A 72,089-nucleotide genomic window follows, 5' to 3' on the forward strand; every position below is an offset into this window, starting at 1 on the left:
GTGAGAATTTATTGCACTAGTAATAACCTTATCATTCCTAAAAGATGGACACACATATTCCTTAATTTAATTGATAATTTAAGACAATATAAGAGTGATACATTCACAAGATTGATCAAGTTTTGCATTTTATCTACAACAATTATTTAAACACATATCAATTTATAACAAAGGTCAAATACATTGTCAGCCCCTTAAATTGTCCACCCTTTTCACTTAAACACTTAACCTTAAGTTTGTTCCATTTGAACACTTTAACCAGACTTTTACTGTGTCATTTAGACACAAAATATTGACGTTTCTCACATTTTTCAAGTGCCTAAAAATGTCTGAAAGACAAATTTTTCATACTTCTTGTCGGAAAATAATAGCTTTTGCCGAAAAACTAATAGTGTAAATATTTCTTTTAAATTTTTAGATATTTTACACCATTACTATTATTTTCTCCTCCAAATCTAAGCACATTACCACCACCGCCACCTTTAAATTTGGCTACCAATTTTTACGATCCCATCAAAAACACCTTCAGATCTGAAAGTTTTTTTGTGGGTGGGGGGGGGGGGTCCAAATGGGTTGCAGTTTGTCAGTACCAATTATCCCGGCGAGGCAATGTCGGGTGGCATACGGGATTAATCCAAATTTGAAAGCTACAAAGTTTCGTTAGAAGATTTGATACCAATAGGTGGTTACACCTTTCTGCCATGCCATTTCCATTACAACAGTTAATTTGCCGACAGGTGGTTACCCCTTTCTTCTTTCTTTTAATTTGCCGAGATGACAATTTTTAGGTTAAAGCTTAACGACAAATTTGGAGAACCCCTTTCTTCTTGCCGACAGGTGATTACCCATTACAACCCCTTTATTCTTATTCAGAAATTTGGGAAAGATTAGCTGTTGTGAAAGATGACGAATGCAAACTACAAAAGGTGTGCAAATTAGCTTTTGGGGAAGATGACAATGGGGTGGGGTGGGGTTCTAGTTTGTGTATTTATTTATTTTTTTAATTTTTAAAAGTTAAGTCCACATGTCCTCGTTTTATTCGTCACTTTGGTGTGTGAATTACACGCACATTTTGTATTTTGCTGCCTACGAATTTTGTGTCTAAATGACATAGTAAAAGCCTGATTAAAGTGTTTAAATGGAACAGACATATAATTGAGTGTTTAAGTGAAAAGGGTGGACAATTTTAAGGGGCTGACAATGTATTTGGCCTATAATAAAAGAAATATGGAATATTTAATAATCCATTTATAACTTAAGTGGCAAACTAATGACACCCAATAATATGAAGTGAGAAAATTTTATTTTCTATATTCTAGGAAAATCTTTCTTGTGAAAATTCTTGTGATACTTAAAAAACTGGCGAGATCTATAGCAATAACATTGCGGCATGTGACACATATTTTCTCATTCAAGTTTTCAGGAGGAAGTTGTGACCTTGTGTCATTAGATTTAATAATAATAATAATAATGTCTTAATATCAAACAAATTGAGGTCAACTACTAAAATCTTTATTTTCTCAATTATAATTCATCCAAAATAAATATTGTATTACTAATACTATTAATAAGAGGGAATGAGAGGGGCTTTTGGTCAATTAGAAAAGCTGGCTTGCACAAGCTTTTTCTTGAAATTAAGGAGTATACGTTTGATGATTTCTGCCCCTTCTTCGATTGTTAAGTTTGTTTCTCTATTTTCATTCTTGTTTTCATTTTTTCAGAGTTAAATAAGGCCAATTTACTTTCCTTTTAAAAGTCAAATTGATATGAATAGTTTTCATTTAATTTTTCCGCATTAAAACAGTTTTTTTTTTAAGTCTATCACCCCTCTTAAATAATCTAATCTATTATGAACAAATGAACTAGATAGAAAAAGGAAAGCTAAACTAAGAGAGTATGATAATTGATGAGAATTAAAGACCAATTCCACAGAACTTTTCAAGGAAGAATTTCAAATTGAAATTTCTTAATATTTTAAAATTAAGTAATCATTTTCAGGGGCGGATCTATGTAGAGGTGACGGGGTGATACGCCACCCGGTCGCTCAGATAGAATTTCATGTACAGATTGGTGTTTCACTAGTATTTCACGTAAAAGAGGTATATAAATAATTAGTGGCACCCCAAGTCACAAAATGGCTATAGGTGCCATGGGCAAAGTAGCCCTTCCCACAACAACAACAACGACCCAGTATAATCCCACAAGTGGGGTTTGGAGAGGGTAATATGTACGCAGACCTTACCCCAATCCCGAAAGGTAGAGAGGCTGTTTCCAGGAGACCCTCGGCTCAAAAAAAGCAACAGGAGCCGATATATTAGTACCATAAAAATGCATAATAAAATAACAGCAATATACGTATTTCGTAAGGTCCCTAACCTACAACCTTAATGCTCGACCTCCATAATTCCCTGTCAAGGGTCATGTCCTCAGTAATCCTAAGTCGCGCCATGTCCTGTCTGATCACCTCTCCCCAATACTTCTTAGGTCGCCCTCTACCTCTCCGCGTGCCCACTACAGCCAGTCGCTCACACCTCCTCACCGGTGCATCAGTGCTCCTCCTCTGAATGTGCCCGAACCATCTGAGTCTTACTTCCCGCATCTTGTCCTCCATGGGGGCCACGCCCACCTTCTCTCGAATATCTTCATTCCTAATCTTATCCATCCTTGTATGCCCGCACATCCACCTCAACATCCTCATCTCTGCTACTTTCATCTTCTGGATGTGTGAGTTCTTTACCGGCCAACATTCAGTTCCATATAACATGGCAGGCCTAACCACTGCTCTATAAAACTTACCTTTTAGTAACGGTGGCACTTTCTTGTCACACAAGACTCCCGACGCTAACCTCCACTTCATCCACCCCACCCCTATACGGTGTGTGACATCCTCGTCAATCTCCCCGATCCCCTGAATAACCGATCCAAGGTACTTGAAACTACCCCTCTTGGGAATGACTTGAGAGTCAAGCCTCACTTCAACTCCCGCTTCCGTCGGCTCAACTCCAAATTTGCACTCGAGGTATTCCGTCTTCGTCCTGCTCAACTTGAAACCTTTAGACTCAAGAGCATGTCTCCAAATCTCTAGCCTCTCGTTGACGCCGCCTCGTGTCTCGTCAATTAGAATAATGTCATCAGCAAATAGCATGCACCATGGCACCTCCCCTTGAATATGATGAGTCAGTGCATCCATCACCAGGGCAAATAGGAATGGGCTGAGCGCAGACCCTTGGTGCAACCCCGTAATAACTGGAAAGTGTTCAGAGTCGCCTCCTACTGTCCTAACCCGAGTCTTAGCTCCAGCATACATGTCTTTAATCACCCTAATATAGTCAACCGGGACCCCTTTATCCTCTAAGCAGCTCCATAAGACCTCCCTAGGAACCCTATCGTACGCTTTCTCCAGATCAATAAACACCATGTGGAGATCCTTCTTCCTATCCCTGTACTGTTCCACAATCCTATTAATAAGGTGGATAGCTTCTGTGGTAGATCGCCCCGGCATGAACCCGAACTGGTTGTCTGAAATAGACACCGTCCTTCGCACTCTCATTTCTACCACTCTCTCCCAAACTTTCATGGTATGACTTAGTAATTTGATGCCCCTATAGTTGTTACAGCTCTGGACATCACCTTTGTTCTTATACAACGGGACCATTGTACTCCACCTCCACTCTTCAGGCATCCTATTAGTCTTGAATATAACACTAAACAATGCAGTAAGCCATTCCAAGCCTGCTCTACCCACACACCTCCACAGTTCAACCGGAATTTCGTCTGGCCCGGTAGCTCTGCCCCTTCTCATCTTACGCATTGCCTCCATGACTTCATCGATCTCAATGTCCCTACAATTACTTACTTCATGGTGACTGTCGGCATTCCTCGATTCCCCAAGTATAATATCCTGATCCCCTTCTTCACTTAGAAGTTTATGAAAGTAGGTCTGCCACCTCCTCTTAATCTGGTCATCTCCCATCAAAACTTTGCCGTCATCATCTTTTATGCACCTCACTTGGTCCAGATCCCGAGTTGTCCTCTCTCTCGCCTTAGCGAGTCGGAATAACTTCTTCTCCCCACCTTTGTTCCTTAGTTCCTCATACAGACGAGCAAAAGCTGTCGTCTTAGCCTCCGTCACTGCCATCTTCGCCTCCTTCCTAGCTACCTTATACCTTTGACTGTTCTCTCTCTTCTCCTCCTCGTCAGTGCTCCCTACTAACCGCAGGTAAGCCGCCTTCTTTGCTTCCACTTTACCTTGGACAACTGCATTCCACCACCAATCTCCTTTGTGGCCACCATTGTGGCCCGTAGATATCCCTAACACCTCTCTCACCGCCTTTCTTATACAGTCCGCTGTCGTCGACCACATTGTATTTGCGTCCCCACTACTTCTCCAAGCTCCCATTGCCGATAACCTTCCTTCCAACTCCTTAGCTTTATCCTTAGTTAAGGCGCCCCACCTAATCCTGGGGCATCCTTGTACTGACCTCTTCTTCCTCCTTATCCTAATACAAATGTCCATCATCAAAAGCCTATGCTGCGTTGAGAGGGTCTCACCTGGGATAACCTTGCAGTCCTCGCACAACCTTCTGTTGCATCTCCTGAAGAGGAGATAATCAATCTGAGTTTTCACCACCGAACTTTGGTAAGTAACCAAATGTTCATCCCGCTTCGTAAAACTCGAGTTCGCAATGACTAGATCGAAAGCCTTGGCAAAGTCCAACAACGAAATGCCCCCTCCGTTCCGCTCCCCGAAACCAAAGCCGCCATGCACCTCAGTGTACCCACCTGCAGATGACCCAATATGACCATTGAAATCCCCTCATATGAATAACCTCTCAGAAGGCGGTATACTACGAACAATCTCATCCAACCCCTCCCAAAAGCGCCTCTTAATATCCTCATCCAAGCCTGCTTGCGGTGCGTACGCGCTAACAACATTTAAAGTACCCTCACCCACCACCAACTTAATAGTCATTAGTCTATCATTCACCCGCATGACCTCTACCACGGACTCTCTAAGATGGCTATCTACCAGGATACCCACTCCATTCTTACCCCTCAGGATACCAGAGTACCACAACTTATACCCATCCACAAAGTAGCCCTTCCCAAGCCCAATAATACCCAAGATCGATCCTATTCTCACCCATTTTGAGCCAATTTTACTTTTTTATGTTCCTTCTTTCCATATTGTTTTCTTTTCTCTTCTTTTTCTTAACTCCTTTTATGTTCATTTTTATATTTTCCCTCTATATACAATCTCATTTTTATTAATTCTTTAGATTATGAAAGTATATTTGCCTATGTTTTCTTGTTCTAAGTCTCAGATTTTTTTTATTTGAATATATTTTTAATCATTTTTCCTTTTTACCTAGTTAAAATTATTTTTTTTCTTGAAAGGACCAAATATATTTAGTTTTGTTATCATGTACTATTATTTATGCGCCAAAATTTTTTGTAAAGCAAACCAAATTAACTCAAAATGGATCGAACCTAACCGAACCGAATTAATTCAAAATATAGCGAACCGGCCAAATGCATGTATACTAAAATTCAACCTTTTTGGCTACTGGTAAGTGTACATTAAATACAGTGGCACCCGCAACCATCAAATCCTGGATCCGCCTCTGATCATTTTCTGTTCTCTCCAATAAAGGAAACAAATTAGAGCCCATTTGAATTAGCTGATAAATTTGAAGTGCTGAAAAGTTCTTTTAAGTGCTGAAATTGATTTTTAAAATAAGCATTTACGTGTTTGGATAAAAGTGTTGAAACTAATAATAAGCAGTTGATGTGTTTGATTAAAAAGTGTTGATAAACTAATCTTTTGTTAAAATAACTAAAATATCCTTAAATTTTTTCCAGAAGATTATAAACTAAAAATTTCTTTATAAAGAAAAGAATTAACGTAGAATATAGAATGAAGAGAAGGTTAAGAAATTTATCTTGGGAAAAGCATTTTGTAAATTATAAAATATTATTAAGGATAAACTAGTAAAAGTGTTTGTCAAACTAAAAGTGCTTATAAGCTGAAAAGTCATAAGTTGGGGCTGACCAACTTATGACTGATCTTAGCTTACAAGCACTTGGCTTATAAGCACTTTGGGTATTTACCAAACGCGTAAATAAACCAAAAGGTGTTTATAAGCCAGTTTGACCTAGGGCTGCTTATCGGGCGGATTGAGCGGTTATTTACTCTTAACAGTTTGGCTTATCGGTTATCCGTTTTTAAATGTATTAATCTGCTAGCCACCCGATAAGCTATCGGACGGATTGATATCAGTTTAGCTATTATTGGGCGGTTATCGATTTAGTTTTAGTTGATTGAAACTTAACATACTTCAACACAGTGTTGAGGAGTACATCCCCGAGACAACAATATAGTCAACATTTCTCATACATATATATTAACTAAATTACACCATGACACCATATTACTAGAATCAAATACCGGATATCAAATACTTCTTTTATCTTCTCATACTACATTCAAGTGGATGGTAAGGGACTGAGAAGTGCATAACAGAATACATCAACAGTATCATTTGAACAGATTTCTTAATGTTTATGACAAACTCTTAAAAAACAAAAACACAAATTGGTTAAGATTGAACCTAATGTGTAAAGTGTAAATGTTAATAGTTTAATATTGATTATTGGTCTCCAGTGGAGAAAGGATTGGGATTTAGGAGAATACACACGTCAAGGAGACTCAATGGCCAATTAGATACTTCTAAGCAATCAATACAATTCACTTTGCACTTCGTATAATTGTCCAGAGCAGTAATATGAATAAAAATAAATTTTATATATATATTCTTAACAGGGTAACAGATTATCCGTTAAAAAAATTGAATAATTCGCCCCCAAATCGATAAACAACAACAACAACCCAGTATAATCCCACTAGTGGAGTCTGGGGAGGGTAGTGTTTACGCAGACCTTACCCTTACCACTAGTAGAGAAGCTGTTTCCAAATAGACCCTTGGCTTCCTTCCCACCAAGAATTCTCCACCTTGCTCTTGAGGTGACTCGAACTCACAACCTCTTAGTTGGAAGTGAGGGTTACTTACCATCAGAGCAACCCCTCTTGTCTGCCCCCAAACCGATAAACCGTTAATAAAAAAAAATCAATCCGTTCCCTGTCCGTTATACCGTTAACCCGATACCAATAAGCCATTAATCTTCGGTTTCGATTCGGTTCGATTTTGAACACCCCTAATTTGACCAGCTTATGAGCTTAGCCAAATATCCTCTTATATTACAAGTCACAACAACAACAACAGAAAACCACCATTAGATCATTACTAAAAGTATGTGTGTATTTTAAATATAAGACAAAAAAAATAATAGTGGCAAGTGCATGAAAAAGTTGAAGCAGCAAATGTTGAGAACAAAACCTCAGCAATATCAAGGGCTATTCATGATAGTGCATTTTAAGGAGGTGCGCTTCTATTTTCATATGATGACAGGCTAGACTTTTGTTACTAAAAATATTTAAAAGGGAAAATATATAAATTAATTATATTATATTTTTATTATTCAAATATACTAATCAGTTTGACTTGCCAGGAAACTTATGAAATAAAGATTTTAAAATTCGTGGTCTTAAACATGTCATAATATTGTGTGACTATAAGACTTTTGAACTCATAGTTTTAAATATGACATAATATTTGTGATTATATAATATTGTCATTAAGGGCAAAATATTAAGTTTAAGTTAAATTTTTTTTAAATTTAGAAAAGGCTCATTCTATTTGGAACAGGTTAAAAAAAGAATAAGGTCACATAAATTAATGAACAACTTACATGTAGAAACAAAATAGGACAGGTGAAATAGATAAGTGCTATTAGAGTATTATGCGATAAGAAGATACCTAGTAAGTAAAATCAATTTCTAGAGAACATTTATAAGACCTATTATGTTATAATGGAACAAAGGGAAAATATAATGTCAATTGAAGCTTATTAATATTCATGTCTCTCGATATAATGTTGATTTAGTTAGAAATTATTACATTGGTTACCTAAAGTACATACTCCATAGTCTGTTTGAATTTAAAGAGGTTATTCAATAATTTGCTTCATTATAAGTTAAAAATCATCAAATTTATGCATTCAACTTTGTCTAAATGCTCAACTTTGCCCTCCACCTTTAAGTTATCAGTAAAAAAACAAAATTCCAAATGCTTAGTATAGTGTTATTGGCCTCGTGCTTAGCACGAGCTACCCTAACTAGTATAAAATATAGTATAGACAGAAATAACATAAGATAATGAGTAAAAAATATGCGAGGGTAATTGGTAAACCGAAAAATCAGCTAGTTCATCATCTAATTTTCCACGAAGGAGTATTGATATGTTCTCCGGTGGTCGTACGCCGCGTTGGGTTGAGTTCTGAAGCGCCGTTGCCGTAGATTGGAGGCGTAGGAACTCGAATTTGTCGTCATCGTTATAAGAAAACTCAATACTTTCCGGCAATCTTGTAAGTTCCTTCACTAATTGTAATGGTAGAGGGAAAAAAGAAAAGGAAAAGAGGGAAAAAAAAAAACTAGAAAATCTGATTTTTAATAAAATAAATGATGATAAAAATAACTTTTAAATAATATTTTTACTTCTCACTCTCTTCAAGAGACCGATTTACACTCTCTACGCCGCATCAGCTCAAAAGGTTATATGTATTACCGTAAACAAAGTCAGGAGGTCATAGGACCTTGCACGGTATAAAGTTTAACTGGTAAAATGGGATAATCCCATAAGATAATTATGTTTTATCCCTTATTAAACAAATCAAAGGGAGACCGAAGTAATCATAATAATATCCTCTTAAATCTTCTTTAAATTTTAAATTTCACAATTAGGTTGGGTAAAATATCTACCTTTCTTGAGATTCTTTTAAAAATTTATATTTCTTGGTATTTGATTGAAAATTAGTTTTCGAAAAAAAATTATTTTTCTTCAAAACAAGTTTTCCCCAAAAAAGTTGAAGCATAGCAACCGTAACTTTAGAACAACTAGCTAAACAAGATTGAACCACACGGAATAGGGGATTTTCTAATTAACTTAGCTTAGGTTTTGGAATCGGTAACAAACAATTTCAATTTACCTTTGGTTCCGACAGTTAAAACTTAAAACACAAAAGAAAACTAAAATCTAACATATATTTTTTCTATGAACTTTCTTGTATACATGGCTTGTAACGGCTACTTATGAAACATTACTTCCCAAACGTTTATTTTAATCCAAGTATATGGAGCATTTATTTTTTCGAAAATTCATCCTAGCTAACACTTTTTGGAGAGAATGTTCCTCTTTAAACAAATACTAAAACTTTTCAATTTAAATATTTTTATTGTTAGAGGATTTTGTTTCTTAGAAGTATCTCATTTGTCAGCATCTTATTTTGGCTTTTTACTCAGCGCTCGATATCAGCATTAAAGTCCGATTAAAGCCGAATTCGTGCTGAAAATAAAACAATTTCTAATAAAGGCAACTTCATATAAATATCTCATTTGTCATATTCAAAAGCGAAGTCAAATGGTCACAAAAGTGGTTAATTATCGAAAATTTATAATTTCGCCGATTGATCAAAATACTACTAGAAAATAATCTTCCCACTCATCATACACCTTCTCCCCACGGGGCCACAATAAAATCAAAAAGGTATCAAGCGGATCTGTAAATTTCTTTTTAAAATAAATATCCAAATTTTTGCTTTCTTTTAAAGAAAATTCCAATATTCACAATCACAGTCTATACAGTTTGCTTTTGCCGTCAGCTCAAGAATCTCCTCTCCACCACCCTACCACTCACTGACCACCTCCTAATATAAGAAAGAACGTTGCCAAATTCCCATTTCCCAATACAGTTTTCTCACATTTCTACATATGAGATCATACTCTAATCTTTAACAATCTCTCTCACACACACACACTGTGAGACACATACTGTTTTTCTGTATCTGTAAGATTTTGCTCTCGAAATGCACGACTCCACGCGACTTAAATCTCAACCCCACAATCGCCGTCGTGAACCGCCGCCGTCGCATCATCATCGTCGTGCTTGGTGTTGCTCCTTCACTGTCCCACCACACAGCCCGGAAAACCCAGTTCAAGCTCCAGCTGCGGCCGGTTTGCCCAAAAAGAACCAATCTTTACTAAAACCAGAAATACCCACAAAATCTTCATCCAATTCCACCTTATCTTCTTTCGCTAATTCACCTCAAAACACCTCCAGACCCGGCATCGTGACCCGAATCGACCCGCGTAGGATCCTCTCACCGGGTCGGGTATCTCCAATTGATTCAATTGACGAAACCCTAAACCCGATTAACCCGATTAATTTCCCCGAAATTCCTAAATCCCCAACTCCGGTTGATTGTGAGCAGCAAGTTAGTGGTGGTGGCCCGGGTGTTAGGGATGATTGTAATTTGGGGATCTTTGATGTGAGGTTGAATTTAAAAGGAAAGAATGGGAGTGGATTAGTATTGGAGCTTAATTCTGAGGTTCTTAGTAATAATAGTTGTGTTTTTGCTGACTTGATTGCGAAAAACTCGAGGGGGTTGTGTAGGATAGAGGTGCCTGAGGTGGAAAATTTGGGGGTGTTTCGCGAGACGATTGAGCTAATGTTTGAGGATGATATTCCCCGGAAACTTATCAGGATCGGTGTTTATCGCGCCATTGATGTGCTTGAGGTAATCTTCTCAAGATCCAGGATTTTTAAGTGCCCTAACTTATTTATTTTTTTAAAAGCATTAATAAGTAATTATTAGACTAGGATGAAGATTTTATCAGACCAATTGAGTTATGTTTGCCGAAATGTGAAATAGATTATGAATAATTTGATGGTCAAACTTAGCAGGTCAACATAGAGTAGTTAATTTTGGGAGAGAGAGGGGTGTAATGATAGTGATTCCTGAATGAATTATTTGTTCATCAGAGAATATTGAACTTCTCTTATGTTTTTGACGATGGGAAGAGTGTAGAGAACTCGTGATGAAATTGGCATATTTTGATAGAGAATTTTTGATAAAGGAAGTTGGCATCTTACATTTCTTGTTTGAAGACTAATTAGGCACGCTCAGTAGACTAATTAGGAATAGCGTTGGTGATTCTTATGGATTTACTTGTTCACCTAAGAGATCCTGCGTGTTTTTTAAAATAGAGAAGAATATATAGAGAACCCGCAGTGGAGTTAGCATCTTATATTTCTTGCTCGAAAATTAATTAGGTAAGCTGCTAAGATTGGAGCAACCACATCGACTAATTAGAAATTGCATGGCGGGTTCAGTTTGCAGAGCTGGTCCTTTTGAACTTCTTTCCTGTGAGCGTGGTATATTACATTTGGCAAAGAAACTTCAGTGTTTTTCAAATTCCAATGGCTAGCTAGAACATTGAATAGATGCGCGATAAACAATGCAGTCAAAAGGGAACTAGAGAGCTACCACATTCCGAAGCCTAGATCTAGTGGAAACCAATCCGTAGCTATGTTTTACTCAGTACTTCCTTCGTCTTATATTATGTGTTGTGTTTCTTTTTTACACACCCCTTAAGAAATATTAATTAGGAAAGTGATTGGACTATTCTACCCTTATTTATGTCTTAAGATATAATCACTCTCCATTGAATATTTATTCTATTTATGTGTTATCTCCATCTTCAAGAACAATTATTACTAAGGGTAGAAAAGGAAAAAAATAATCAACTTTGTCTTGAACTTCTAAAATGACAAATAATTTGAGACAACTATTTTTAGTAACCACAACTGATAATATGAGACGGAGGGAGTATATATTTGGTCCAAGGCTAATTCAGCGTTCTTAATATAAGTTTGACTAGTACCTTAATTCAAGTGTATTCCTGTGAGCATTCTCTTATAGGTAAAATTTTATTAAAAAACCTTCTTTGTTCTTGAAAAAATAATTAGTTGCCCAATGAAAAGTTACATAAGCTCTTAAGATGGTGCAACCTTGGTTACACGGTGTAATCTAATCCTGCTGCCTAACGTGTCTGCTTTGCTGCATTCTTTGCTCCATTCCGTGAAATTCGTCCTGATATTTCCATACCATTCAAAATCTCGCAAAGATCTTTAGTTCCATAGCTTTCAGGGTGTGTAGAATAAGGTGCCTAATATGGCCAGAGCTTTACAAAATAGTGGAGCAAGTTTGTTGTCCATCATTGTTGCCTTCTTGCTTGTCATTTACAAAGATCTACTGTTGGTTCTCTTGCATAAATTGCTTGCTCAAGATAGAGCTGCTAATCGATTCTTCTTATTTATCTTTAAAAATCGTTGATTTATGTCGTGTTAAATGCAGCCTCATTTGTGCCTGTGTACTGTTCATTCGACAAACATTTACCAAGAAATGGAGTATACTAACTGGATAACCCAAAAGTCAAAAGGGTAAACAACAACAACAACAACCACCCCGCCCCCCCCCCCCCAAAAAAAAAAAAAAAAAGAGGAAACAATGGCAACAAAGAAATGTACAAAGGAAGATTACTTTTCTAAAAAGTAGAAATAAAGTAAAATATTCAGAAAAGATTAACAGCTATGGAATAGAAGCTAAGATCGCTTTATTTCCTGTTACTTGTCTAAAATAAACTTTATTCTCTGCTTAGCTATGCATCATTTGGTAATGTTGTTCGTCTAGGATTGAAAAATAAAGAAAAGGATTGATTGGAAAAGGGTGGATTTTTGTTTTTCCAAATGTGGAAGCAAAGGCTTACACAACTTTTCTTTAATGTGCAGAAAAATCTTTTAAGAATTTTCTCTAATTTCTAAGAATTTGTTATAATGTATATCTGCGAAGTAATGCCATTTAGCGTTGCCTTGTGGCAGTAAAACCTATAAACACTTTTGGTTTGGTATGTCTTCCCAGAACACATGTGCGTCCTTTGTTTCTTTAGTCTTCTAAATGCCTACCAAGTCAGTCCTCTCGTCAAGTTTTGCATTCTGCTAATTTCTGGGCAGAATGACTTAAGTATTAAAAACCGCTGCAGGTTGCTACTTGTATCGCTAACTGAATTCAATGTGAAAGAGGGACCTCTTCTACTAGGTGTCTTTGTTTTGTAATTTGTTCTTTCTCTCTATGGAGCTTTAGGTCTCCGTGCCCCTTGTTCCACCATTTGTTTTACATGGCGACCCGGTAGCCAGTTTAAGCTTTTTGTTCATCTGCGTTTTTCCTTCATCGTCTTTTAAAAGGTATAGCATTGTTGAGCATATAATGAATCTCCTCTTTTACTGAATAGAGAAATTCGACCTTAGAAAGGAAAAGTGTTAATTGTCTAGCTAACTCTCACTATTAGTTTTCACACAATAAAACCCGCCCCTGGTTGTTTGGCTAGTACTAGACTTTCTCTCTCTCCTATCTTCAACTTTGTCTTTGTTGTTTAATGTTATCCCTTGTTATTGGTAGGTATCAGCTGGAATCAAATTCAACCAGGGTGTTTTATCGTGTTTGAAGTACCTTGAAGCTGTTCCTTGGACTGAGGAAGAGGAAGAGAAATTGAGGAGCTTGTTTAATAAAATGAAGTTTGATCATGAAACAGCTAGAGACATTTCGGCCAGACTCTACACACTAGATATGGCAGATTCCCAACATACTTTGTCTAAGCAGCTTGTTTGGTCTGTTACCACATGTGTTGATGCCAATTCCAGAAACGAGCTAAAATCCTTAGTCAGGGGTCTCCTGTGCAAAAGCTCAGTCTACGAAAAGGACTGCCCTGATCTGAACAAGGCGGATATATTTGCAATTTGCCAGTCTTGTATAAGTTCACTTATTAGTTTGCTTGAGGAGGCCACTAGTACCAGTCCATCTAATAAATTTGCAAAGAAAGGGGAGAAACCCTTGATTGAGCGCATATCGAAGCAGGTTGACAACATCATTTGGCTGCTCGAAATTTTACTTGATCACCAGATGGCAGAGGACTTGGTGGTGATATGGACCAATCAAAGCAAGTTACTTGGAATGCATAAATGTGCATCTCCATTGGTCAGATACGAGCTTAGCCGGGTGACAGCTATGTTATTCATAGCAATGGGTACAGGGAAAATGCATTGTCGCTCTGAAGCAAGGTCGGGGCTTCTTCAGACATGGTTTAGGCCGATGCTTTTGGACTTCGGGTGGTTACACAGATGTCGAAAGGGCCTAGATATGAAGGCATTGGAGGAAGCCATGGGTCAAGCACTCCTCACTCTTCCTTTGAAGGAACAATATATTCTGTTTATGGATTGGTTCAAGTGTTTCTCTAAGCATGGTACTGAATGCCCTAACCTTAGCAAATCATTCCAGATATGGTGGCGACGATCGTTCTTGAGAGGGTCTGAAACTCATGCCACTGAATCTAGGTAGACTTTTTTTAGTCATGTTTTGTTTGTAGTGGAGTGCTGTACTTGGGCAATCTGAAACACTTGGGAAGTCAATAATGTAGATTAACACTGTAGATTTACTAATTGTTGTGAGAAGGAATGGAATGCCAATTCAGTATATATGGCGCTTTTACCATAATATCTACTTTTTTAAAAGCATAAATATATACTATACTTAACTTTAATACTGGTTGATGCTTATATTGTGATACGTCAGATAATAGTGTAAGGTGGATTATGTAGTGTTGGAGATAGCGTTGCTATTGCCTACTGCTATCAGTTCAAGAGAACAAAGAAACAGAGCAAAGAGACGATGAAGGGTTTGGTCTGAATAAGCCGGGGGAAGTGCACTAGCTACTAATAACACATTGTACTTACTTTTAAGTCACTATTTAAAATGTTTTTTGTCTTTAGCCACTGCTTTAATAAACTTTATCTGCCCGGACGAAAACACCCTTCTGCTCATAAAAGTTCAGGACCAAGTGTCCTTAACTTTTGAACTTGCAACTCTAAGTTCAGCACTTCAGGACTACATGTCCTTAACTTTTGAACTTGCAACTCTAAGTTCAGGACTACATGTCCTTAACTTTTGAACTTGGAACTCGAAGTTCAGGACCACATGTCCTTAATTTCTGTGCTTGTAACTCTAAGTTACTTGTCCTTAACTTTTGAACTTGTAAGTCTAAGTTCAGGACCTATTGTCCTTAACTTTTGAGCTTGTTAGTCTAAGTTCAGGACCAAGTGTCCTTAACTTTTGAACTTGTAACTGTAAGTTCAGGATCAAGTGTCCTTAACTTTTGAGCTTGTTAGTCTAAGTTCATGACCTATTGTCCTTAACTTTTGAGCTTGTTAGTCCTTAACTTTTGGGCTTCTTAGCCTAAGTTCAGGACCTATTGTCCTTAACTTTTGAGCTTGTTAGTCTAAGTTCAGGACTTCATGCCCTATTGTCCTTAACTTTTGAACTTGTAACTGTAAGTTCAGGACCTGTTGTCCTTAACTTTCATTTTGAAATTTAGGAAACTTCTGGTTCTTAATTAAGATCTCTTGTTTACCTTATTTCTTTTTTTTTAATTGCTACTAATTAAGACTCTACTTTAGAGTTTGTTCTGTTCTAGACCAAAGAAAACATAAACTACAAACCAAGCAGCAAACCAGATAGAAAAGCTTGAGATTTCTTGAGAGTGCAGTATCTCTCATTTGGTCGATGTTGAATTGTATATACTGTCACCTAATCCCCAAGAAAGAGAGAGAAAGAGAGGGAACTGGGTTGGCTAGTGAGATGAGCTCACCTGGTCGATCTCGAGGAGGAGAAAAGGAACAAAGAGCAAGGGCTTTTGACACTGAAGCGAAGAAGATGTACTGGGCCAAGGCGGGGTCAAGAGATGGAAGAAAGGGTAACACCGTCTTTTCATATTAATTTTAATAGACCAGTGGTTAATTTTGCTCAACATTAAAAATGCTGGATAAAAAATAAATACCACTTTAAAAAGTGGCTACCCTACGCAATTTTTACAATAAGCCTAAGTTTGACCCAAACATTTTTGGAATTTTACATTCCTATACGTTATATGAAACTATATTACTCTCCCTACTCAAGTTTCACTATAATTACATTTTATATACCCTATTGCCATTTATGTACATTTTAAGGGAATTAATGATAATAATTAGTGTCCTAAAATTACTCTAACATATCTTCGACTCCCTCACGTTTTTCTCTCCACATCCCACCCCCTCCCCACGTATCTTGCACCTACCCACGATTCCACCATTGACAACTATTAAAAAGCTTTGAAGTTTTGAATTCGAATTTGGATTTTCAAAAAATATTATTTGGTTTGAATTGGATGTTGTTGCAAAGAATTGAGAATTCTCTCTACGTTTCTCTCTATCTCTCAATCCCTAATTTTAGTAATGTAAAGCAAAGGAAAAGAGAGCAGCAATTCCACCATTGACAGCCATTAAAAAGCTTTGAATTCGAATTTGTGTTTTCAAAAATCATTATTTATTTGGATTGAGTGTTGTTGCAAACAATTGGGAATATGGTTTGGAGTTTATATCTCAATTTTGAGAGATTTTGGTGAAGATTAGACTTGGTTTTGGCTGAATTTCAGATTGAAGAAGAAGAAGAAGACATGATATACATTATATTTACAAAATTGTAGAAAAATTGTATTATGTTGTTTATATATTTTTCTTTTATTTATTTTACTATTGTATGAAAGTTGAACAATATTGTATAAAAATAATATTTAAGTTGTATGATATTGTAATATGGTTTGGAGTTTATATCTCAATTTTGAGGGGTTTCAGTGAAGATTAGACTTGGTTTTGGCTGAATTTCAGATTGAAGAAGAAGAAGACATGATATACATTATATTTACGAAATTGTAGAAAAATTGTATTATGTCATTTATATATTTTTCTTTTATTTATTTTACTATTGTATGAAAGTTGAACAACATTGTATAAAAAATATATTTAAGTTGTATGACATTGTAGTTGTATATAACTAAGTAGAAATAATGTATGAAAATTGTAGATAAGTTGCATAATATATAATTAGTTGTATGAAATTTGTTTTTACTATGTATAAATCAAATACAAAATATATAAAAAGACATATTGTATAAATTTTATGTAAAATTTATATTTAAGTTGTATGTTATTGTAGTTGTATTTAACTGGGTAGAAATAATGTGTGAAAGTTGTAGATAGAATGTATAATATATAATTAGTTGTATGAAATTTATTTTTACTATGTAAAATCCAGAATCAGCTTAACTATAAAATGGCATAGCCTTCATAAAATCATCAATATCCTAATTAGCACACCTCATTTTATTTCGTTTTTTTTGTTTTCCTTTACTGTTCCTTTGTGTGTTGTATATTGTATACCGGATTATTTGTTTTAGATCTGTTAGTTTCGATCTGATCTGAGAACGGATCTGATTTTTTTTGTGAATTTGTCTAATCTCTGTTTTTGTTAAATAAAATTGATCCGGTCGGTTGGAAATTGCAGAATTTGCTTGCTTTCATTTATTCTCGATGTTTTTGTTGAGCGCTATGTTTTGGCCTTTAATTTGATCTAAAAGTTTTAATTGGTGATGTTATATTTCTGCATCTTTTATTGATCTAGATCTAAATCTAGTATCTTCAACCTGTTTTTCACTGCCTCTCTTTGTTAAACCCCACTGTCGCTCTCCGCCGCGCGTGTTCTCCAACTTCCGGCGTCTCTCTGACATACTTTTCAGAGTTTCGCATTCTCACTCTGTTTGTACGGGTTCTTTCTTTACACTTTCTCTATCACCGAGATTTGTAAATTTCAAATATTAAATTATACAAAGTGGTACCCATTCCTGATCTTCCTTTGTCGCTTTCGATGATAGTAGAAATATAAAGGCATTGATCCATTTTGAATATTAAACTTATTTTGGTAAGTTTCTGCCTGATCTCCAGTTTTCTGTATTCGTCCTTTTGGTTATTTTTTCTTCTATTTTAACCCACTTTCTGATATTTAGCAATAATTTCATACTTTTTGGTTTTAATTTCATACTTTGTATTTTCCTTCAATATTGTTTTTAGCTAACCCAAAGGTTTTTAGGGACCCAAAGATTTGATTTGAGTTGGTCTATCAAGACTCTATATAGTTGAATTTTCAGTTGAGAAGGGCACTTGTTCTGTCTTGCTTCACGTCATCATTTTCTTCAATATTTTTTTGTCTTCTTCTCCGCTTGGTACATTCTATATTGTTGGGGCTATACCAGTGGTAGCGGTCATAGCTCCTGCTGGTTTTTGGGTCGTGGTATTTTCTGTGTTTTCAGGAATTCTCGGAGTATTGGAGACAAGTTGGGCGCACGAGCACTGGCAAAGGAGAGCAACCTGGGCGAGTGTCAGCAAAGGGCGGTAGGAAGTGGTGCGTGAGCGCACAACTGCATCGAGTACAACAAATCAGCCACAGGTTTTGTTATTAGGAGTTGGTACCTCCTGTTTTACTGTTTCCCTTTTGGTGTTAGCTAAATTACTGTTACTTTACTTCGCAATAGTTAAACCTTTCAACTAGGATACTAGTTACCACTGGTTTACTTCTTGTTTGATTTGCGTACGTTGTGCACTAGCGAGTCTTCTCTAGATAGTTGTAGGTGTAGTGGCTGCAGTCTGGGATGATAGAATAAGGGCATGTCCTCAGGTGGGGCAGAGTGGGGGTGGGGTTAGGGGGTGGGTCGGGTAGCAGGGGAGGTAGAGGGGGCAAGGGAGCCTATAGGTTGAGAATCGGATCATGGAACATAGGTTCACTAACGAGTAAATCCATAGAGTTGGCGAAAATCCTGCAGAAGAGGAAGATTAATATAGCGTGTGTCCAGGAGACTAGGTGGGTCGGATCGAGGGCGAAAAACGTGGATGGGTATAAGTTGTGGTACTCTGGTATCCTGAGGGGTAAGAATGGAGTGGGTATCCTGGTAGATAGTCATCTTAGAGAGTCTGTGGTAGAGGTCAGGCGGGTGAATGATAGACTAATGACTATTAAGTTGGTGGTAGGTGAGGGTACTTTAAATGTCGTTAGCGCGTACGCACCGCAAGCAGGCTTAGATGAGGATATTAAGAGGTGCTTTTGGGAGGGGTTGGATGAGATTGTTCGTAGTATACCGCCTTCTGAGAGGTTATTCATAGGAGGAGATTTCAATGGTCATATTGGGTCATCTGCAAGTGGGTACACTGAGGTGCATGGCGGCTTTGGTTACGGAGAGCGGAACGGAGGGGGCATTGCGCTGTTGGACTTTGCCAAGGCTTTCGATCTAGTCATTGCGAACTCGAGTTTTACGAAGCGGGATGAACATTTGGTTACTTACCAAAGTTCGGTGGCGAAGACTCAGATTGACTATCTCCTCCTCAGGAGATGCGACAGAAGGTTGTGCGAGGACTGCAAGGTTATCCCCGGTGAGACCCTCTCAACACAGCATAGGCTTTTGGTGATGGACATTTGTATTAGGATAAGGAGGAAGAAGAGGTCAGTACAAGGACGCCCTAGGATTAGGTGGGGCGCCTTAACTAAGGATAAAGATAAGGAGTTGGAAGGAAGGTTATCGGCAATGGGAGCTTGGAGAAGTGGTGGGGACGCAAACACAATGTGGTCGACGACGGCGGACTGTATAAGAAATGCGGCGAGAGAGGTGTTAGGGATATCTACGGGCCGCAATGGTGGTCATAAAGGAGATTGGTGGTGGAATGCAGTTGTCCAAGGTAAAGTGGAAGCGAAGAAAGCGGCTTACCTGCGGTTAGTAGGGAGCACTAACGAGGAGGAGAAGAGAGAGAACAGTCAGAGGTATAAGGTAGCTAGGAAGGAGGCAAAGATGGCAGTGACGGAGGCTAAGACGACAGCTTTTGCTCGTCTGTATGAGGAACTAAGGAACAAAGGAGGGGAGAAGAAGTTATTCCGACTCGCTAAGGAGAGAGAGAGGATAACTCGAGACTTAGACCAGGTGAGGTGCATAAAAGATGACGACGGCAAAGTTCTGATGGGAGATGACCAGATTAAGAGGAGGTGGCAGACCTACTTTCATAAACTTCTAAGTGAAGAAGGAGATCAAGATATTAGACCTGGGGAATTGAGGAATGCCGACAGTCACCATGAATTAGGTAATTGTAGGGACATCGAGATCGATGAAGTCATGGAGGCAATGCGTAAGATGAGAGGGGGCAGAGCTACCGGGCCAGACGAAATTCCGGTTGAACTGTGGAGGTGTGTGGGTAGAGAAGGCTTGGAATGACTTACTGCATTGTTTAGTGTTATATTCAAGACTAATAGGATGCCTGAAGAGTGGAGGTGGAGTACAATGGTCCCGTTGTATAAGAACAAAGGTGATGTCCAGAGCTGTAACAACTATAGGGGCATCAAATTACTAAGTCATACCATGAAAGTTTGGGAGAGAGTGGTAGAAATGAGAGTGCGAAGGACGGTGTCTATTTCAGACAACCAGTTCGGGTTCATGCCGGGACGATCTACCACAGAAGCTATCCACCTTATTAGGAGGATGGTGGAACAGTACAGGGATAGGAAGAAGGATCTTCACATGGTGTTTATTGATTTGGAGAAAGCGTACGATAAGGTTCCTAGGGAGGTCTTATGGAGCTGCTTAGAGGATAAAGGGGTCCCGATTGACTATATTAGGGTGATTAAAGACATGTATGATGGAGCTAAGACTCGGGTTAGGACAGTAGGAGGCGACTATGAACATTTTCCAGTTATTACGGGGTTGCACCAAGGGTCTGCGCTCAGCCCATTCCTATTTGCCCTGGTGATGGATGCACTGACTCATCATATTCAAGGGGAGGTGCCATGGTGCATGCTATTTGCTGATGACATTATTCTAATTGACGAGACACGAGGCGGCGTCAACGAGAGGCTAGAGATTTGGAGACATGCTCTTGAGTCTAAAGGTTTCAAGTTGAGCAGGACGAAGACGGAATACCTCGAGTGCAAATTTGGAGTTGAGCCGACGGAAGCGGGAGTTGAAGTGAGGCTTGACTCTCAAGTCATTCCCAAAAGGGGTAGTTTCAAGTACCTTGGATCGGTTATTCAGGGGATCGGGGAGATTGACGAGGATGTCACACACCGTATAGGGGTGGGGTGGATGAAGTGGAGGTTAGCGTCGGGAGTCTTGTGTGATAAAAAAGTGCCACCGTTACTAAAAGGTAAGTTTTATAGAGCAGTGGTTAGGCCTGCCATGTTATATGGAACTGAGTGTTGGCCGGTAAAGAACTCACACATCCAGAAGATGAAAGTAGCGGAGATGAGGATGTTGAGGTGGATGTGCGGGAATACAAGAATGGATAAGATTAGGAATGAAGATATTCGAGAGAAGGTGGGCGTGGCCCCCATAGAGGACAAGATGCGGGAAGCAAGACTCAGATGGTTTGGGCACATTCAGAGGAGGAGCACTGATGCACCGGTGAGGAGGTGTGAGCGACTGGCTGTAGTGGACACGCGGAGAGGTAGAGGACGACCTAAGAAGTATTGGGGAGAGGTGATCAGACAGGACATGGCGCGACTTCGGATTACTGAGGACATGGCCCTTAACAGGGAATTATGGAGGTCGAGTATTAAAGTTGTAGGTTAGGGGAGAGTTGTAAATATTTCTACATCACAATAGAGTGAGACTAGCCAGTTAGGAGTTAGACTAAGAATGTCATTGGTAATCTATTGATGCAGGGCTTTACCTGCTAGTCTTACTATACCAGTCATCTTTTTCGTATGTCGTATTCTGTATTTCATATCTATTGTATTGCTATTATTGTATTGCTGTTATTTTATTATGCATTTTTATGGTACTAATATATCGACTTCTGTTGCTTTTTGAGTCGAGGGTCTCTTGGAAACAGCCTCTCTACCCTTCGGGGTAGGGGTAAGGTCTGCATACATATTACCCTCCCCAGACCCCACGTGTGGGATTATACTGGGTTGTTGTTGTTGTTGTTGTATAAATCATATACAAAATATACAAAAGGCATAGTGTATAAATTTTGTACATAAGTTGTATGTTATTGTAGTTGTATTTAACTGGATAGCGTACGAAAAAATTCCCATGAATAAATTGTGTGCATATAAACGAATTCATAATATGTTAACAAACTGACAATTGAATATTCCATTACTACCCATTGACATGTTCATACCCAAATATGACAATCTCATTTTGTGTTCATTATATGTAAAATAAACAAATCAAGTTAAGACTCCAAATATGAGAAATCAAAAAGAAACTTGAAAGGGGGAGTGCTTGGCACTATTCAACAGTGCACGAAAAAGCAAAACAAAGGGGAAACAACAGTACTCTATTCTCTGTCGATCCAATTTCTGTTTACAAGTTTCCTATTTGCAATCCAAATGGCAGTTGGAGAAGAAACTCCTCCTTCTGTGGAATTCATCAATCATTGAACCAACTCAATCACCCGTTAACACTTATTCTTCTCAACACTTGTCAGATTCACCAGGGATGATACTCGTCAGTTCAATTTTTGATGGCAAGAGCTATGGAGGCTGGCGTAGGGCAGTCTTCGCCTCTTTAACATCTTTCCAACTCACTCTCTAAAGAGATTGCTTAAAGTGTACTTTACTCCAAAACCGTTAGGGACATCTGGAAGGAGCTCGAAGATCGATTTGGGCAAAGCAATGATGCTATGCTCTATCACATGCAATAAGAACTTAGTGATCTAGTTCAAAGCAACTCTGACATAGCTGGGTACTGCCCTAAGGTAAAGAGGATCTGGGATGAACTAGACAGCTTGGACACTTGTCTTCACTCTACCTGCAACTACACCTATGGAGGGAAGAGCAGGACTCTCAAATCTCACCCTTGCCTGGAATCAATCATGCCAAGATGAGAAGTTGAGGGAAATTCATGTTGGACAAAGCACAGTTGAATCTGCATTCATGGCTACAAAACAACAATGTGGAAATCAGAAATTTCACAACTCAGATAAGAAACTTGTTTTTGAAGGAAGGAAAAATAATCCTACTTGTACCTATTGCAAAAAATCAGGACACACAGTAGAGAAATGTTACAGAATCATTGAATTTCCTTCTGATTTTAAGTTCACCAAAAACAAGAGGTTTCAAGGATTCAAGGAAATGCAGCACACATTGTAGAAGAAACTGGAAATCAATCAATGATTGGATCAAAAAGGGGAATCACACAGGAGCAATACCAAAACCCTTTCCAGTTACTCCAGCAAGTGAAAATTAGCACACAACGTGAATCAAGCTCAGAGGTCAACATTTCAGCTAACTGTGCTGGTATAGCTAAATCTCTCTCAGCCTACTTTCATAACTCTCATTCACTTTTGTGGATCATAGATTCAGGTGCCTCTGAGCACATGACTTCAGATTCCAGTATCTTGTTCAATATCAAAACTCTACTCAAGCCTGTCTTTGTCAATCTACCTAACTCACAAAGAATCAAAGTCACTAAGGCAGGAAGTGTAAACATCCTTCCTGAGATCACCATAGAAAATGTGTTGTTTGTTCCTAGTTTCAGATGCAATTTAATGCCTGTTCACAAACTTTGTAGGAAAATTTATGGCTTACTCATTTTTACTTCTCTTGATGTTGTTTTGCAGGCCCCTTCAATGAAGAGGCCAGTGTTACTTGGTAGAGAAAGTTAGGGGGCCTATCGTCTTCACACCATCAAGAATGTTTCAAATTCCCTAAGCAGCAATGCAGTTTCTAGTTTTTTTCCTTTCAGTTGTAATAGTAATGGTAGTATACAGTCTAAGCACTCAGTTTTCTGTTCAGTTTCTATTTCCTCTTATGTAAGACTATGGCACAATCGTTTGGGGCATTTGCCTCCCTCTGTTTCTTGTTCATCTCCTTCCAGATTTTTAAACTCTAGTGAAATTTGTGCAAAAGCAAGGCAGGTTAAGCTCCATGTTCAAACCAGCAGTATCACTTCCAAGGAGGTTTTTGAACTCATTCATATAGATACTTGGGGACCCTATAAATCACCCACTCATGATGGATTTAAATATTTCCTCACTATAGTTGATGACTATAGTAGAGCGACCTGGACTTTTCTCCTTTCCACCAAGTCAAATACATTTTCTATACTAAAAGGTTTCTAGCCAGACAATTTGGAAAGAAAGTAAAGAAAATCAGATCAGATAATTCCCTAGAGCTTGGAAGTAGTTTGGAGACTTCAGCTATCTTCTCCTCTCAAGGAATTATACACCAAAAACTACTTGTGTTTATACACCCACAACAAAATGAAATAGTGGGGAGAAAACACAAACACTTATTGGAAACTTGTAGGGCACTACTTTTTCAATCCAAATTGCCTCTTACTTTTTGGTGGAATGTTTACTCAAAAACACCTGCCTATTTAACAGATTTCCTTCTAAGGTACTACATCTCAGAACCTCTTATGAGATTTTCTCTAATTTTGATCATTTATGTATGCTACTTGCATTATTTTGATCATTTATGTATGATACTTGCATTCTCTATCGAATATCATCGTTTATAATCTTTTACGATTGCATATATTCAGAATTTCCATTTTTTACGATATTCATCTAGGTGATCGAGCACGTATCGACGAATTCAATGCTAGTATTCATTATATCTTGACAATTTTTATGTTGATTGTAATTCAGTAGGGAAGACACCTCGACAACACTTCACAAAGTAGTTCATTTTATTTGTATAAATAAATAATATTCTCTTAGAAATTTGTATGCTTAAAAATAATATAACAAAGCTATTAATTTGGGAACAAGACGTAAAGTCTTGAAAGCACCACAATTCCAACTCATAGACTGACACTACTTGCACAAAATCTTGTATATCACGATGATATTATCACCGTTGCAACTGTTAACATGTAGTTGGGTTTGAGACCAACTAAGTGAAATTGTGATAATAGACCGACACTACTTGCACAAAATCCTGTATATCACGGTAATATTATCACCGTTGCAACTGTTAACATATATTTGGGTTTGAGACCAACTATTTTGAAGAGCATATAACCGGAATTTGAAATGTTAAAATAGAATAGATATTTTTAAGAATTTAAAAAGGGATTGAAAATGCATTTATCTTTATTACTGTCTGGTTTTCATTTCTCGTGTTTGAGACGTTATGCTATCTTTTTACTTTCTCTCCATTTAAAAGATATATTCTCTTGGTACATAGTTCCATTGCTTTAAATTCAATCTAACATGCAGTTCTTGGAAGTCTTTTAAAAGCTAGAATTCTTCATGTACTACACTTCTGGTAGTTCGATAAGTACACTTCTTGTAGCTCTGTCATACACTTTGGTTCTTTGCAGATAAAGCTTTCATTGTCTGATTTTGAGACTTTTGACTACTTTACTAACTGATTTAAAAGACTTCCAAATTATTTATCTTTATTCGTTCTAACTACTAGAATCCCTTGTATTCTTTTAAAGCGAGGCCCCTTAAGAAAATAAAAAGATTAAAAAAAAAAAGAAGAAGGGAAAAGTAAAGAGGGAGGGGACGGGCAAAGAATCTTCCTGGAGAGATGACTAGCTTCTGTACTTTGCCCACTACACTTATAAACGAAGATGAAATTGTTGTGTTTAAGCTTGGTTTCGCTTAAAATAGGGGGAATGAGGGAAAAATGAAGTATTTGAATTTCCCTCTTTTGACAAAGGGACATTGCCTCATATTGGGGGAAGAAAAGAGTTTTGATAGGTATATATACAATTGCTTATCTTCTACTTCTTAAAGAGTTGAGAAGAAGGCAAGCATCGCGCTGTCGTCGTCGCTCAGCTTCGTAATATTATTTTAATAATACAAATTAGCCGTTTTTTAACGGTAAATTAATTTTCCTCCGCGTTTGATTTTCCCGTTTTATTTTGCATAAATAGCCATTTATGTAATGGCCGTTTTTACCTCTTCGTTTGAACCCAACCTATTGGCTATAAATATCAAGCCATTCCCTCCGATTTTCCTTACGAAATTCTGAATTCTCCTTCTTTCTTCTGCATTGTTTTAACTGAAAGAAAGCAACAGCAAGTGTGATTTGCTACCGATCATTGTTTTCGCTTAAACACTGGGGTTTGAAGTACCGCTACATTAGTGTATAATCTGTTCTATCCTAGGAGGAAATAATCCACAACCTCGGGTACTAGGAGGGGATTAAGTTCCTTCAGAAAACATTGTGAATTCAGTAGGCTCGAATTAGATTCTTCTACATTTCTGTTTTTACTTTGTTTTTCTTCTCCAAAATTATTCTACAAATACAGTATACTAACAGAAACTCAAAGTTTACCTCTCATATTTAAGCTATCAACTTTCCTAACAAGTAGTTCGAAATAATCAAGGTCATTAACTACAGGCGAACATACGACATTCTTAGGCATCAGAGGCTGAACAAAAAGATGGCTATATGAAAAATGGCTGATTACAAGTCCTTGAATGTTGTGAAAAATGGCTGATTAAAAGTACTCATCAAGAAAAAAAAAAAAGGTATGCTGATTACAAGTGCTTGGACGTTTGATTCAGCCTTTGGAATAACAGCTGCCAAGTTCCAATTTCTCATAAAAGCAACAGTCCTCTTGCATTCACCCCACATTTTGGATTCACAGATCCAGCTTCCAGGTGCTGTCAAAGCTCAAATAACTTCGTCAGTGAATTATAAAACTCCTTGAGCTGAGGGTCTATTGGAAACAACCTCTCTACCTTTATAGGGTAAGGGTAAAGTCTGCGTAGACACTACCCTCCCCAGACCCCATTTATGGAATTAAACTGGGTTTGTTGTTGTTGTTGGTGTTGTAGTAGTAGTAGTAAATTACAAAACTCAATCACGAAGGATCCTCATGTAGACACATACCTTCAAAGAAGTGATGAAAAGGTGTTGTCTTTAACAAAATCTCCGACCCTTCAAAGCAGGAAATGAATTTGATAAAGACATGGCAGCTCCCACAGATCCAGAGTTTTTCAACTTTCACAATCAATGAATCAAGGTTCATCATTTGCAATGAACAACGAGGACCTCAGGCATTGGAGATTATATTTAAATAGTATGAAGGTGAAGCTGACTATAACTGCTCGGATAGTTAGATTCAGACACTGGGATCAAAGCTGGCTGCTGAGCTCCAATTTTGTACAAATGCAACTGGTTCTGTTGCATCCTCCCCACAAGTGAATTCACTGAGGTCCTGCTTCAGGCTGCTGTCAATGCTCGAAGAACTTCTCAAGAAATTAAAAATCTTAATCACCAATAATCCCCACATGAGCACACACCTTCTTTGAAGTGATGAAAACGGTTTGTGTCTCTAACATAAATCTCTCTCCCCTCAAAGCTGGAGATGAATTTGATAAACGAATGGCAGTCGCCACATATCCTAAGGTTCTTTATGACATTTAGAGGAGTCCCAGGATTAGTGTTCAAAATTCCTAAAACTACCGCCAACTTCTCACTATGTCCACACAAGATCAGCTCCTTGTCCTGTTCTTCAACATCTTGCAAAACAAAATCCATATCATGTGAAACACCTGAATTCTTCATGTCCATGCTCAATTTTCGTAATTTTTCCATAATCTGTGGCATTTGAGGATGTAAATCATCTCCTGCTAATAACATGTGCACTTTGTTTTTTATTTCAATCCAACTACATCCAGGATTTTTACTCAATCCCACATATTTCATCATATCCCTCACCCTGTCTACTTCTTTCCATCTGTTGTTAGAAGCATAAATATTTGACAGTAGGATGTAGTTTCCAGGATTCTTGGGTTCTAGCTCAAAGAGCTTATTAGCAGCAATCTCGCCCAAACTCGTATTATGGTGTAGTCTGCAAGAACTTAATAAAGCACCCCAAACACATGCATCAGGTTCAACTGGCATTGTGGACATCATGTTATAGGCGTCTATGAGCTTTCCTGCACGACCTAGAAGGCTCACCATACAAGCATAGTGCTCAACTCTGGCCTCAAGTCCATGAACTGTAGACATAGAATAAAAGTAATCTTGCCCTTGTTCTATAAGGCCTGCTTGGCTGCATGCAGATAAAACACTCGTGAAACTAATGAAGTCAGGTTTCTGCCCACTCCTTTGCATTAGCTCAAAGATCTCAATAGCTTCCGTAGCCTTTCCATGCATTGCGTATCCACTGATCATTGCATTCCAACAAACCAAATTACGTATGGACATCCTGTCAAAAATGAGGCGAGCCACCTGAATCCTTCCACAATTGGCATACATATCTATTAATGCACTACCAACATAGACATCATCTGAAAAACAATTTCTAAGAGAGAAGCAATGTGTTGCCTTTCCGTGCACTAGTGCCGCGATATTTCCACAAGCTGGAAGCAAACTAGAAATTGTTACAGAGTTTGGCATCACCTTAGTCAACTGCATTTCTCTGAAAATCTCTAGCGCTTCAAGGTCTTTGCCATGTTGCGAGCAAGAACCAATCATCGAAGTCCACGAGACCACATTTAATTCAGTCCCTTTGCGCTTGAACTTTTTGAAAACTTTGAAAGCCTCATCAACAAGGCCATTCCGCGAGAGCCCCGCTACCAAAGCATTAAAAGCACCCAAATCCATTTCTTCTGCTCCTTCAAAGACTCGTGACATCTCCAAAGTACATCTACACTTGCCATACATATCAATTAATGCGCTGATAATACAGATATCACATTCAAGACCCATTTTAATCACATGACAATGAACTTGAACACCCATCTTAAGATCCTCCAAGCCACCTATAGCAGGAAGAACGCTAGAAATACTCGTCCCGTCACTCCTAAACCCTCCCAACTTCATCCTCAGAAACATCAAAACCGCCTCCAGATAATACCCGCTCTGATTAAACCCCGCAATCATACCATTCCACGAAACAAGATTCGGCTCAATACCCAACTTCCCAGCTCGATCAAACACCAACTTAGCATTAACAACATCCCCTCGTTTCGCATAACCGGAAGCTAAAGCACTCCAAGAAACCAAATCCTGTTCAAGCATTTTATCAAACACCTTACGTGCACATTTTAACTGGTTACATTTCACATACATATGAACCAAAGAAGCTTCAACAAACGAATCTAAAGCCAACCCAGTTGTTAAACCAAACCCATGAACTTGCTTCCCAACTTCTACTGCCGATAATCCAGCACATGCCTTAATAGCACTAGGAAGGATATGTACATCAGGTAAAATACATGCGGATATAAGTCGAGAAAATAAAACAAGTGTGTAGCTGAAAAGATTGGATTTTGAAGAAGCGTGAATGAGAGTTTTGAAAGAGAAGATATTGGGGTTAGGAAGTGAGTGGAGAAGAGATTCTGCATCGGTAAAGCGGCGACAGTTGAGGTAAAGGGAAAGGAGATTGTTGGTGAAATAGGTGTCATTAGAATTGCCAGTTTTGAGGATATGAGCGTGAATTTGTTGTGTTTGGGACAGAGATGTGATGAGAGTTAAGATGCTGTTGTGGTTAAGGGTAACAAATGCACGCACTGTTTGGAATTGCCTGACACTCATGGAATTAGGTGTTCTCCGTAGAGAACAGAACAAGGTTCTTCCCGCTGAGTGCCAATATCAGATTATGCTGGATTGTTTTTTATCTACTATGTTATAGTATTAAAAAAGTCACCCTTTATGACTTGACTAACCATTATAATGGGTGGACTTCACGCGCCTGACATGGCAAAACTAACAAATGAAAAAGCGCCATGTGGCTTTTGAATTAAAAAAACTTTTGAGCAAAATAATAATAAATAAAATATCAGAAGCAAAAAAGCAAAATCGTCATCTCCACTATTTTCCGGCAAATTCTCCAAATCTTCTTACACTGAAACAACGTCAACACAGCTGCTGAAAAGTACATCCATAGCTATGGCAAACACAAGGTTTCTCCATGGCGGAGTGTGTTAGGTGATACGAATGATGGTGATGGCGAGGTAGTGATGGAGGGAGCTGAGGTCGGCGACAAAAATGGTGTTTTCCGGTCATCTTCTCCAGTATAGTAACTTTTTTTTCCCTTTAGAAAGCATGTACGGAATTGATGAGCAGGAGCGGGGCCCCATTTTTTATTACAATAAACTTGCAACTACTATGATTTCTGCCAAGAAAATTACACTTGAAATGAATATCGAATCCGAATTTCATAAGAAGCGTATGATATATATGAAGTAACAATTTGATGAGAATATTGATAATAAAATCTGAAAATATTTCGAAGAGTCTTTTGGAGTTGATTACTTTATACATAGTAGATAAGGCTATTTTTTTTCCACTTCAAAATACATTTGAACAATTTGAAGCATATGAAAATATTTTTGATTTTCTTTTAGCGGTAAAAATTAAGATCACTAGATGATGAAAATTCGAAAAAATATTGCCTTAATCTTGAATGTTCCTTAAAGCAAAATAATCAATTCGATATTGATGATTTAGATTTATTTTTGAAATTAAAAATATTAAGAAAAATAGTACAATTAGAAGATAACAATTTAATCGATACACTCGTTCAAATAAAAGGATTTGATTCTTTTTTCAATGCCTATATTACTTATGCAATAATGTTAATAACTCTTGTTTCAGCCGCTTCAGCGGAAAGAAATTTTTAAAATTAAAATTGATAAAATCTCATCTAAGATCCACAATATCTCAAGAAAGGTTAAATGAATTAGCTATATTGTCAATTAAGAAAGATTTATTAGGAGTTATAAATTATAAGAAAATTATTAATAACTAATTTGTATTTAAGAAACGCTAGAAAAATAGACATCAAATAAATATTTTTTTTAGGAAAAAAAAATTAAGGCCCCCCTCATAAAATTTGTCATTAGGCCACAAAACTCATCGGGGCCGCCCGTGTCGATGGCATTTTAGACCTCATTTACAGAAGCAAACCATCACAATCTTTTTCATCTGAGGGAGATATCTCACCCCCCTTCCCGCACGAAAGTGTGACTGTCTCGCGCGAGAGGGAAACCTCAACATCCGCAGCAGGAGGAGCTCCACCGACTGTGAAAAGGCTATTAGAGGAGTGGTTGACAAACACCTTGAGCAACATACTCGACAAACCCGCCCAAAGGGATATCGGAGGCACAATACACGCAGAAACCGCAACTGTCGCCGATGAGCCAGAAACTCCACGCACAAGTAACACTCATATTATCATCGATGAAGGTAACGATGCACTTATAGCCATCTTAAAGAAAATAGAAGAAATAGAAAACGAGAACAAAACGCTCCGTGATCAGATGAAGGAGCATCAGGAAAGGGTCGATAAAATACCGGGCGCTCCGAAGTTGCTACCAAAACATGACGTAGGTCGATTCGTGGAGCAACCGTACAGTAAAGGGGCATCCCCCCACTTTATTTCAAAAACCTTCAAAATGTCGCCATATTTGAAAATATACGATGGCACCATGGACCCGGAAGATCACATAATCCACTACGTCACTGCAGTAAAAGGCAACGACCTGTTGAAAGAATAGATGACATCGGTGCTGTTGAAAAAGTTCAGCGAAACTCTGACAGGGGGAGCGATGACATGGTATTCCCAACTACCAGAACAGTCAATATCAACGTTCGAGGAAATGGTAGATAAATTCGTCACCGCCCACGCGGGAGCAAAAAAAGGTAGAAGCCAGGGTAAATGACATCTTCGCCGTTAGGCAGACGACAGGCGAGGGACTTCAGGATTTCCTAGATCGATTCAATATGGTAAGAATGAGCCTACCAAACGTATCAGAATGGATGGTGGTAGCAGCCTTCCAAAATGGGTTAAACAGAAGCGGGTCAAAAGCAACCAAAAAACTACTAAGTAGACTCATGAAATACCCTCTCACCACGTGGGAAGAAATCCATAATGCCTATTGTGCCGAAGTAAGGGCATATGAGGACAACTTGAATGGTCTGCTCCAACGACTAACGTCAGTCCAGACCGAAACAAGGAGAGATCGCCGCAACAATGGTCGAAGGGATCAACTATCCCATTTTAATCAAGAAAGGCATCAGCCCTACATCCGGGCATCCATCCTGCCTCATCCACGACATGCAGACGTCACGCCCCGACACGCCGTGCCACACCGAAACGAAAGAGGTATGCCTCCATTGTTATTTGCTCATAACTTTTGCGTTTCTCCTTCAGAAATAGTGTATGCACTGGAAAAGCTCGGCACAAAGGTGCAGTGGCCGCAAAAGATAAAGTCAGATCCGAGAGAGATCGAACGTTCTGTGTGAATTCCACCAGGAAAGGGGACACAAGACCGAAGACTGCATAGGTCTGCGATAGGAAGTGGTAAGAATGCTAAACCAGGACACCTGAAAGAACTGCTGAGCGATCGAGGACGGGTTAACTTTGCTCGTGGACGCGATCAACCTCAAGGACCCCCAAAACCACCGTCACCAGCTCGTACTATACAAATGATCATTGACGGCGGCTATGATACGGTAATCAACCATGTGAAATTCACCACCACACACAAACTCAAGCGGACAGTCGCCCATGAACGGTATGACGACCTCGAAGATAGTATCATCTTCGATAAGTCGGATACCAACGGTTTGTCTTTCCCTCACTATGATGCTTTGGTTATAACTTTACATATCGCGGATACCGACGTAAAAAGAATAATGGTGGATGACGGAAGCGGCGCGTGTATTATTCACCCATGAGTCCTCATACAGATGAGGCTCGAGGATAAGATAGTACCGCGTTGCATAACACTAACGAGTTTTAATAATGAAGTGGAACGAACCTCTGGAGAGATAGTGCTGCCCGTTCTGGCAGGAGGAGTCACCCTGGAAACGAAGTTCCACGTCATGAACAAGGAAACAACCTACAACGCTATAATAGGACATCTATGGATACACGCCATGCGAGCCGTCCCGTCAAGTTTCTACCAAGTAATCAAATTTCCTACCCCATGGGGGATATTCAGTATCCGGGGCGAGCAACACACCGCCCAAGAATGCTACCGAATCGCCCAAGACTATACACACACCCAAAAACTAAAGGGGGCAAGTGCGGAAGCATAGTAATTAGCCGTATCGGGAACCAAACCCGACATACAAATAGAGGCCATCAAAGACCCAGACGTCGTAGAAGCTTGCAAGGCAATCGTAGAAGACCTCTACCCCGTTCAGTTGGATAGCACCGACAGCACAAAAAAAGCTTATATCGGACACAACCTCTCAGAACCATGTAAGTTTCATGAGTTCTTAACTAACAATGCCGATTTGTTTGCCTTTTCCTACTCAGATATGCCGGGAATCCCAAAGGACATCGCCACACACAGGCTGAATGTCGACCCTCTTTACCCGCCAGTGCGGCAAATGAGGAGAAAGTTCAATGCCGCAATCAACGATGAAGTCAGCGAAGAGGTTTATAAGTTGCTCACTAATGGCTCCGTCTGAGAATCAAAGTATCCTCAGTGGGTCGCCAATGTGGTCATGATAAAAAAGAAGAACGAGAAGTGGAGAATGTGTGTCGACTTCACCAACCTGAACAAAGCATGCACGAAGGATTTCTTTCCGTTACCACATATCAACCAACTCATCAACGCAACGGCGGGGCATGAGCTACTAAGCTTCTTAGACGCTTATTCTGGTTACAACCAAATCTAATGGCAGAAGAAGACCAAGAGAAAACCACCTTCATCACTCACCAAGGAACATACTACTACAGAGTCATGCCATTCGGACTCAAGAACGCATGGGCGACATATCAAAGGTTAGTCACCAAAATGTTCAAAGAACAACTCGAAAAGACAATGAAGGTCTACATCGACGACATGCTGGTGAAGTCAAAAATGAAGGAGGATCACATTGGTCATCTGAAGGAAGCCTTCGAAATATTGAGGTTATACGGGATGAAACTGAATCCCGATAAATGCGCCTTTGGCGTAACCTCAGGAAAGTTTCTTGGTTTTTTGGTGTCACAAAGGGGTATCGAGGTCAACTTGGATTAGATCAAGGCCATCGACGGAATATCGGAGACAATAACCGGCAAAAAGCAGGTACAAAAATTGACAAGGCGAATAGCCGCCCTGTCGAGGTTCATTTCACGATCATCGGACAGATGCCATAAGTTTTTTAATGTACTAAGGAAGGATCAAGATCTACAATGGAATTTAGAATGCATTGACGCCTTAAGAAAACTGAAAGCGTACCTGTCCTCGCCGCCACTAATTGTCAAGGTAGACCTGAGCGAATGCCTCCTGGTGTACCTAGCAGTCTCCGAAGTTGCAGTAAGTACAATTCTAGTCCACAAAAACAAAGGTACGCAATCTCCAATTTATTATATCAGCAAAACCTTAGTTGATGCTGAAACAAGGTACCCCCACCTTGAGAAACTAGCTCTGGCATTAGTCGTAGCTTCACGAAAGCTCAGACCATATTTTCAATGTCACCCCATAAAGGTGGTGTGTGTGGTGAAATCTGGGAGGCTGATTTCTCCTTGACAAAATGCTTCAAAAGGTGATCCCGGAAGCCCGGGATCTTGAGCCAGTCACTTCCCGCAAGATCGGCCGATGCCCTGCCAAGGATAATGTCGACTGGAGTCCCGAAGAATGCAGAAATCTCCCGATGAATACATCCGGGGTCAATCAGGTCTATTCGAGCGGCTCGACATCAGCCCGCATGTACGTCATAAAGCTAGCTGGTTGCCACATCTCATTTCTTTTATCACACAACGTATCTTGCACTAAGTTTGGGCTCCTCCTCTCTATAAAAGAGGAGTCGCTAACACCTTGTAAAACAGAGCTCCAACTATTCTACTCAAGTGCAATAATATATCTCTATCTTTCTTCTCTATAACTCCCTTGCTCTCCCTGACTCGAGGCCATTTAGCATTTATTTCCTTCTTACTTGTTCTTTATTTATCGCTTGGTCTTGGCCATATAGAAGCTTTGTTTGATCATAATCTAACTATTACCCCATTCCCGACTATCCCCGATAGCTCGAGCTCGATCCATACATCGACCCTAAAGTCCCCTATCGACCAGTCTTGCACCCGGACAGCAGGTTCTCTCAGTTCGTTCAACTCCCCGTTTTAGCCTGTATCCCTTCAGTAAAACATGCCCGGACAGTAAGCCTTTAGGTTTGGTTATCACCCTGTCCTTAGCTTGCATTTCATCATTAAACTTCATATTCTTAAGCATCAACTGTTCTAAACGACTAGCTCGAGAATAGATCACGTATTTTTAGAATCCCATTTACAAATTTAATTGTTGTTACCATTTTCACGGTAAACAGTTTGGCGCCCACCGTGGGGATAAAAATAATAGTGATTATTTTCTTGCTGGTTTTATTGCACAAACGCATGTTATCTTTCACACTTTTTCTTGTCCAAAGATCTCTTGATTTCAGGTCAAAATGTTTGGCTCGGTAAACAGAGTCGAGAACGACAACCTCGAAAACCACAGGAAAACCCGGCTGTCCGGGGCGTTGGAGCACCACCATAGAATCCCGATAACACGCCCGAACCGATTCTAGCTGACGTGGATTCGCATGACGCACAACAAGTCAACGAAACTTCTCACACCGACAGGAGCATACGACACAACGACCGACAGGAAGCTCAAAAACCCCCAGCCCGGAAAGAACAATAAGTTAGTCTTCATGTCATTTTTGAAATGTTGCAGGCATAATAGTTGGCCATTGCTCAATTACAAAGCCATCCGAAGACTCCCAGCACAGCGGCACCAGAGACAGCTCCCCCCGCTGAGCAAGTACTCGAAAGGTCAAGCAATAACGGGTCAGTGGCCGACCCTGCCATAGTGAAAATGCTCGAGGACCTCACCAAAAGGATCGAATCAGGTGAGAAAATGATTGCAGCCAACGATAAAAAGGTCGAGACCTACAACTCTAGGGTCGATCAGATCCTGGGTGCGCCCCCGATCCTCAAGGGTTTGGATTCAAAGAAGTTTGAACAGAGGCCGTTCCCCGAGGAAGCGGCCCCGAAGCCCATTCCTAAAAAGTTCAGAATGCCGGAACTCCCTAAGTACAACGGTACCACCAACCCTAAAAAACACGTTACTACCTACACCTGCACAGTAAAAGGCAACGATATAAAGAATGACGAGATCGAGTTCATATTGCTGAAAAAATTCGGATAAATGCTTTCAAAGGGGGCCATGATGTGGTATCACAACTTGACTCCCAACTCCATGGATTTGTTCGCCGTGCTAGCAGACTCTTTCGTAAAGGCACATGCTGGAGCCATCAAGTTAGCAATGAGGAATTTTGACGTTTTCAAAATCAAGCAAAGAGAGAACGAGATGCTGCGGGAATTCGTGTCCCGCTTCCAGATAGAACGGATGGAGCTACCACCAGTCCCCGACGACTGGGCAGTGCAGGTCTTCACCCAAGGCCTGAACGAACGAAGCTCGGTGGCATCGAAATAGCTGAAGCAGAACCTGATTGAATATCCGGCCGTGACTTGGTCGAACATCCACAACCGATATCAGTCAAAGATCAGAGCCGAGGATTACCAGCTAGGAGCCCCTTTGAGATTTGTGTACCCAAACAGACTCCTAGCAAAAGAATCGATACCAAACAAGGAAAGGTACCAGCCGTACCTCGAACACAGAAGGAACGCCTCGAGGCGTAATCTACCTCGCAATTATCGGAGGATAGATCGAGGACAAGACCCCCGAGGACTCATCAATAGAACCAGGTTTGATTGAAACATAGTGCCCACAAACGTGACCCACCTATCGGAATACAACTTCAGCGTCAATGTGTCAGACATCGTGTTTGCTATCAGCAAGATCAGAGACGCCAAGTGGCCCAAACCAATACAGTCGGACCCTTCGCAGAGGAATTACAACTTAGTATGCGAGTTCTACAACACGCACGGTCACAGGACCAAGGATTGCCATCAACTACGAGAGGAGGTGGATCGACTGCTCAACAAAGGACACCTTCGGGAATTCCTTAGCGATCGGGCCAAGAATCAGTTCCGAGAAAGAGAGGCAATCAAGAAAAATGAGGCAAATAAGGTGCAACACGTCATCCACATGATCATGGGGGGCGCCGATGCCCCGCAGGAACCCATGATGAGAAGAACAAAAATATCCATCACCAGAGAAAAACAGACTTGGGGATATGTCCCCAAAGATGCCCTCACGTTCAGCGAAGAGGATACCGAGGCCCTGTCTCAACCCCACAACGATGCCCTGGTAATCTCCTTTCTTGTAAATTCTTTTTAGATAAAACGGGTACTCGTGGATCCAGGTAGCTCGACCAATATTATCAAGTTGAGGGTGATAGAACAACTCGGACTACTCAAACAAATCGTGCCCGCCACTCGAGTCCTCAATGGATTCAACATGGCGAGCGAGACGACAAAAAGAGAAATTGTCCTTTCGGTTACCGTGGCCGACACAACCCAAGACACCAAATTCCATGTCATCGAGGGAGATATAAGGTACAACTCCTTATTTGGGAGGCCGTGGATACATTGCATAAGAGCAGTACCATCCACCCTCCACCAGATGATAAAATTCCTGACAAAGGACGGGTTCAAAACTGTCTATGGAGAATAACACGCGGCAAGGGAAATGTTCGTAATACATGACGTGGCATCAACTCTCATGCCTCTGCCCCCGAGTAAACCATCGGGCGAATCAGGTCTCGCCCCCGGTCGAGCTTGACAAAACAAAGAAGAAGTCCACGCCGCGTCTCCGCCCCCGGGCCTTTATAATGAACCAACCTCGAGGCATTGCCAACATATATCGCTTCAAGGTACGACCATTTCCCTTTTTATTTCGAAATTGGAATTAACCTTCGTGCAGGCACCCGACCAGAGCTACCGGAACGCTAGCGCTATCACAAGACCTCAAGGCTCCAAAAGCGCACCCATGTCACTCTTTTCCTTTGATCGAGTTTTTTTATCCCAAAAGAAGGGTTTTTACCAGCAAGGTTTTTAACGAGGCAACATTTGCGAGCTGCCTAAGGGGGAACTCCACAAAACATTCAAAACTTCCCTTGCGGCCAACTTTTGAATAGCGAGGGGCATTACCCCGGAAAGCTACCTACTCATAGGAATTTTGGAAATGCCAAATAAGGTTCCTATAGGAAAACAATGTATCGGACCGAACAGTCGATATAGTCAGGCCCCATCGGCAAAAGCATGTACTATTGTATCGAGCAATCAAAAAGTACCTTTTTGTCAAAAAAAGGGGGGACTCCTTCTCGGAGTAGGGTAACAAACTCTTTCACCAGAAACGTCTTGAAAACTCGGGAACGGACGCCAGCAGTTCAAACGCTCATACGGCCTCCGGATCGAAGCTCTGAAATCACAAAAACTTCAGGCAAGGCAAATCTCCGAGCGATCGAATTTGACCTGATATAGGTCGACTCAACACAACAATATATGTTACGTCAATGGATCGAAGAATATCTTTCAACATCTCATTCTCAAAACAAGGAAATCACAATGTACTCTCGGCAGGAACCCCTCCACTGAATGCATCCCGAAACACTTGGAGACTTAGCGTCAACAATTTGGCACCTGCACGACCCCAGGGTCGGAACTCCGGGCTCATGAAGCCCCAGCAAGACAACTCCGAGCTCACAAATAACGACCTTCGAGCCCAAGTAAACTCAATAACTCGGAGACTGCCGCCGGTCGCCATGCACTGGAAAACCCAAAACCGTAAGACCCCGAGCGGGCTGACTCGGTGTAACCAGATCTATTCTACAAAGTAACACAAACTGTAAGACCTCAATAGGTATGATAAACTGTAAGACCTCAACAAGCATGACAAACTGTAAGACCTCAACCGACATGAAAAATTGTAAGACCTCAACAGGCATGACAAACTGTAAGACCTCAACAGGCATGACAAACTGTAAGACCTCAACAAGCATGAAACTCAAAATCCCGAAGTTTAGGCTATACTTCGCATTTGTAAGAGTCCCGAAAGGGCATATCGTCGGTTTAGACGCCTAAACTATCACTCGGGATCAAAAATGGCTCCGGCCAAACACATATGACTATGGTCAAAACAACTAATACAGCCAAATTAACGTGACTCGGGGCCGCCCGACCATCGCTAAACAAAATCGCAGGCCATTATTTCGAATATACTTCGGAAAGAATTGGTTAAAACTGGCTTCCTCAAAAGGCAAAAACGAGCTTCGACCATGTCAGCTCCAAATCACAAGGCTTCGACCTACTCAGCCTACGAGCTATGAACCTTCCAAGGTGCTCAAACATCGCCAATAACGACTTGAATCGAGGTTCTTCCAGAACCGACGAGGGGTCAAGCAAAATTATTACAAAAAAGACCTTAACGAGTAGAGAACAAAGCCTACAAAAAGCCCATGGTCAAAATAGCGTAAGAGCCATTGTCGCCAGCCAAGCGAGCCTCCGGGTTACACAACTAAAAGGTCTCAACGACCAAACAGCGTAAGAGCCATTGTTGCCAGCTTGAAAATTAACAACTTGAGGATTAAAAGGAGCTCGAGTCGTAACCCTATTCGGAGACCGGATCCAAAATAGTTAACTATACAAGCCTCCGGGACACATATTAAAAGGTCTCAACGACCAAAATAGCGTAAGAGCCACTATCACCGGTCTCAAAATCGAAAAAACTTAAGGGTCAATTAAAGCTCGAATTGCAACGCGACTCGGAGACTAGACCCTAAAGTAGTTGAAACAACAAACGACCAAGGGCAAGAAATAAAGGCCACCATCATCCGCCCATACAGGCAGGAAATAACTTAAGGGTCAATTAAAGCTCGAATCGCAATGCGACTCGGAGACTGGACCCAAAATAGTTGAAATAGCAAACACCCAAGGGCAAGAAATGAGAACAACCATTATCCGCGGGCATATGAGATCAAAGGTCGGGCAAACTCGAGTCAAGGTCTGGCTCAGAGACTGAGTCTAAATAGCTGGGCAAAGCACAGAGTCCCCAATTCCTTCTCACGTCAAAGATAACACTTAAAAACCTCCGAGTCTGCCTGATCAGTTTCAGGCCTACGAGGGTCCCACCAAACACCAAAACCAGCCCGCCTGGTCAAAAGCAATACGGGAAGAGATACAAAGGAGGTAAAGCTTCAAGTTTTTTCTCATTTTATATATGCGCGAAAGGTGCACTCTCCATCTACAATCATGCTCTACCAATAACAGATACAAAGTGGCAAAATCTATGCTCCACCCAAAAGGGTTACGGCCTACCAGCCCTAGCCTCGCTCTCCGTGGCATCGGCAAGAAGCAACCTAGCATCACGCTCGACCGCCTTCGCTAAAACAAATCCTTCTAGAATGACGGAACCCCTGGCGTGGGTCTCTTCAAGTGCCTATCCTAAGATCTATGACGAACGTATCCCTCGTTCCTCTTATCACGATCGAAGGCCCGCTCCAACTCGGCTTAGACATCAGCGACGTCCTTTAAACAGGTCGTAACTCCCTCATCATCCTCGGTACAACTCAATGCTATATCCGTACGGGCACCAGTTATTTTCAACCCGGACTTTCGAGGAATCAAGCTACAACTTCATGATCATGTCCACTCAGATCGAAGCTCGAACCTGCGTTTGAACCTTCAGTTCACCAAAATCATTTCTGGCTCGCTCAGCTTCGCCCTTAAGGTACTCCTAAACCTACGCCTTTTTTCTGCAACTAAAATATAAGCAAAAGCCTAACCTCAAAGGTTGAGAAGGCGAAACGCTTAACCCAAGAAGGCTCCTGCCTCACCAAAAGGCTTCTGTAATGCGAGCTCTGATACGTCCCGAACCGCCAGCACACCGACTCGATCCCTCCTTCTCTTCGCCAAGAAGCCTAAGGGGCCTACCCCCACCCAGGGCCCTCCGAACTATATCCCCTTGGCGAAGCAGCTCAAGCCTGAGTTTACCGAAGTCTTACGAAGGGAAAACCTGAGAAGAAAGGGAAGATCTGAGTCGCGGAGGAATCATGCTGAAACTCACCACGAAAGGAAGCCAGCGAACCTCCACAAAGGACGAGCACACTCCAGCTGGCCCAACCCTTATGGCCTGGAAGAACCAACCCCAGCCGAGGCATAATCACTTGAAAGAACCGCCGCTCCGGAACCAAGGACTCCAGGAACATCAGGCTTGAATGATGCATTCTCCTTAGAAGCACAGGCCCGTCTCGCCCCGATAAAAGCTCCGTCGCGTTATGAAGCGCATATCTCATTTACCGCCATCGCCTACAACTCCCCCCTCTCTTCGGAGGGGGGACAGGCTCGCCCCTGAGGGACCGTCCAATGCCAACGACGCCAGTACAAACGCAACGGAGGAAGGAAGGCATGACTACTAAATCCTCCACCACCATGAACAGAGATGGCAGAGCACGGGGCATGTTGCCTAAAGGGTATTGTTCCATTATTTCAAACAAATAATGCAGATTCCAAAGGTGTGGCATCAGCGGTTGACACCCAGCGGAGCAAATCGCTCGTGCCCGGCCTCTGCTGTCCCCCGAATAAACAACCATTAAGGGTATGATCCTCCGGCACCATGGAGTTAGCAGACCCCGATGACCCCCGGGGAGCAGATACAACCACACGTTATATAAGGGAAGAGCGACAACAATTCAAAGCCAACCAAAGACACTAACCATCAGCACCCCTTCCAGTTTCGAGGTAATGCTCAAACCCGAAGACCTTTGTCATAGTAAAACAGTGCTCCAGAAGGCCAACAATGCCTTCACCAACACAAGATTGGCATACAGCTTCAAAGGCCCCCGCCAAAGGAGACTAGTTTGCGAAGAAACGGGCTCCAGGTGGTGACCAGGATGGTCCAAAGCACGGGCAATCCTCCGTTCAGAGACCGCCTTCAGGAGGTCACCGGCATCTCGGGACCACGAGTCCTTAGGCAAGTTTCTTCTCGAAGGTTACTATGATGCCCAAAGACACTATCCACGCTTTCACGCAAAGAACGGGTCCCGGCGGCCCGAGGTTATTGGCCTTATTCGGGTTCAGTTCGAGGAATCACGAAGGACCCCGTGCGAAGCCATTTTATCAACCAAAGGCCGGGAATAATACTCGCATCCAAGGTCGGTATCATAGGTGACAAAACAAGATCATGCATTCAGGGCTGCCAAAAATATAAAGAGATACAACAAGTATCGAAAGAAGGAATCAAGAAAATGTCTTTGTATTTATAAAAATATTCGCTTACAACGACCCTCGGGGGATCTCTACATATGATTACAAAAGCCCGCAGGGGAATCATTACGTAAAAATAAAGAAGTACAAATGATTTGCATACAACAAGAGCCTAAGGATCTAGTCTATTCCCTGAAATGTCGCATCTCCGTCATCATCCTCTCAGGCGTATGACCTCAAAGACAATATCTTCCAAGTCCAATCCCCTCGGGGACCTCATTCTAATCCTCCCAGAATGGCATCTTCAAAAGGAAGGGTAGAGAAGAAGAAGGCGGGATAGAAGAGCAAAGTGACAAAGGAGAAGCCGGAAGAAGACAAGAAGTGGCTGGGTGAAAAATTTGACTAGTACGAACTCCGCCAGTACTACCATTTTGAAGCCACTTCTTGAGACGTTGCCTTAGCCCGGGAGGCAACACCCAGCAGAGACCGCCGCCACACCCCCCAGGAATCCAAAAGGGGTGTAATGCACCGAGCCGAGGAAGGAGGGTGAGCAACAGTGTATAATTCGAGCCCCCTCTTGAGCAGCGGTGCATAATCCAAAGTATCTCCCAGGGTCGGAGGAAATTGGCCCTCTGCCTCATCGCCCTGAGCCAACAACAACAACAACAACAGCATCACCGCGGCACAACTTCGTCCAACCGAAAAGGGATCGAGAGTTGGGCCAAGGCGCATATGACGTAATATCTTAAGGCCACGAGCCTCAAACATGACGAAATGGCAGAGACTCAAGATAGCAGGAAAGGAAGAAAAGATGGGTACCAAAGGAAGTTTGAATAAAAAGCCAACCACAAGAAGCCCCATTTATAGGGAGGGCAAAGTAACTGACGGCTCCATTACCGCCCTCAAAAAATGTAACAACAGGCGCAATCAATACGTTCATAGAAGTTGAACCGATAGCAACAACATAACTCCGAAGAACGAAGAGTCGCGACATTTCGGGTGATCCTGAAGAAGTGGAAAGGCGAAGCGCTTCGACACTAGTAAAAGGGGGTTGCACCATCAACACGATGTCGTTATGGGAGACCGAGAAGTAGGGTGTCAAAATCATTTCTTATTGCTTCCCTCTAAGAAATGCGGAGACTATCTGTGTGCGGTAAAATCTGGGAGGCCGATTTCTCCTTGACAAAATGCTTCAAAGGGTGATTTCGGAAGCCCGGGATCTTGAGCCAGTCACTTCCCGCAAGATCGGCCAATGCCCTGCCAAAGATAATGTCGATCAAAGTCCCAACGAAGGCAGAAATCTCCCGAGGAATGCATCCGGGGTCGATCAGATCTATTCGAGCGGCTTGACATCAGCCCGCGCGTACGTCATAAAGCTAGCCGGTTGTCACATCTCATTTCTTTTATCACGCAACATATCTTGCACTAAGTTTGGGCTCCCCCTCTTTATAAAAGGGGAGTCGCTAACACCTTGTAAAACAGAGCTCCAACTATTCTACTCAAGTGCAATAATCTCTCTCTCTCTCTCTTTCTTCTCTCTAACTCCCTTGCTCTCACTGGCTTGAGGCCATTTAGCATTTATTACCTTCTTACTTGTTCTTTATTTATCTCTTGGTCTTGGACATATAGAAGCTTTGTTTGATCATAATCTAACTATTACCCCATTCTCGACTACCCCGATAGTTCGAGCTCGACCCATACATCGACCCCGAAGTTCCTCATCGACCAGTCTTACACTTAGACAGCAGGTTCTCTCGGTTCGTTCAACTCCCCGTTTAGCCCGTATCCCCTCAGTAAAACATGCCCGAATAGTAAGCCCTTAGATTTGGTTATCACCCCGTCCTTAGCTTGCATTTCATTATTAAACTTCATAATCTTAAGCATCAACTGCTCTAAACAACTAGCTCGAGAATAGATCACGTATTTTTAGAATCCCATTTATAAATTTAATTGTTGTTACCATTTTCACGATAAATAGGTGGTGACAACTTCCCCCCTCAGGGGCATCGTACACAAACCCAAATTATTGGGTAGGTTGGCCAAATGGGCCATAGAATTAAGCGAGCACGACATAACATATCAACCGCAAACCGGTATAAAGTCGCAAGTGATTGCCGATTTTGTCGCCGATTTCAGCGCAAAAGTATTGCCTGAAATAGAGCAGGAAGCTCTTCGCGCTTTCGCACATTCTGACCTCTGGGTCCTCTACACCGACGACGCATCTAATGCATCAGGATTGTGACTGAGACTCATCCTCGAAGTCCCTATGGGCGAAGTAATTCGCCAGTCCATACGGTGCCCCGAGATGACTAACAACGAGGCCGAGTATAAAGCCATGATTGCAGGATTAAAATTAGCCCTCAAATATGGCGCTCGATGACTCGTCCTCCATTGCGACTCTCAACTCCTGGTGAACCAAGTCACTGGGATTTTCCAAATCAAAGAACAGAGACTACAAAATTACCAACCAGAAATCCACAAACTGCTACCAGAATTTGATGAATGTCGCCTCGACCAGATACCTAGGGTGCAGAATATTGAAGCGGACAGTCTCGCCAAGCTAGCAGCAGCCACCAGAAAAATCAACAAGGAGAACATTTTCACCCTTCTCCATTCCGTAATAGACCAGATCGGGATGCATTCTATAAACCTAACTTAGGACTGGCGCAACCGTATCGTAACATATTTGCAGGAAGGGATGCTCCCGCAAGATAAGAAGGAAGCCAAAAAACTTCGAATACAGGCGGCCAAATACAGCCTCATAAACTATGATCTTTACAAAAGGACGTTCGGCGCCCCCCTGGCCAAATATCTTGGGCCAAATCAAACAAGGAGAGTACTAGAAGAAGTACATGAGGGGCACCACGGTGCTCATACGGGAAATCGTGCCCTCATCAGATGCCTCATCCGTGCACGGTACTACTGGCCTACCATGAAAAAAGAGGCCGCAGATTACGTCAGGAAGTGTGAACAGTGCCAAAAATATGCCCCTATGATACACCAAGTAGGAGAAGTCTTGTGTTCCGTCACTTCGCCATGGCCATTCATAAAGTGGGGGATGGATATTGTCGGACCCCTCCTAGTAGGACGAGGTAAGGTACATTCCTTTTGGTTTTAACTGACTATTTTTCTAAATGGGTAGAAGCAGGTGTATACACTCAAATACGTGAGCAAGTAGTTATCACGTTCATATGGAAAAATATAATATGCCACTTCGGCATTCCCAAAGAAATCAGCTATGACAACGGACCCCAGTTCGTTGGAAAGAAAACAACCGAGTTTTTTGAAAAATGGCACATCAGGCGAATACACTCCATACCATATCATCCCGCTGGCAACGACCAAGCCGAGTCCTCCAATAAAATGATATTGAATATATTGAAAAAGAAGCTCGAGGATGCCAAGGGGCTATGGCCTTAACTGCTGCCAGAAGTACTATGGGCATACCGCACCACGCCAAAAACTAGCACAGGCGAGATGCCATATTCACTAGTCTATGGGACTGACACGGTTATACCGTTGAAGTCGGAGAACCTAGCCTGAGGTACTCCAATGAAAGAGGGCCAAGTAACGACGAAAGTAGGCTACAAGACCTAGATGAAGTCGAAGAACAAAGAGATATGGCTCACATAAGAATGGTAGCCCAAAAGCAACAAGCAGAAAGGTACTATAATAAGAAGGCCAAAGTACGACCACTCAAGGTCGGAGACTACGTTCTCAAAGCTAAAACTCAAGCAGTAAAAGACCCTAATGAGAGAAAACTGGGAATAAAATGGGACGGGCCATACAAAATCACGAAGACAGCAAACAAAGTAGCATTCTAGTTAGAGACAATGGAAGGAAAGCTACTTTAAAATAATTAGAACGTCGCCCATCTCAAATACTTCCACTTCTGAAAAGAGGCGCCACCTAAGTCGTACTCTTTTTCCCTCATCCAGGTTTTGTCCCAACTGAGTTTTCTCGGTGAGGTTTTTAACGAGGCAGCAAGGGAGATGCCTCGAGGTCCAAAGTATTGTTCATTACCCCGCCCATCGACGTGATCTCCAGGCCGAGTAATGAAGGGACTAGGTGTAGATAGCCATTGTATTTACAAAGTCATATATTTCCTACAGGAATATAATCAAATCTCCAATGTATGAATGAACATCCCAATGGCTAAGGCAATCGACTTCACTCGAACTACGACGGGATCCTACTTCGACGCCAGCTTGAAAGTAACATCCCAATGGCTAAGGCCATCGACAAAAGCACGAGTTTGTAACGACCCGACCGGTCGTTTTGAGCTTCGGCGCGTCATTCAGCAATTTGAGGCCATGAGAGGCTTCATCTCAGGTATATTGACTTGTGTGTATGGTCAGAATTAAAATTCAGGAAGTTTGGAGTCAAATCTAAATGGAAATTCTCATTTTGAAAGATTAAAATTGAAGAAATGAACTAGGATTAGAATTTTGAGTAAACGACCTTGGAATTGGGATCTGAAAGTTTCAGCATGTTCGTATGATGATTTTAGACTTGGGTGTATGTCCGGATTTGGTTTTGGGTAACCCGTGAGCATTTCAGCGTATATTGTGAAAGTTAGTACTTTAGAAGAATTTCATAAATTTGGGTTGGAAGGCATTTCAGTGTTATATATGTCCGTTTGGGATTCCGAGTCTGGGAATAGCTCTGTATGGTGATTCTGGAGTTGGGAGCGCGATCTGAAGTGAATTCGGATGTCCGGAGGTCATTTTGAAGTCATTTGGCTAAATATAAAAATTTGAAGGTTTTTGAGAAAATTCGACCGAAAGTGGAAATTTTGATATCGGGGTTGGAATGCTATTCTGAAAGTTGGGGCAAGTCCGTAATGTCGAATGTGACTTGTGTGCAAAATTTGAAGTCATTCCTGAATGATTTTGGTAAGGTTTGAGACACTTAGTCTCTTTTAAGGAAGCTTAAGTTGGAAAAGTCAACTGGATATTGACTTATGTGTTAGAGCGCTCGAAATACGAATTTTATGGTTCGGATAGCTTTGTTAGGTGATTTGGGACTTAGGAGTGTGTCCGGAATATTTTGTGATGACCGGTGTAGAATTAAGCTTGAATTGGCAAAGTTAGTATTTTGGCGAATTCCGGTTGATAGGTGAGATTTTGATCCGAGGGTCGGAATGGAATTTTGAGAGTTTCTGTAGTTTCGTTATGTCATTTTGGACTTGTCTACAAAATTTGAGGTCATTCGGACATGGTTTGGTTGGGTTTTTGATCAAAAATGGAATTTGGAAGTTCGTGAGATTCATAGGCTTGAATCCGATGATGATTTGATGTTTTGATGTTATTTTAGGTGTTTCGAAGGTTGGGACAAGTTTGAATGATATTGTGAGACATGTTGATATAATTGGTTAAGGTCCCGAGGGCCTCGGGTGGATTTCAGAAGGTTAACGGAATGAAATTCGGACCAAAAAGAAAAGAAAAAGCTGCAGAAATTTCTGCTGCAATTTTCTGCAGAAGGTCTTTGGATTGCAAACGTGGAGCGTACTTCAGAGGCCTATATCTTTTGATATATAAGAAATTTTGAGATGGTTCAAAAACGAAAGTTGTAGCCCTTCATGTCTAGTTTCTAGAAAGCCCTTCATCTCCAGAATTTTCTGATTTCGGGGAGCCTACTTTAGAAGCTCATATCTCGGGATATATAAAGAGTTATATGGTGTACAACCTATCAAATTAAAGATCTTTGAGTCTAGTTTCTAAATCTTTAAACCGTTTGTCATTTGAATATTTATACAAGACATTATAGGTGTTTAAACAGAAGGTGTACGACAAGGAACAATTTTAATAGGATGTATAACTTGTATAACACAAGTGCAAGGTACAACTCGATGAAGCACAGGCAGATTCTTTTATACACGGATTTAGCTCACTTTTCTTCATTTCTTCAAAGTATGGACGATTTTTGGGGAGCTTCAAGAGGGGATTTTCATCATCAATGTGAAGGTAAGTTATCCCCACCTATTTTGAGTTAAGTACATCAATTATGTATGGATTTGAGCATGAAAATTGTAGAAAAATTGAGGATTTAGGCCTAGGGATTTGAAAATAAGTTTTGGTGATTTGAGGGGTCAAATGAACTCCGATTTTGGTAAATTGTATATGTACAGACTAGTGGCGAAACGAGGAATCCGGTGATGTGACTTTCATAATTTTTCGAGAAGTGGGCCCGGGGCTCGGGTTTTGCAAATTTCGTGATTTTCGATATTTTTCGAGTCTTTTCGATTGGGTTATATTCCCTTAACCTATTGTAATATATTCCTTGTAGTTTTGGCAAGATTCGACGCGCGAGGAGGTCGATTCGAAAGGAAAGGGCATCGCGGAGTAGACTTTTGGCCGTCCTGAGGTGAGTAATAGATGTAAATGCTGTTCTGAGGGTTTGAAACCCCGGACTTTCACATCGTAACGCTATATTGAGGCGTGACACGCACTACATGGTGAGTGCGGGGTCGGATACTATTGGGATTGTGACTTGGTCCATCCCGTGTGATGTTTATACTATACTGGTGATTGATACACATACTTCATTGATATTACTGGGCTTGATGCCATGTTTGGGGCCTTGTGCCGATTTGTAAAATCCTTCGAGGATTGATATTACTGCTTAGCATGATTTGCATATCATTTAATTTCAGTCCAAGGTTTTAAATGCTGTTTTGCAAACTCAGCCATAATTCTAAGTGTTGAAAACTTAAATGATATTTTTAAATGTATTCCGGGCTGGGAACTTCTGTTTTGTAAATGCCCAAGGAGCTTATTATATTATTTTCTGGACTGATTATAAAGTGACTTGAAACAGTGGTAACAATGGCACTGTGTGATATACTTGAAACAGTGGTAACAATGACACTGTGTGATATACTTGAAACAGTGGTAACAATGACACTGTGTGATATACTTGAAACAATGGTAACAATGACACTGTGTGATATACTTGAAATAGTGGTAACAATGACACTGGATGATATACTTGAACAGTGGTAACAATGGCACTGTATGATATAAATTGGTCAGGTAACAATGGCTGACCGGTCAGGTAACAATGACTGACCAAGATATTGCGCTTGGGCTGTAGGAGCCCCTCCGGAGTCTGTACACACCCCCAGTGAGCGTCGTCGACGATAAATAAATATGGATGGCTCGGGCTGCACGCCGCAGTGGGTACTGGAATGTACCATCATATGCATTGCATTTCATTCATGCATTTCTATTTATACTGTTGTTTAGCTGCTCAGTTCCATATGTTGTTGTATATTTGAATTTTAGCTTACTTTGTGTATTTACTGGATTTTCTTATCTTCGGACTGTAGTTACTTTTATTACTCACTGGGTCGGAGTACTCACTTTACTCCTTGCACCTTGTGTGCAGATCCAGGGCAGTCTCAGGCTCAGTAGATCTAGTTGATCAGCAGATCCAGCTTCTGGGAGTATCGAGGTAGCTGCACGGCGTTCACAGCCATTGATCTTCTCCCTCCTATCCTATCTCTTTATTTCCGCATTATCAGACTTTGGATATACCATGTATTAGGATTATATTCTATATTCTAGAGGCTCAGATTCGTGACACCGGGTCCCAGTGAGATTATAATGTGTATTTTGTTAAAATCTTCAGTATTTTAATCTTGCTTAATTGATATTTCTTTCCGCTATTTTTGATAAATTGGGTTAAGTGTTGAATAATGGTCGGGCTTGCCTAGTAGTGTGTTGGGCGCCATCACTGCCGGGATTTGGGCCGTGACAGAGTTCGACTTCACTCGAACTACGACGGGATCCTACTTCGATGCCAGCTCGAAAGTAACATCCCAATGGCTAATGCCATCGACAAAAGCATGAGTTTGACTTTACTCGAACTACGACAGGATCTTACTTCGACGCCAGCTTGAAAGTAAAATCCCAATGGCTAAGGCCATCGACAAAAGCATGAGTTCGACTTCACTCGAACTACGACAGGATCCTACTTCGACGCCAGCTCGAAAGTTACATCCCAATGTCTAAGGCCATCGACAAAAGCATGAGTTCGACTTCACTCGAACTATGACGGGATCCTACTTTGATGCCAGCTAGAAAGTAACATCCCAATGGCTAAAGCCATCGATAAAAGCATGAGTTTGACTTCACTCGAACTACGACATGATGTTACTTCGATGCCAACTCGAAAGTAACATCCCAATAGCTAAGGCCATTGACAAAAGCATGAGTTCGACTTCACTCAAACTACGGCGGGATCCTACTTCGATGCTAGCTCGAAAGTAGCATCTCAATGGCTAAAGCCATCGACAAAAGCATGAGTTCGACTTCACTCGAACTACAATGGGATCCTACTTCGACGCCAGCTCGAAAGTAACATCCCAATGGCTAAGGCCATCTAAAAGCATGAGTTCGACTTCACTCGAACTACGATGGGATCCTACTTCATCGCCAGCTCGAAAGTAACATCCCAATGGCTAAGGCCATCGACAAAATCATGAGTTCTACTTCACTCGAACTACGACGGGATACTACTTCGACGCCAGCTCGAACGTAACATCCCAATGGCTAAGGCCATCGACAAAAGCATGAGTTCGACTTCACCTGAACTACGACAGGATCTTACCTCGGTGCTAGCTCGAAAGTAACATCCCAATTGGTAAGGCCATCGACAAAAGCATGAGTTCGACTTCACTCGAACTACAATGGGATCCTACTTCGATGCCAGCTCGAAAGTAACATCCCAATGGCTAAGGCCATCGATAAAAGCATGAGTTCGACTTCACTCAAACTACGACGGGATCCTACTTCGATGCCAGCTCAAAAGTAACATCCCAATGTCTAAGGCCATCGACAAAAGCATGAGTTCGACTTCACTCGAACTGTGATGGGATCCTACTTCGATGCCAGCTCAAAAGTAACATCCCAATGGCTAAGGGAATTGATAAAAGCATGAGTTCGACTTTACTCAAATTACGACGGGATCTTACTTCGATGCCAGCTTGAAAGTAACATCCCAATGGCTAAGGCCATTGACAAAAGCATGAGTTCGACTTCACTCGAACTACGGCGGGATCCTACTTCGATGCTAGCTTGAAAGTAACATCCCAATGGCTAAGGCCATCGACAAAAGCATGAGTTCGACTTCACTCCAACTATGACGGGATCCTACTTCGACGCCAGCTCGAAAGTAACATCCCAATGGCTAAGGCCATCTAAAAGCATGAGTTCGACTTCACTCGAACTACGACGGGATCCTACTTCGACACCAGCTCAAAAGTAACATCCCAATGGCTAAGGCCATCGACAAAAGCATGAGTTCTACTTCACTTGAACTACGACGGGATCCTACTTCGACGCCAGCTCAAAAGTAACATCCTAATGGCTAAGGCCATCGACAAAAGCATGAGTTCGACTTCACTCAAACTACAACAGGATCCTACTTCGACACCAGCTCGAAAGTAACATCCAATGGCTAAGGCCATCAACAAAACCACGAGTTCAACTTCACTCGAACTACGACGGGATCCTACTTCGGCGCCAGCTCGAAAGTAACATCCCAATGGCTAAGGCCATCGGCAAAAGCAGGATTCGACTTCACTCGAACAACGACAGGATACTACTTCGACGGCAGCTCAAAAGTAGCATCCCAAAGGCTAAGGCCATCGCCAAAAGAAAAGGGTCCGACCTCACCCGAAGCAAAATCGGCTTAATAGTTCGACAAGTACCCGGGATATCATAAATATTACAAAGATCATCACCAAATCTACAAAACAATTTCTTCATTACAACAAAATATTACTAGCACCTATCTTTACAACAGGCTCAAGCATGCCCTTACAAAAAGTAATTACAAACAAAAAATTACACATCATCCTCGGTAGGATACACATCTTCATACCAAGAGTCAGAGGCAAGACAATTCGCATCATCAGAGTTGATATCATCCCCGTCAGGAGTAAGAGGGTCGTATCCGCATGCCTCACAAGCTGCACGAGCTTCGGAACGCACACCCTGAAGTTCTACTTCAAATGCCCTCCTGTCAGCATGAAGAGCTTTATGCATATCGAGCCGGGCCTCAGATAAACCCACAACTCGTATAAACGACGAGGAACGACAAGGTCGGCTGAGGCACGAGACGTAGAAGGTTGCGAGCGTCGACTTGTGTCCTCCGTTCTCAGTGATGACACTTGCCCGGTCAACATAGATAGCTCCGCCTCCAACTCCTTAACACGCCCTTCAAGCCCCGATATCTTTAGTGTGGATGCCTCTTCTTCCTTGGTCCACTCCGACCTATAGAGACGGAGAGCATCCTCCAAAACTGCCGCTTCAGAAATAGCAACCGCCAGTCTATCGACACTCACACTCAACTCACCCTTGAGCTTATTGATCTCCGTCATCTTCACACCCAGGTCGGCAGTCAAACTGGTCATCTTCGCTTGTAGGTCGGCATTCTCGGCCATCACCCCTCTACTTAACTCGAGCTCATCTTCCTTCACCCTAAGGGACGCCTCAAGTTCACTGTTGCGGGCAACGACCTTCATAAGTTCCTTGTATCTCTCCCTCAACTCCTCGACCTTGCACGCCAGTTGATCCTCACTCTGTTTAAGCCCTTTGTAGAACAATTGGAAGTCAGGGTCCTAGTTGTAGATGTCGGCCATCGCACGATGCTTGGTGCAATATTTTTGATATTTAGAAGACATATTCCCGTAGATGGTCGTCCTCTTCTTTTCCTGGCGCTCGCGCTCAATCTCCATGATAAGGGTCTGGCACAATAAGAAAAAGTTAAATAAGAAAGACAGGTCGAAAATAATAACACAAACCCAACGACTAAAAAGAAGAGAAAGACATCTACCCGCAAGGCCATGCCGACGACGTTCTGAGATAACTCCATGTCGCTCATCGCTCCGAGCACCTCGCTCTCAGGAGCAGCACATAAAGGGGCTAAAGTAGATGCCACCTAATCACAATTCGACAACAGATGGTAATCCCCAGGAATAACTACATGTCGATCAGAACCCTCCACTCTGACCTCCATATGAGTATGGCATTCTAAAAACTCACGAACATCCCCCGGGTCGACATCTGAACTTGAGCCTTCGCCCTCGACACATAGGCCCCCTCCGATGTTAGACGATGCACCACCCTCGGCAGAACACATGGAACCACCTCCTGGGTAAACCCCTTCCGTTTGAGGAGACCTCCCCGCCAAAATAGCATCAGCCATAAACGTGGGCACAAGCGCCATCTGCGACGCACCTGTCACTCTTTTACCAGTGTCCACAACCACATCCTTCCCAAGCTCCACTCGCCTCCTTTTCCTCAGTAACGACACATCCCCATTAGAGGATTCATCCACAAGGTGAGGGATTGGTGCGAAAGAGGCCTCTTCCCTCACGACCATATCACGAGAAGGATATCCTGTCTGTATCGGTTGGGCAAGACCCTCTCGGACGGACTCACTCAAAGTAAACTGCCTTCCTGTAGCAGCGATAGCTCGTCGAAATGCAGGGGCGGAGTAGAAGCTCCTCGACCTGTCATCATAAGAAGTCATATCAGTAGACAACGATGTATAGTCAAGGAGTGATACAGGAGAAGACACTTACCAGACGAAACTCTCGGCCCAAAACACTTTACGAAAGAAGGACAATCTCGAGTTTCCACTGCATGGGGGAGCAGACGGGCTACCCAATCCCTTATACCTACAATAGGTTGAGGTGGACGTCCCATGGCTGCAAACGTGAAGCAAACAAACACTAAGGTGAATGAAAAAGAAAAGAAAGAACAAAACAAATGGCGGCACTTACGATTCTTGTTCCATCACTCCGAAAACCTAGCGGGGTCAGACACGATATGTGCGGTTCTGACAAAGAAGTACTTGTGCCAAAACTTACGACTCGCTCGGTCGTTAGTCCCAACCACCAGCCCTTTCGTCCCACGGTGCCTCAAATGCACCATAGTGCCCCTATGAAAGCTAGGCAAAAACAGGTGCAGAAGATGGTGAACGGTAACTTTGCACCCCGCCAACTCCGCATATTTTGTCAACGGCAGGAGTATTTTAAGCGTGTTCGGAGAAAGTTGTGCCGGGAAAACCTAGTAGAATCAATAGAATTCTTCCGCAAATGGAAGAAGGGGGAAGGAATGGCCGATCACAAAGGGGTACTCGTAAAATGCACAGTACCCAAGCCTGTGGACTTCTACAAAGTCCCTCCTTGCTAGAACCATATCAACGCGAGCGGGAATGTTATACTTTGCACGGAGAGCATCAATATGAACTTGTTCGGTTTCAAAGAACACAGGGATAGGAGTAGGAGGAGGATCCTTAAGAAAGTCACTCCAAGATGAAGGGTGTCTCGGCAGAAACTCCTCCACGGTGGGAAAGTTGTCCCCCTCCTCCACCGTCATGCCCTCATCGCTTGAAGGAAGTGCCACAGATAACAGAGTGGCGTCAGAGACCCCCTCACGAGATCGGTGCATTCTAGGCATCTCTTCTACAGAAAATGCGTTAAAACAACAGGGAAGGCTAAGAACGTAGAATGGGAGAAGAGGAAGTAGAGAGAATGGTGGAACAAACACGAAAGAGATGAGAAAGAATAACCGGAAATGAAATGGCCAAGAGTTTTTGAAAAAACAAACCCTCTACCTATTTATAGGATTGGGTGGCTCCAGAATTGAAGCGGAAGGCTACAGAGTGGCACCAAAATCGAAGCGACAAGCTCCCAACCCCTACCTCGAAAACACACATAATGATGATACACGTGGAGATGATATCATTTCCCGATAAGATACACTATCTAGTGTCTTGTTGAGCACGCTGACCTCCAATTATTGGCCAAGCCATAACGCTCCGTAAGACCAAATTTCTCCACAAGAGCGGGTGGTGTCCGCTTATCAAGGACGCACCAAGCTGCAACCTCGACAAGCGGAGGGACTAACTGTATGGGTCCAAATTTGGACGACCACGACCGTTGATAAATACGAAAAATGACGAGATCCTCGTAGCTCGACATCCTGTGGAGGACGACAGACGAGTGAACAGAGACTGCATTCTTTTACAGTAGTGTAGGTCCAATATGGGGAATTAGGAATATTCTTTCGAATATTCCCCATAATATGTCCTTTAGGGTTCAGAAGGGGTTTGTCCCTTATATATAACGGGAAAATAACCTTGTAAGGGGGGCTTTTTGGCTTTTCTAGCTAAGAACACTGACTGTAATATTTTTCTACGTAAACGATTGGCATCCTTAACATTCGATCATTCATCTTCACAAGATCAAGGAACATTATCCGTTGTATTCATCTTATATACCTTTGTTCTAGTGATTATTATACTTACCTAAAATTTACCCCTTCATTTTCTTTGATTAATTTATTTAAAAAGGTTACAATATCTTTTGAGTCAAACAGTCGTCACATGACAATCCACATTATTAATCATTTACAGAAACTTGTACTCAATTCATTCATGTATAATTATCTACTCAAAATTTCATTTTGATAATATTAATACTTCCTCCTTTTTAATTTATATGAGGTAGTTTAACTCGACACAGAGTTTTAGAAAAATAAATAAAGACTTTTGAAACTTGTGGTCTTAAAAGCTTAAGGGGTAAAAGCTTTGCGGGGCCATGACATTTGTGTGGTTATAAAAGCTTCTCATTAAGGGTAAAATTAAGAGTTTAAAGTTGAATTATTTTCAATTGTAGAAATGTGTCATTCTTTTTGGAACAGACTAATAGGGAAAGTGTGTCATCCAAATTAAAATAGAGGGAGTATTATTTTATAAAATTATGTAATACCTGACTCGGCATACACGTGCCGAGAAACTAGTAACAATATAAACGAGCAAGAAGATAAAAGTGTATTAAGCTTTGAACAGAGAGTAGTATATATTTGTCAGAGAATCCGTCCCCTTTACAATGATAATGAAACTCACTATTTATAGTTACACCTAACAAGGTACTAGGATCAAGCCCCTCTTTAGTGACAATTATGTGGGCCGTTGAAGAATGTGTAACAATAGGCAGTGAATGTCATATTCTCTGTAACGGACCATATACTTAATGGTGTAAAATATTCTCCATTAAATGCTACCGGGCGGCAGACATTTATCTTGCCATTATGAATATCATTCTCTCCGGTAACAGATGAGATCGTAGTCTTCGGACCCGACTGTCTTCTGTCTTCGGCTCCACATGTCACTTTCTCATTCGATCATTTAATATGAACCTATTTTACCCTATACAATATATATATATATATATATATATATATAGAGAGAGAGATTTTTTTTACATATTAATAGAGTAAACTAATTTATGTTAAAGACATAATTAAGAAAATAAAGTGTGATCTCTAACAGCTTATGCTTTTAGATGAGATGGTCACACACTTCAACATGGTATCAGAGCAGGTAGAGGTCTTGAGTTCTCGAGTCTCATCGACACCCAATATCAAAAACAATTTCATGTGTTTGGTTCATAAAAAAAAAATCAAGCTCGCACGTGAGGGGGTGTGTTGAAGACATAAATAAGTAAATAAAGTGTGATCCCTCTAACAACTTAAGCTTTATTCATGTTTATCATCACTAATCTAAACATATCCGGGTGAATTAAAATGGGAAAAAGTTCATTTTTTGCAATTTTTATAAGCTTGAAAACTCATTTTTGTTGAGAGTTTTACTAAATTGTTGATTGCAGTTTCTTGGGATGACATTTTAAATTTGTGGTTAAAATTGAATCTACTTGATAAAAATTTGAGCTATTTGATGATGTTTTTCGTAAGTTCAAATTTGCAGGAGACGGAATAAAATTTTTGTATATAATATTATAATACGTGTATAATATTTTATACTAAATGTATAAACACTATTGCAAAAAAAATAAAAAATAGTGAGCTATGCAACTAATCTTATATATATATATATATATATATATATATATATATAATGTAGTGTATTAAGTTGTACTTTTTGTGTAAATCTCTCAAAAACTTCATGGCTTTAGTATTATAAGATAAATACTAATTTTGTGACTTTAATATTACAACAAATCAAATTAAATGACCTTACGTGAATAAAATTCTACTTATTTAACCTACTATTCAAGAGTTATAGAGCAGTTCCAATCCGACGCAAATAATCAGTGAAGAGGAATTGAAGCTCCGAAGATGATCGAGAAGAAGAAGTCAAAGAATATAAAGCACATTGATATTGATCCGGTAAGTTCTGATTTCAACCTGTATCAGTTGAGTTTATTCACTAATTTAATTCACTTATAAGTTATAATATCATATAACCTAGAGCTAAAAATTTAGCTGAACAAGGGTCTGGAGTTTTGCCGTCCTAAAATACTTGTCACATTTTGCTTCTGGAGAGTGAAACTACATGAATTTTGATTAATATTGTAATATGTATTATTTGATCATATTGATATAAGATTGCAAATTATAATAATTTTTGTATAGTTTTTGAATATCTAAATCTTGATTTAAATTATTAAAGTAGCTTCAAAGTTTAATCAACTTGACCAGGAAGAAATGAAACACGAAAACTATTTTGGGACGAGAAAGTAGTAGAGAAGAATTGGAATAAGTGCTATTTTTTGTTCTTTGAAATTCCAAAAGTATTATATTTATTTTGAACAACATTTGTCGCACTTGTTGGCCGGTTTTCTCAACCAAATCAAAGTAAGTATAGAAGTTGTGCTTGAAAATCTGTTTCTCACTCTAGCTGCTTGTTTAACCAAAAAATAGAATTTCAGTCAAAGCTAGAATTTAGAAGAACGCGGGTTACTGGTAATCAAAAGAATATATAGAAGAAAATAATTTGGAGTAACCAGAGTGTAATCAGGAGAAAAACAAGTGAATCAAAGTATATTTCAATTGTGTCTTGTGTTTACAAGTGACCAAATACCTCCCTTTTATAGGTATCTTGAAGATATGCGTTTTTGCCAAATCATAATGAGGCTATTATGAATAATTAAAGACATTGAATGCTACGTTACACAATCATTGTAATCAATACAAATTCTCTAACATATCCAGTATTTAATGCCTGTCGAATTTCGTATCTGCGCTCTTTATTATGGTCAGATCCATTCCTTTTGATAAATGACTTAAATAGGTACGGGCGCTGAATCCTTCAAATGTCCTCCCGTGCCTCTTCCTTTGCCTTTTTCTCATTTCTATTGCTGCCCGTGCCACTTGACTAATTATAATTCTTTGACTATTTGACCAGTCCACGTGTCTCAACATGTCACTTACATATATAAATGCAATTTTTCCCAATACACTGCTGTAGCTTTCCCAATGCCTTCTTCTGGTTCTGGTCCTTCCTCTAGAACCAGAGGTTCCCTTTCTCACAAATCTTCTTCTAGGGGTAAAGATCATTCTGAACCTTTACGCGAACCTTTAGTAGATGAGATAGTCCCTTCAGAATTGTCTTTTTACCATGACAGGGAATCTCTTAAAAATCAGGTTCCGCATTAGATCGTGTCGATGCTTACCCCACTCAAATTACAGAAGTTTTGACTCCTGTGGTTCGTAAGGATTGTCATTGGAGTAATGATTTTTCCATTATTATCCCTAATCCGAATTAGAGAATTACTTCATATTTAACTGGGCTCTCTTTTGTTTACACATACCCTTTTACTTTAGGGTTTAGACCAGCAATCGACCCAGTTATTCTTGAATTTTGCCATTTCTTCAATGTCTGCTTGGGTCAAATTGGCCCAATCATATGGAGGGTTGTTGCCTGTTTAAGGCATTTAGCCACTAAAGCTGAAGCTCCTTTTACTTTCCCTCACTTGATTCATCTTTACTCACCTAGGCTTTTTCGTAATGGTGTTTTTACACTAGTAGCCAGGAGTAAGAGGGTTTTCGTGAGCCTTGAAGATGACAAGGATCGTGGCTGGTATGCCCGATTTGTTGTTGCCCCTATTGTTGGTTTAATGGGTGAAGATAATGTTCCCTTCCCTGAGAAGTGGAATTTTGCACGTAGGTCTTTTATCCCTCTCGTACCTTCTTCTTTCAAGTTTATCAGTTTTTCTAATTTTACCCCCTCCCCCCCTTTTTTTAGCAACCATGAGAGTTGTGGGGGATGTTCCCAATTTTCGTAGTTGGGTAGATAAATTGCTGAAGATCGCGCCAATGGATGGTAGATCTTGGAAAACACTTTCTAGCCACTTTGGTTGGAAGGTAAAGACTCATGGTAAGAGTTCACATTTTGTTCTTTTCGTGTCTATATTCTCCTTTATTGTTTTAACTTTTATCCTTATTTTTGTCAGGATTTGCTATTCGAGGGGTTACTGCTGAAGCAGTTGCAGCCTCTCGTGTCTCTTTGGGAACTCGTACTCCTTTAGGAACCCGTATCTCTTCAGAGAGAGCCCGAGAAATAGTCTTGGGTTCCTCTTCTGTGAAAAGGAAGACTGCTGAAGAGGAAAATTCTGAAGAAGAGGAAAATGAGAGTTCCTTGGTAACAAGGCCATGAGTTAGGAGACACATCGTTTTCGATGACGAAGCTGAAGTTTCGGTTTCTCTTACCGAACCTGTTGAAACCCCAATAATAATTCTCGATGATGAAGTCACTCTCCACGATACTCGTGAGTCTATTGACCAACTTTTCGTCAGTGGATTTGGTCGTGAAGATGTCGGGCCTGTTTTAGATGAAGTACCTTTATCGTCTTTTTCATTACCCGTGCCTGTGATTCCTTCTTTACCGGCCCCAGCTATTTCCGTTCCTTCTTCTACTGCTCTTACCTCTTCTCTGGCTCCTCCTTTGACTATTCCCCCTCCTATCGTTCATCATACTAAAATGGGCTCTTCAAGTAGAAGTGCCGCTATGAGGCGGGTAATTATTGAAATTCCTGCTGAGAGCAGCCTTTTGAGAAAGTCAGGTCAGGAGGATGTGTGGTTGGAGCCTCTTATTGGCCCAATTGAAAAAGCAAAGCTGGAAAGCCACAGTTCCCTGACTTTAATGAATAATATCGTGCATGCCACTCTGAAGGTATTTTCCTTCTCTCCCTTTTTACTTTGCAAAATTTTTCATCTTTGAGATTTTTATCTTCTCTTTTTTTAGGCTAATCTTATCGGCACAGAATTGATGAAAAGAATTGCCCCTTTGGAGAAGATAGCACGCGACTCTCAATTGGAAGCAACCAATTGGAAGGGGCAATTTGAGAGTGCTCAGATTGATATAGAGAACTTACAAGAGAGCAAGAATACCTTAGAGCAGCGAGTACAGGCTTTAACTTCAAAATTGGCGGTTACAAAAGCCTCTTCACACCAAGCAGAAAAAGAAAAAGAGCATCTTGAGTCCTCCTTCTCAGAGCAGCTATCTAAAGCTAGTGAAGAGATCAGAGAATTAAAGGCTCTTTTAAACCAAAAGGAAGTTTACGCTGGGGAGCTTGTGCAAAATTTGACTCAAGCACAAGAAGACCTCAAAATCTCTGCTGTTAAGGTATGTGCTTTAGAATGCTCCCACGCGTCTCTTCAAGCTTCCCACAGCTCCACCTTGGCTGAAAATGAAGAGCTAAAAAATGAGATCGCTGCTTGGGAAAAGGATTATGAGATCCTTGAAGAAAAATTTATTGTTGAGGCAAGTTGGGCTTTTTTGAATTCCCGTCGTGATACCCTACTTGAAGCTAGCCAAGAAAACTTCAACCCGGAGTTAGCTAAAATCAACGAAACCATTGAAAAGGCTCAACAAATTCAGGACTTCCCTTCTCCCGTGGATGAAGTTCCCGTGGCTGAAGCTCTCATGAATGTTGAAGCTGATACGAGTATCATGACTATTTCAAACCCGATCGAGCCTGTTACTGCAAGCCAAGTTGAAACCGCGCCTGCTGATGCACCTGCCCAAATTGAGCCCGATGCTATTGACGTTCCTGCCTCAATACCACAAACTTCTCAGTGACCAGTTTTAATCATTCAAATGATTTTGTTTTTGTTTTGATTTTGGAAGATTGTAATCAAACCCTTAACTTCATTTGAGGGTTGATTTTGGAAACGCCAGTCCCCAAGTCTTTTAATGGGGCAATCTAAACAATTTCGTAGTTTTATGACTAAGTTCGAACTTAGTCTTAGATTTTTTTACATATTAAGAAGTTTTTTATCTTAAACTTCTGCTTGCCTTATTCTCGCCTTTATTTTTAAGGACTTACAGATTAATTTGCATTTTTGTTTTCCGAAAAATGCTTCTCTTAACCTCATGATTAATTTAAACATGAGTTTTATAAAAGAGGACCCTTTTATATTCCGACACTTAATGAAGAAGATGTCTCAACTTCATAATGGTGTTATCATACGATAAAAGAAATAGGAATACACATGTTTCTCTGAAATAACTTTGACAAGTTTTTATTTTTGAACCTTGTCTAGTTCCGAATAAAACTTTACATGTATTTGAATTACATCTATAACTTTCTCGTAACTGTTTTTCTTGTAACTTGACTCTTTCAGGCTTGATTTTTCCTTAATTTGCTTTGCCTTCTTTATACATATGTCAGTGTATATTATGTAGTCCCCCAAGTGTTTGAGTGTTAAAGTACGAAGCCTCGAACACTTGATAGTTTCTCTCGTTTGGTCCTTTTCCTGAAAAGGAAAAACATACGGGACGAATATAGATGAAGACGGCATAACCCGTTTACATTTCTATCAGAATAATTGTAATCTTAGGCCAGGAATTTTAGGTTACTCCATGTGCCTTACAGGTCGTGAATCATCATTTAGTACGGGTTAGCGTTTTGCCTATCATCTAAAATCGTTAGTAAAATTTTAACAATTCAAAAATGAAATTTAAAATGGTTATACCTGACCGTGGGTTTTCCTTAGAAATAGTATCTCTTTAAATGAACAACATTCCAATGCGAAGGTAATATCTTGTCATCTATTGTTTCCAGTTCATATGCTCCTTTTCCTGCAACATCACACACTCTGTAGGGTCCTTCCCATGTTGGACTTAATTTCCCTGTGTTAGCTACCTTTGTAGACTGAAAAACCTTTTAAGCACGAAGTCCCCAATTTTGAAGAACCTGAGGCGTGCTTTTCTATTGTAGTATCGTTCTATGACTTGCTTTTGTGCTGCCATTCTTATTAAAGCAGCTTCTCTCCGCCCTCAAGTAAATTTAGGTTGACCCGCATCTCCTCGTCATTAGATTCTTGCGTCACCTGTGTGAACCGTGTACTTGGTTCCCCTATCTCAACTGGAATTAAAGCCTCAGCTCCATAAACCAATGAGAACGGTGTTTCTCCTGTACTTGTTTTTGCAGTTGTGCGATATGCCCATAAAACTCCAGGTAACACTTCAGGCCAGTTTCCTTTTGATTCCTCTAGTCGTTTCTTTAAATTGTTAATAATGACTTTGTTCGTTGATTCTGTCTATCCATTACCCACCGGATGATAGGATGTTGACGTAATCCTTTTAATTTGCCAGCTTTGAAAAAATTCCGTGATCTGAGCTCCAATAAACTGAGGACCATTATCACATACGATCTCTTTTGGTACGCCGAATCGACATATAATATTCCGCTAATTAAAGTTTCTGACTTCCTTTTCTAGAACCTGTTTGAATGCACATGCCTCTACCTATTTAGTAAAATAATCAGTGAGAATAAGCAAAAGCTTTACCTGTCCTTTTGCTTGCGGTAATGGACCTACGATATCCATTCCCCATTTCATAAATGGCCATGGCGCAATGATCGAATGTAATAATTCCGCAGGTCTATGCATATTGTTACCGTACCTCTGACATTTATCACATTTGGCCACGAAACTTTCTGCCTCCTCTTCCATTTTAGGCCAGTAATAACCTGCCCTAATTAAGGTTCTTACTAGTGATCTTTCACCTGCGTGATTCCCGCAATGACCCTCGTGTATTTCTCTCATTACATACTCTGTTTGCGAAGGTCCAAGGCATCTTGCTAAGGGACCACCGAACATTTTACGATATAGATTGCCTTGTTTTAAGCAGTACTGAGCGGCCTGCCTTTGAAGCACATAAGCCTTTTTCTTGTCATTAGGGACGGTTCCATACTGCAAAAAAGCAACAATTTCGTTCCTCCAATCCCAGGTTAAGTTATTAAAATTTACCTCATTCGCATCAGGATCAAGAACTGAATGAAATAAATGTATCACTGAGGCATTTGCATCGTTTGCCACGTCGGCCGCATATGCGAGATTAGCTAGGGCGTCTGCTTCAAGATTTTCTTCCCTGGGTATTTGTCTAACTTTCCAATCTTGAAATTGTTTTATCAATTCACGTACCTTTTCCAAGTACTGCTGCATCCTTGCTTCCCTGGCTGTATAAATCCCCAGCATTTGATTAACTACGAGTTGTGAATCACTCTTGATTATAATCTGATTTATGCAAAGTTCCCATGCCAGTTCTAAACCTGCAATCATAACCTCATATTCTACCCCATTGTTAGTTATGGAATGACATTTAATAGCTTGCCGAATGGTTTCACCCGTTGGTGGTACCAATACTACCCCCAAACCTGCTCCTCTCACATTAGATGAGCCATCAGTGAATAAAGTCCAAGTTCCTGTGTTAGCTCCATTGAACACCTGTAATTCTTCTTCTGCTTCTAACTGTATTCCTTGACTAAAATCAGCCACTAAATAAGCTAATACTTGTGATTGTATAGCATTTCTAGGTTGGTATGCAATTTCGTATTCACTTAACTCTATTTCCCACTTAGCTAACCTACCTGATAACTCATACTTATGTAATATGTTACGTAAAGGGTAGGTGGTTACCACAACAATAGGATAACACTAAAAGTAAGGTCTTAACTTTCTAGATGCCATGATTAACGCAAGTGCAAGTTTTTCTAACTAAGGATACCTCGTCTCTGCATCTAACAAAGATTTACTTACGTAATAGATAGGTGATTGTTTACCTTGCTCTTCTCGGACCAAAACAACACTTACCGCCACCTCCGAAACAGCAAGGTAGAGGAGTAGCTTTTCCCCAGCCTTTGGTTTTGCCAACAAAGGTGGATTTGATAAATGCGTTTTCAAATTCCTAAGTGCTTGTTTACATTCCTCATTCCATTCAAAATGATCCTGCTTCTTAAGGGCTGAGAAAAATTTAAAACACTTCTTTGATGATTTAGAGATGAATCTTCCCAAGGCCGAAATTCTCCCTGTTAATCTTTGAACTTCTTTCTTGTTTGAAAGTATGTCAGGGATTTCCTCAATGGCTTTAATCTATGCAGGATTTACTTCAATTCCACGATTAGAAACAAGAAAACCCAAAAACTTGCCTGATGCAACGCCAAATGCACATTTTTCGGGATTTAACTTCATATTAAATTTGTGCAAAATTGAAAATGTGTCAGATAAGTGTGATATGTGATTTTTTAAGTACTGAGTTTTAACAAGCATATCATCTATATATACCTCCATTGTCTTTCCTAAATATTCTTGAAACATTTTGGTAACTAACCTCTGATACGTTGCACCTGCATTCTTTAGACCAAAGGGCATTACTTTATAACAGTAAGTCCCCCTGTCTGTTATGAATGAAGTTTTTTCTTCATCTGCCGGATCCATTTTAATCTGATTATAACCTGAATATGCATCTAAAAAACTTAACAATTCGTGACCTGCAGTTGCATCAATCAATTGATCTATGTGAGGTAGTGGAAAAGAATCTTTAGGGCAGACTTTGTTAAGATCTGTATAATCTACACAAACCCTCCACTTACCATTTTTCTTTGGAACCACAACAGTATTGGCTAACCAGTTAGGATATTTTACCTCTCGAATGGAACCAATTTTTCGCAATTTTTGGACTTCTTCTTGAATCACCTGATTCTTCAAAAGTTCCCTGCTTTCTTTTCTTTTGCTTCATAGAAGGATATGATGGATCTTCATTTAGTTTATGAGTAATCACCTCCGGTAGTATTCCTGTCATATCGGAGTGGGACCAAGCAAAGCAGTCCATGTTAGTTTTCAAAAATTCAATTAACTTACCTTTTATTCCTTGGTCAAGATTAGCTTCGACATAGACTTTTTTATCAGGCCATTGAGCGAATAACATGACAGGTTCTAATTCATCTATCGTTGTTTTGATATCTTCATTCTCTTCTGGTTCTTGAATGGTATCAGGCCTTGAGTCTACATCTGTTCGCCCTTGTTCAGTTGAGGTTTGAGTTGTGATGTCCTCAACTACCTTCTGTGATTGCTATTTGTCTCCACTTCTCATGCTTGTATCTACAACGGAGTTAATAGCCCTGGATGTATGTTGATCTCCGCGAATTTGACAGATTCCCCATGGCGATGGAAATTTGATAACTTGATGCAAGGTTGAAGGAACAACATCCATTTCATGGATCTATGGTCTCCCCAGAATCATGTTGTAATCCATCTCCATGTCTACTACCTGGAACTTTGTATCTTTGACGACCCCTTCAGCAAAAGTGGTGAGTGTTACCTCTCCTTTCGTAACGATACTGGAATTATCAAATCCAGATAGAGTATGCGCCTTTGGTATTACTCTATCTTCAGTTTGCATCTCACGTAGCACTCTTAGCAAAATAATGTTCACGAAACTACCTGGATCAATCAAAACTCGTTTCACATTAGTATCATGCACAATTAAAGATATTACCAGTGCATCGTTATGAGGGATTAATACGCCATCTGTATCTGCATCATTGAATGTAATATTGCCTTCTTCTAAAACATGCCTCACCCGTTTCCCTTGGGTAATAGTTACTTTGGAAGTTTTGTTAGCTGCAGTATACGGCACACCATTGATGTCTTCACCCCACTTATAACGTTAACAGTTCTTTTGGGAGAAGGTGGTTTTGGAGGCTCCTGCCTGTTCTTCATGTAAGCTTGCTTGCCTTTATCGCGGAACAACTCAGTAAGATATCCTTGTTTTAATAAATGATCAACTTCACTTTGTAAAAATCTGCAATCTGTTGTTTTATGCCTGTGATCATTATGGAACTCGCACCAATGGTCAGGGTTGCACCTGTTTGGATTCGATCTCATTTCCTTTGGCCATCGAACCTTATCTCCCATGATTTTCAAAACAGCTACGAGCTTGGAGGTGCTGACGTTGAAGTTGTAACCTCCGAATCTTGCTTTTAAATTTCTATCATCATCCCGTGACTCATAGTCGTTTCGCTCGTTTCTAAATCTTGATGAAGAACTTGATTCTCTGTTTCTTGATCTGTGATCGTGCCTTTGATTATCCTGTTTTGACCGTGAGTCTTTCCTCGCAGATCCCATATAGGGCTCGTACCTGTTTTTACCAGATCTTTTTTCGTTCTCTGCACGTCTTGAACGTATACTTTCTTCTTTTTGAGATCGTGGAACAGTATCTTCCTCAATCCTCAACTTCGTGCTATACCTGTTATAAACATCATTCCACGTTGTAGCTGGGAATTCTCGAAGGCTTTCCTTGAGTCTCCTCGTAGCTTCCGAGCTTTTTTCATTCAAATTGCTTGTGAAAGCTATAGCTGCCCAGTTATCAGGTACACGCGGCAATGTCATTCTTTCGCGTTGAAATCTGTCCACGAATTCTCTAAGCAATTCTGAATCTCCTTGCTTGATTTTGAAAATATCCTCCATTCTTTTTTTCACTTTTTTGGACTTCCGAGTGTGCTTTGATGAAAGAATCTGCAAGCTCAGCAAAAGAGTTTATAGAATTTTCAGGTAAAAGGGAATACCATGTTAGTGCTCCTTTGGTGAGTGTTTCACCAAATTTCTTGACTAATACCGATTCGATCTCCTGCTTAGTCAAATCATTACCTTTTACGCCCGTTGTGAATGCAGTCACGTGGTCTCGTGGGTCTGTTGTTCCATCATGCTTTGGAATATCAGGCATTTTGAACTTTTTTGGAATTGGGATTGGGGCAGCACTTGGCTTCCAGGGTTGTTGCGAATATCTGTCTATGTCTACCCTTTTGATTATGGGCGGCACCCCGGGTATCTGCTCTATGCGTTCACTTTGCTCCTTGAGCTGTTTCTGCAAGGTTAGTACTAAATTTTATAAATCAGAATTAATTACATTACCTGGTTCTCTCTCCTGTGGTTTACTGGGAGGTCCACCGCTGCCTGAGTTAACAAGCTGGAACGAGGGTTTTCTATAATGTTATTATTTGGAGAAGGTGTGGGTGTTGCAACAGGTAACTGGTTAACAAGTGCCTCAACAGCTTTGTTGACCTGAGCAATAATTAATTTCTGCAAAGCTTCATCAACAGCTTCAGTATTTTCAAATTGAGCATACTCGTTTATTTGAGATCCATCAGGAGTACCCTCACGAGATTGCCGTGGAGAGTCCTGCGGAGTAGGAACTTGAATGTTAATATTCTGTGGCCTCCCTGACTTTGTTGGTTCTCTTGGTTTCCTGGGGTGTTGTCATTGTTATTCGACATAATTGATGTAACAAAGAAGGTCAAGTGAAAAGAAAATAGATTATCAGATTTCCGGTAATGGAACCAATTTGTTTAACCAAAAAATAGAATTTCAGTCAAAGCTAGAATTTAGAAGAACGCGGGTTACTGATAATCAAAAGAATATGTAGAAGAAAGTAATTTGGAGTAACCAGAGTGTAATCAGGAGAAAAACAAGTGAATCAAAGTATATTCCAATTGTGTCTTGTGTTTACAAGTGACAAGATACCTCCCTTTTATAGGTATCTTGAAGATATGCATTTTCCCCAAATCATAATGAGGCTATTATGAATAATTAAAGACATTGAATGCTACGTTACACAATCATTGTAATCAATACAAATTCTCTAACGTATCCAGTATTTAATGCCTGTCGAATTTCGTATCTGCGCTCTTTATTATGGTCAGATCCATTTCTTTTGATAAATGACTTAAATAGGTACGGGCGCTGAATCCTTCAAATGTCCTCCCGTGCCTCTTCCTTTGCCTTTGCTCATTTCTATTGCTGCCCGTGTCACTTGACTAATTATAATTCTTTGACTATTTGACCAGTCCACGTGTCTCAACATGTCACTTACATATATAAATGCAATTTTTCCCAATACACTGCTGTAGCTTTCTTCTTTAATATTTGTTGTAGGTTTTTGTATAAAAGTGTGCTCTTTGAGCCGAGGGTCTTTCGGAAATAGCCTCTCTGCCTTATTAAACGTAAGAGTAAAGTCTGCGTATACACTAGACTTCCCAGACTCCACTTGTAAAATTACGCTGGATCTTTTGTTTGTATGCCCGAAAGACTTAATATCTCCAACCTGTGAACTACTAAAGCAGTTGCTTTGTCCTATCTAGGTCATGGGAGTTCACTTTCAAGAGGAAATAATTATGGACATCCTCAGCAGGTTACCCGTGCGGTCTCTTCTTCGATTCAAATGTGTTGCAAATTAATCTCTGAGTCTTACTTTAAGAAGAAGCATCAAAGTCATGCTATGAATGACTTAAATTCCAAAAAGCTTCTCGTTAGCCAACAGCGCATTGGTAAACTAATGTATAACTTGTATTGTTCTTCTTTATCATGGGTTCAACTTGTTGAGGATGTACAAAAACTTGATTGTCCTTCAAATTGCAAACCATGCGACTGCAGAATGTATTGTTCTTCTCGCGATTGATGAACAACTTTTGTTGTGGAACCCTTCCACAAGAGAATCAATAGAACTTCCCCGTTCAGAAATTACACTTGTTGTGGATTGGGGTATGACGCAACTAGTGATGACTACAAGATCATTAAGATTATCTATTCTCCTCAAGTATACATTGAAATTCTCACGCTAAAACGTGGTTCCTGGAGAAAAAAATTTGAATATCCAGGTAGCAGTTTTGACCCAGTGTTGGGTTGTATGGATCCTTTGGCATTTGTACATGGAGCATTTCAGATGAGGTGTACGGAGAGATACCGTTGCTAGAGCTAGGGCGACTGCCCAATGAATTCAGAATAGTCAAGCGCGGCGTTTCTATATGATTTGCTATTATTATACTCTAGGGGAGAAAACTTTTAAATTCTCGGTAACGAAAGAGTATGGTGTCAAGGACTGAATTGTATACAATACGACTGGATGGTTTGCGGATGTTTGGGCCGGGTTGGCTCTGTATTTAGTTTTACATATTTTGCTTCTCTAATCGTATATACTAATTGCTACGAGTAACGCGCTGTTTGCACTTAAAATATACAGTGATATAATATAATCACTATTATGCCTCAATCTCAAGTTAGTTTTTTTTTTTTAAGAAAACAAAACCACCCGGCTGTGTGCCTAGGTGTTAATATCTCAAAAATGATGCATATAAATGTGACTATATAGTAACCAACTTGCTACATCTAGATTATAAAAGTTAGTTGAAATCGACTATTATTCAATTTGCTATATCTAGACTATTTAGAGATATACAGTAAAATTCAAAAATATTGCAAGTTGAATTTTCAAAACATCAGAAGTAAGAAATTTTCTTAAATTATCTGCCTCAAGGTTAATTGACTCCCTCAAAATTAATTGATTCTGAATAACTGATAGCAATTTTGGGTGGAGAGTGAAGAGTGATATAGAGAGATTTAGAACAGTAAAATATCAAAAGTGCCAGTCAAGTTGAAAAACAGCAAACTGAAAGGAAAAAAAATGAAAAACAGACCGTACATTCTTTGCTATATCACTAGCCGCTGTTCATTTGCAAATTAAGAACTTTGCTCACACATTAGCAACAACAGATAGAAACCCACAATCTGGGACTTAAAGGAAACAAATAAGGCAATAACTACTCCACTATATTATCAATGTCACTCCGAGCAGAACAATGCGGATTCTATTTAGACAAGCAATTACTCAATAATCATTAAAATAATTACCTCACTGAGAAATGTTTGGGTAATAATTCAAACCTTTATACATGACTTAAATTATATTAATCATCTAAAAACCAAAAGAACCTCGGAATAGCTACTTACAATGATAAAATCTCTGATGATACCCTAAATAACCTCCTTGTTACCCTTCTGTGCTTGTTACCACGTCAAATTCTAGTAACAGTAAATGTACTTGAATGGAAAATTTACACGAGCATGCTTAGTTTCATCAACTTCTGGCTGGAAGGGAAAGCGCGTTCGTTGAGTGAGTTACTCTACAACATTTCTTGCTTTCTTGGGCTGCATGGAACATAAAGGGTTATGTCATGAAATCATGAACAACAACTTTGTCACTACAAGCACTTGGGTTTGTTCTGTCACAATCCAAACATAGATAAGCGATAAGCTTCTTTGACACGATCTGGTGAAGGATCTTCTCCTCTTTGCCACATCCTTCCATCTTCTCTGCATCTCGATCAGCAAAACCCCATTCAAAAATCGAAATGCATATGATATAATCCAGGAAAGCATAATTGGGATGATCATATCATACTCGCATTAGCCTAGCCCTGTAGCTATAGTTTCTTTTATTTCAAGCTGTCCTGTTTTCATTTGATACAAATACTATCACAATGACTAACAAAATTATTCTGGAAATTACAGAGCAGAGTAAACTAATTGTAACGTAAAGGAATTAGGAGAGGTGCGCTGAAAAGGAAAGATCAAAGAGTTTTCACAGAATAGATCTCAATGTTTTCGTTTTCCTTTGAGGGAAAGTAATTGGAAATGGTTAGACACAAAATATCAAGAACCTGCTGGTGTTTTCTACTTGCTGACGTTAGAATCTTAAGCTCTCTGTGACATTCAGCCTAGTAACAAGGGCTAAATTAACCCAGGAATCGTTGACCTAATTTGCAATTCAGGGTCCAAGATGGTTGTCTTACCTTCATCATACTCCAGTCTCACATTCAACATCAAGATTCTCAACTTTGGTCTGCTTCACCATGTGCTATACAATATTTCCAGAATATATTGGCCTCCACCATAGTTCCTTCACGAACCATGCTCTTGGGCCATTCTCAAGGCTTTGGCTACCTACACATCCCAGAAGAATTTTGAGAAGGTTTTCAGCATTTCAGAGTTGCATTGCTGCACTGCTACCCCATTATCAAGTTCTCCTGTAACTGTATTGTTCCTGAACTTCAAGAGAGCAGCGTTAACTCATTTCTGTTTATTTTGACAGTTAAAAATCATAAACGTCAGTATGCAGCACCAAGTAACACAATTGACGTCATTGATGAGGAACCAACACAGCACAAAAACCAGATATACACAAGACAGATGAAAACAAAGTGGCCTTTCCACTTTCTGAGTGGATTCCGAGCAAATGTAGTGTTAACAGGCTTTTTAAGAACTGAAATAACTCCTTTATGGGAAATTCTGTGAGAGAGTTCGACCCATGTTGTTAAGAAATCTGCACATGAAGCATCGTATGTGATATTACCAAAAAGATTGTATATCACAAGACCTTAATGCATGATTGAGTAGACCCTGAGTTTCATATAAATGTCTGACATGTGTAACTGTATGCCTGAACACGAAGAGAAAAAGTGGGGTAGAAAATGTAACACACTCTCAAAACACAGCAGGTAGAGCTCAAGGTACTTAAACTTTAGGGACAGAATACAAATTTTCCTTCACCTGGTAGGAACTAGGTACATAGTCACTACTGTGAATATTTGCAGTTTAAGAAAATGAAATGTAGATAAAATATCAAGCTGTCTTTCCGGGTAAAGGTCCCTTCAGCTCATACCTAGATGCTTCCCTAGAGAATCTGCAAGATAGTCTTGAGTTTCTCTCAAAAAGTGGCAAAATCATCTCGCAACAAGCGCAAAAATCATCGGCAATTGGCACCAGTATTTTCCAGAACCTCTGGCCATTATGTTGTTACTCCTGCGCTATTCAGAGAGGCAGAGACTATGAGAGTAACCTGCTTCTAACCATGTGCTAGAAAGCAATAAAGTAGTCAGAACCAGCCTTATAAGGCAAAAAAGAATCTTCTAGTACATTTGATGGATGACTGCATATATAAAGGATGCTTGTGTATATGCCAACAAGCAATTTTGGTAAGAAAACATGCATCATCCCATCCCAACCTTGTCCTACATGATAGTCAAGTCCAGAATGATTTCACATTACCACAGCTAATTTAAACGAGCCTTTGATAGTTAACCATTGCATATATGTGGAGATTATTTTTGCACTACCAGTAGTCTCCACAAGAACAAGAACCATTATGAAAATGATGGAACCGATTTGTGTCTCTCAAGATGATTTCCCTATTCACCACTTTTGAAGCAAACTTAAATGCAGTATGGCAA

At 40.4% G+C, this 72,089-nt stretch overlaps 3 protein-coding genes across 6 annotated transcripts in view; 1 reads left to right on the plus strand and 2 right to left on the minus strand.

Annotated features, from left to right (window-relative positions):
* Positions 1 to 9,731: 9,731 nt before the first annotated feature.
* LOC104213590 (BTB/POZ domain-containing protein At2g13690) lies at positions 9,732 to 14,486 on the plus strand. The gene is made up of 2 exons (XM_009763120.2): positions 9,732 to 10,692; positions 13,414 to 14,486. The coding sequence occupies exons 1-2, from the start codon at positions 9,982 to 9,984 to the stop codon at positions 14,347 to 14,349; spliced, it is 1,647 nt and encodes a 548-aa protein (XP_009761422.1). The 5' UTR covers positions 9,732 to 9,981; the 3' UTR covers positions 14,350 to 14,486.
* An 11,650-nt stretch (positions 14,487 to 26,136) lies between these two features.
* LOC104210499 (pentatricopeptide repeat-containing protein At1g20230) lies at positions 26,137 to 29,445 on the minus strand. Its single transcript, XM_009759410.2, has 2 exons — positions 26,719 to 29,445; positions 26,137 to 26,489 (listed from the first exon to the last, which is right to left on the minus strand). Exon 1 carries the CDS (start codon positions 29,371 to 29,373, stop codon positions 27,103 to 27,105), a length of 2,271 nt encoding a protein of 756 aa, XP_009757712.1. The 5' UTR covers positions 29,374 to 29,445; the 3' UTR covers positions 26,137 to 26,489; positions 26,719 to 27,102.
* A 40,208-nt stretch (positions 29,446 to 69,653) lies between these two features.
* LOC104220243 (pentatricopeptide repeat-containing protein At3g24000, mitochondrial) overlaps positions 69,654 to 72,089 on the minus strand; it is a 4,328-nt gene continuing 1,892 nt past the window's right edge. The window contains exons 1-2 of one of the 4 annotated variants that reach the window (XM_009771072.2): positions 70,653 to 72,089; positions 69,654 to 70,310 (exon numbers count right to left, since the gene is read on the minus strand). The exon at positions 70,653 to 72,089 is cut by the window's right edge and continues 1,892 nt beyond it. In XM_009771072.2, the coding sequence (XP_009769374.1) occupies positions 71,972 to 72,089 (118 nt within the window). In that variant the 3' untranslated portion in view covers positions 69,654 to 70,310; positions 70,653 to 71,971. The other 3 variants (XM_009771073.2, XM_009771075.2, XM_009771071.2) reach the window with 3 other exon arrangements.

The sequence above is a fragment of the Nicotiana sylvestris genome, chromosome 5 (assembly GCF_000393655.2).
Source record: "Nicotiana sylvestris chromosome 5, ASM39365v2, whole genome shotgun sequence".
In the NCBI taxonomy this organism is placed as follows: domain Eukaryota; kingdom Viridiplantae; phylum Streptophyta; class Magnoliopsida; order Solanales; family Solanaceae; genus Nicotiana; species Nicotiana sylvestris.

Bases quoted from the DNA above. Each gene is read 5' to 3' on its own strand.
- LOC104213590 (XM_009763120.2), top strand. From the start codon at position 9,982: ATGCACGACTCCACGCGACTTAAATCTCAACCCCACAATCGCCGTCGT. The intron at 10,693-13,413 runs GTAATCTTCTCA...TGTTATTGGTAG, and splicing joins GCGCCATTGATGTGCTTGAG to GTATCAGCTGGAATCAAATT.
- LOC104210499 (XM_009759410.2), bottom strand. From the start codon at position 29,373: ATGAGTGTCAGGCAATTCCAAACAGTGCGTGCATTTGTTACCCTTAAC.